General features: G+C 28.0%; 6 protein-coding genes across 7 annotated transcripts; 4 read left to right on the top strand and 2 right to left on the bottom strand.

Moving 5' to 3' along the window:
- The first annotated feature begins 7,143 nt into the window (after nt 1-7,143).
- On the top strand, nt 7,144-9,808 carry LOC137820731 (Galactose oxidase/kelch repeat superfamily protein). 2 transcript variants are annotated; one of them, XM_068624951.2, is made up of 2 exons: nt 7,144-7,360; nt 8,160-9,808. In XM_068624951.2, exon 2 carries the CDS (start codon nt 8,179-8,181, stop codon nt 9,508-9,510), a length of 1,332 nt encoding a protein of 443 aa, XP_068481052.1. In that variant the 5' UTR covers nt 7,144-7,360; nt 8,160-8,178; the 3' UTR covers nt 9,511-9,808. The 2 variants fall into 2 exon arrangements, with proteins under 2 accessions (XP_068481052.1, XP_090151522.1); XM_090295396.1 differs by lacking the exon at nt 7,144-7,360 and adding an exon at nt 7,415-7,885.
- A 33,936-nt stretch (nt 9,809-43,744) lies between these two features.
- OCT3 (organic cation/carnitine transporter 3) lies at nt 43,745-46,167 on the top strand. The gene is made up of 2 exons (XM_068626317.2): nt 43,745-44,528; nt 45,031-46,167. Exons 1-2 carry the CDS (start codon nt 43,856-43,858, stop codon nt 45,921-45,923), a joined length of 1,566 nt encoding a protein of 521 aa, XP_068482418.1. The 5' UTR covers nt 43,745-43,855; the 3' UTR covers nt 45,924-46,167.
- A 6,642-nt stretch (nt 46,168-52,809) lies between these two features.
- On the top strand, nt 52,810-55,106 carry LOC137821860 (ribosomal protein L29 family protein). Its single transcript, XM_068626644.1, has 4 exons — nt 52,810-52,973; nt 54,024-54,188; nt 54,379-54,536; nt 54,743-55,106. Exons 2-4 carry the CDS (start codon nt 54,026-54,028, stop codon nt 54,848-54,850), a joined length of 429 nt encoding a protein of 142 aa, XP_068482745.1. The 5' UTR covers nt 52,810-52,973; nt 54,024-54,025; the 3' UTR covers nt 54,851-55,106.
- A 2,136-nt stretch (nt 55,107-57,242) lies between these two features.
- LOC137821638 (transcription factor ILI7) lies at nt 57,243-58,251 on the top strand. Its single transcript, XM_068626321.2, has 2 exons — nt 57,243-57,546; nt 57,768-58,251. Exons 1-2 carry the CDS (start codon nt 57,418-57,420, stop codon nt 57,924-57,926), a joined length of 288 nt encoding a protein of 95 aa, XP_068482422.1. The 5' UTR covers nt 57,243-57,417; the 3' UTR covers nt 57,927-58,251.
- Nucleotides 58,252-62,402: 4,151 nt separating this feature from the next.
- On the bottom strand, nt 62,403-63,374 carry LOC137822605 (pectinesterase 3). The gene has a single exon (XM_068627514.1). It carries the CDS (start codon nt 63,239-63,241, stop codon nt 62,555-62,557), a length of 687 nt encoding a protein of 228 aa, XP_068483615.1. The 5' UTR covers nt 63,242-63,374; the 3' UTR covers nt 62,403-62,554.
- A 2,281-nt stretch (nt 63,375-65,655) lies between these two features.
- LOC137822604 (small ribosomal subunit protein uS4y) lies at nt 65,656-67,546 on the bottom strand. Its single transcript, XM_068627513.2, has 3 exons — nt 67,300-67,546; nt 66,838-67,219; nt 65,656-66,007 (listed from the first exon to the last, which is right to left on the bottom strand). The coding sequence occupies exons 1-3, from the start codon at nt 67,325-67,327 to the stop codon at nt 65,824-65,826; spliced, it is 594 nt and encodes a 197-aa protein (XP_068483614.1). The 5' UTR covers nt 67,328-67,546; the 3' UTR covers nt 65,656-65,823.
- Nucleotides 67,547-72,089: the final 4,543 nt, after the last annotated feature.

Raw genomic sequence — 72,089 nt, 5'->3', positions numbered from 1 at the left:
TAAATAGAATGAAGTTAAATGAGTGAATAAATAAATCATTATTTTAAAGAGTGATTTAATCTTTAATTCTTTAAAATTTATAATAATAATTTCATAAATTTAAAATTATGATTATAATCACTTAATATATGTTATCATGTAAAATAAATTTATCTGTGCACCATAAAAAAGCGCAAATGTATGTATGAAAAATTAGATCAAACTAAAATATAAACACTTACCATTGATCAAACTAAATGTATGTATTAAGTTAGTTTATATCCAATTTAATTATGTTTTTACAAAGTTTATTTACCATTGAAACATGACGTAAACAATACTTATGCAATCACTGTTACAAATATTCATCCTATGTTACGCTTTATTAGTTTTCATGGTTTTGACATTTATTATTTATTAGTATTATTCTTTAAGACATATAACTGGAAATGTAAAAAATATAGATTAAACACTTACTGAGAAAAAATCATTCATGTAAAATAAAAAAAGTAATTATACTTTGTACGACACACCTTTTATTCAATATTATATTTGTAATTTATTTTAAATTACTAGTTTATCACCTTTCATTTAATGTTTTAGAGATACTCTACTATATTGAGAAGTCAAATTTTTTGACAACATTAATTTTTTCACACTATCACACTCTCAGGAGTATCAATCCTCATTACATCTTCCAATATTTTTTGTCTTTTATAAAAATAAATAAAATAATTAGTTGCATCCATAAAAAATCCACAACAACAGATAAAATTTTAAAACCTAAAGTTTATCATGTATGAGTACGATTGGTGGAAATTTTGATTGAGAAGAATAAGTTAAAAAATCTGATAATGAATTAATAACAATTTCAAATAACTTAATCTTAGTTATGATGCATGGAAATTGTACTTTGAAAGAGAGTGCAGATAGTATTGAAATAAAAATACTGGGAAGGGGAAGAGATCATGTATAATGTACATAATAATATTTACTCTTTCAAAACAAAAATAAAAAATTATTTAGATCTCCTTCTTTTAAGAATTATAATTATTACAAGAAAAATAAATAATTAATTAAAGTTATCAGAATTTTGAATATGGAGAGGATTAAATTTATTTATCTAATCACATAAAAAAACTAAAAATATTATAAAAATAAATGCACTGTTAATACCATCTTAAGTGAGAAAGAAAAAAAAATCATTTGAATCAAATTTGTAATTTATAATAAATATTATTAATATTATTAAATATTTATTAATATTATTAAATATTATAAATAGTGTTAATATTAGTAACATTATAAATAATTTTAATTTTATAAATATTTTTATTAATAGTATTTATATTATTAATGTTATTATTACGAATATTATTAACTTTCTAATATTACTAATATCATTAATATTATTATTATTATTATTAATATAATACTAATTATATTATTTAAATTATTATATTAATATTATTAATTTTATAATATTAATAATATGTATAAATTAGTGATGGATTATTATTTATAAATATTAATTATGATTTTATAATTCTTTATATTATATTAATATTTTTAATATTATGTATATAATTATTATGATAATAGTTTGGTAGGTAATAGATTCATGGGTAATAGTTGGTAGGTAAAAGTTGATAGATAATAAGATTCGTAGGTAGTTGGTAGGTAATGTTGAATTTAACTACGGATTCAGATCTGTGAGTAATGTCCGTAGGTAATTCGTAGGTTATCGTAGGTAATACTGAATTTACCTACGGACTCAGATCCGTGGGTAAAAATCCATAGATAATACTATTTTTTTTTTTTAGTGTTTGTTTTGTCTTTCATTAAAAATAAAAATTATGCTTAATGTAACTTTACATGAGAATAAAATTGTTGTCTCTAAAGTTTGGAACTTTTGAGTTACAGAAACACTATTACAATGCAGTGAATAGGTAATGCATAATGGATTGGATGAATGTCATCAATGTTTCTTTGTAAAATTTAGATGTTTTCATTTTAGATTAAGTCATAATTATTATTCTTTTCACTTTTTTTTCTTTTCAACCAGGGTTTAATTTTTAAATTCTCACCATTTAAAATAATTAAAAAAAATAAGTAGAATGAAGTTAAATGAGTGAATAAATAAATCATTATTTTAAAGAGTCATTTAATCTTTAATTCTTTAAATTTTATAATAATAATTTCATAAATTTAAAATTATGATAATCACTTAATATATGTTATCATGTAAAACAAATTTATCTGTGCACCATAAAAAAGCGCAATGTATGTATGAAAAATTAGATCAAACTAAAATATAAACACTTACCAACAAACACTAATTATCTTATTATTAAGTTAATTTATATCCAATTTAATTATATTTTAACAAAGTTTATTTACCATTAAAATATGATGTAAACAATACTTATCCAATCACTGTTACAATTTTGTTTGAAACTTTTCATGCTGTATATGAAAGACTTTAATGGATAAAATAATCCAAATACTATAATATGATAAGATAATTATAAAATTCATAAAACTACTTATTTTTTATTCTACTTGATAAGAGACATATTCATCCTATGTTACGCTTTAATAGTTTTCATCGTTTTGACATTTATTATTTATTAGTATTATTCTTTAAGACATATAACTGGAAATATAAAAAATATAGATTAAACACTTACTAGAAAAAAATATTCATGTAAAATAAAAAAGTGATTATACTTTGTAGGATACACCTTTTATTCAATATTATATTTATGTAATTTATCTTAAATTACTAATTTATCACCTTCCATTTAATGTTTTTAGAGATACTCTACGACATTGAGAAGTCAATTTTTTTTTACAACATTAACTTTTTCACACTATTTTATGAGAAAACTGTGACATTCTCGGGAGTATCAATCCTCCTTACATCTTTCAATATCTTTTGTCTTTTATAAAAATAAATAAAATAATTAATTGCATCCATAAAAAATCCACAACAACAGATCAGATTTTAAAATCTAAAGTTATGTATGAGTACTATTGGTGAAAATTTTGACTGAGGAGAATAAGTTCAAAAATTTGATAATGAATTAATAACAATTTCAAATAACTTAATCTTAGTTATGATGCATGGAAATTGTACTTTGAAAGAGAGTGCAGATAGTCATGAAATACAAATGTTGTGAAGAGAAAGAGATCATGTATAATATACATAATAATATTTACTCTTTCAAAATAAAAATAAAAAATTATTTAGGTCTCCTTCTTCTAAGAATTATAATTATTACATGAAAAATAATTAATTAATTAAAGTTATCAGAATTTTGGATATGGAGAGGATTAAATTTATTTATCTAATCACATAACAAAACTAAAAATATTATAAGAATAAATGCACTATTAATACCATATTAAGTGAGAAAAAAAAATCATTTGAATCAAATTTGTAATTTATATAATATATATATATATATATAATAATTTACTGAACAAATTTGAACAATAAAAAATATTTAATATATATAATATTTAACTATATTTGATTTATATATATATATATAATCATGTAAAGCAATTTTTTCTGTGCACCATGAAAAATGCGCAAATGTATACATGAAAAAAATTAAAACAAACTAAATTATAAACACTTACAACTATTAAGTTAGTTCATATCTGATTTAATTATATTTAATAAAGTTTATTTACCATTCAAACCTGATGTAAAAAATACTTATGCATCATGGTTATAATTTTTGTTTAAAAACTTTTTATGTTGTATATGAAAGATCTTAATGGATAAAATACTAATATGATAAGATAATTATAAAATTCATAAAACTCAATTAAACATTTGTATATTTCAAATTCTCCAAATATTAATATGACAACAAATATTAATATGACAAGATAATTATAAAATTCAATTAAATATTTGTATCAACAATTCTAATAGTTGACTTTTGTTTGTAATAATTAAATTTATATGACATTATAACATCTGCAAAAGTAAATATTTAAGAGAAGCAGTATGAATTCCACATGAAAACAATTGACTGCATTCCCAAAAAATAAGAAATAAACCAATCACATTTATACCAAACTATTTATTTTTTATTTAAAATTTATTCCATAAAGAACTTTTCAATAGTTTCCATGACTTACCATCTAATGTTTTAAACATATTCTACCATATTAACACTCATAAATCTCAGCCTTTCTTTTTTAAGACTTTCTTTTCTAAGACCGAGAAGGTCAAATTTTGCAATTAATTTTTTCACACTAACCTATGAGAAAACTGACATTATTGGGAATCTCAATCTTTGTTACACCTTCCGATATTTTTTTTTTTTTTCTAAAAAATAAATAATAATTATAGAATTTAAATATTTAATTTTTATGATAAAATATACATTTTTCTCAAGTTTAATAAACACATTTAAATTAAAAAATAAGTGTTCAGTTATATTTTGATAATAAATGCAACTTATTTTTTAAATTAAAATTTTGCCAAATAAAAATAATTTATTAAATTATTCAATTAAGATAAATTTTAATGATATTAAAAAATTAAAATTTTATTGTTATATATTTCGAATGACATTTTGTATTATTAAAATTTAATTAACTATTGTTGAAATAATTAAGAAGAAAATATAAACATTTAAATTTGAAATTTTGGTATTGACGAGAGAAATTACTAGGAGTTGAATATTGTGAATTTTGATCTAGAAACATTAACGGCGTTAGAAAGTTTGTGTTAAAAAGGCACATGGAAATTAAAAAGAAAAAAAAAGTGATAAACATGAAAAGCCAGATGCTCAAACTGAATAACCCCAACATTGAACACTTACACCCATTGAGTTGAACAATTTATTATGTTTAGGTCCAGAAATTTGTTCTCAAATTTTCTAATTGATTTCCTCTTGTTGGGATTAAAATTGTAAAGTTGAATCGATTTTAGAAAAAAAAAAATCAACTAACTACTTAGTGGCAAATTGAATTCTAGTTTTATGGAAATCCCACCACTTCGTAATATAGTTTACTATTGTTTAATGTTTTTAAGTGAAAAATTTAAATTTTATTTAAAAATATGTTAAAAGTAATTACTTATGGGTTTAAGTAAATTTTGGTGATATAATTGAATTATTTTATAAAGTTCATATGTAATGTGATTGAATGGTGTATTAATGTGTTATGTGAAGTATAAAATGATGTGAAAGTGTGACCAACACATTGTATTGTTAAGAAAAATATATATCATGCCAAGATTGTTATTAGTGTGTATTGTTGTGAATGTCATTTAAATGAGACGATCCTGACCCTACTAATATAATGGAATCACATAGATAAAGTTATTCAGTTGGTGAGAGTCGAAAGAGGTTCATATGACTTTGTATGTGGTTTGAAATATAATCTGGTATTTCAAATCATATGAATGTATCCTATCATATGAGATAATGAGATATTGAGATGATTATGCACATGACTATGTGGATTCACAGTAGTCATATGAATTTATCCCATCATATGAGATAATGAGATATTGAGATGATTATGCACATGACTATGTGCATTCACAGTGAGTGTATGACAAGTGCAAATCGTTAGATGCTAATTTCAATACACGAATCTTCCGTAAATAGAATCAAGTGTCTATGTGTTGTGAGTTAATAGAAGTCTGACATGAGAAAGATGAATTATGAAGTATGATGGACAGTTGATGGTTTTGTGAGAATGTATGAGAATTAATGGTTTTATGTTGATATTTAAAGTTATATTTATATTAGAAGTTTTAAAAATAGATAATTTATCCGGTTGTTTGCATTGTGTTTTACTTTTATTTTTATATGATGATCATGTATTTACATGGAAATATATGATAATACATGTGATAGAGCTTCCCAGTGACCAATTGGAGGATGAAAATATTTTATTTTGTTTTAAATATTTTGTTTATTTTGATATCTTATTCAAATTATGTTATTATATATAATAAAATAGAAATGTGTGGCATGAAACTTATATAATCACATATGTTATGATAATATATATTCATTAGTGATAAGTTTAACAAACACTTGGTAGGATAAACTTTAAATTACTCTGATAGATGTCATATTACGAAGTGGACTTTAAGCCTAACCCAACCCCATAAAACCGGCTTATGGAGTGAGATTTGTACCCACTTATATTCAATGAAATATTTTCATCTCTAGTCGATGTGGAATCTTCAACATTGTTAGTTACGTTAATTCTAAATGTAAGTCTTGGGTTGGTTGAATTTACCATAAGAATTTATTCTTTAGGAAATGATAACCATAAAAATGTTTAGGATGGGATTTTCTCTTTTTTAAAATTTCCATCTTTCATTCGAGTTATATGAATTGTTTTTTTAACTATTTATTGAATATTTTGAATAAAATTAAAGTTGAGACAATTCAAAAATACTTTACATTTTAAATAATATTTTATTTTTTATTTTTTATTTGATACACTGAAATCCCTAAAAAAAAGTTCGTTTTTACTTTTTATTATCAATTTTTTTTCATATTAAAATTAAATTTTGTACATGTAAAGTGTTTTTATGTTTTAATTTAAAATAATTAAAAAATATAACTCTGATACTTTAAAAAGATACGTATTTACATATTATAATTAGAATTTATATCCCTGGATATTTTTATTTATTATTTTGTGATACATCCACCAAATAAGACATATAACTACTATTATTATAGGTTATGTTGTTATAAACCTTATATTTTTAGTAAAAATATGATTTAATTATGAAGAAAGCGGAGATGTTGTTGGAAGGAGAAAAAGGAAGAAAAAAAAAGCGAGTAACAGTGAGGAATTAGAAGAAGACGACTGTGTTTGCAACACGTGCATAAAACAGCCGTTAACTTAACCATCCAGGCCAGGCCGCAATTCAAACGGCGACTCCACCCATCCCAATTACCATTATTCCTTTTCTTTCTTTCTCTTTTTAATAATTCTATCAAAAAATTTATTATACAAATAAAATATTCTAAATATTTAGAGTTTAATAATAAGTAAAATGTTTTTCTTTTCTGTTTTACTTTAAAATATGATTAAGATAAAATAGAAAAATAATTTATATAATAAAGAATCTATTATATATTACTATATATTATGGTATTATTATTATTATAAATAAAGAAATCTCACCCTTGCATTGAGTGTTCTATTGACACAACATGAAACACACACATGACACAAGAGGCTGCAACAACAACATAGCCACAACCAAATGACACCCACAAAGGAGAGAAAGAGAGACGCCACTACCTCTCTGCGTGGCTCGCTCGCACAACCGTGAGCCAGATAAACCCGTTTGGAATTCGTCTCTCTTTTATCTAAATTCGTAAGCTTTTCTTTATGCCTTGTTTTTTTTTTATAATAATTTTTTGGGGAGGGGTTAATTGATGTTTTTTTCTTGGCTTTTGAGATTTTGTGGCGTTGTTGTCTGTGTTTTTGTTTATTTTTTTCTGGTTTTAGAGCTCGGAAAGGGGAAAAGTACATATGGGGTTGTTCCTATGTAAATTTGAAGTGATCTTCTTTTGTTTTTTTATTTTTTATTTTTCTTCTGTTGATTTATTGGCGGAAGAGCAACTTCGGGCTTTGAATTTGGACTTGCACGCTGTAATTTTTTATTCTAGTTTTATGTTTATGTTTTAAATTCGATTATTTCTTGAAATTTTACCCCCTTCTCTCTTAGATTTGTCTGACGATTCTCCTAATGAGATCTGATTTTTTTTGTGGTTTTAATATTCTTTTGAAGTCTGGTTATTATGTGTGATGGGATGTTGTGAAGGCTTGCATGTTTATAGTGGTGTTTTTGATCTGTGTGCATGCTCTAAATTTTGTGCCACATCGTGATTGACCAAGAGTGTGTTTCTGAATCATTGTAAACTTTCGAATTCTGGGTGAATATTGTTAATATTTCTTATTTGTTTGGTTATTTGATTGATATTAGATGTGCATACGATTGGTTATGAGTATCATTTTGTGGCTCATGGAAAATTGATGTTTGTGGTTTTGTGAATTTAGCTTGAAATTGGCATATGTTTGTTGTAAGTACTTTTGTCATCGGTGTAGTGGTGTTGTCCAATTTAATGTTTTCAATTTTGATGGATAAGAAACAAGACTTTTCTTTGTAACAGATTGATTCTTTCAGTCGACATGTTGGAGGGTCCAACCTTTCTTGTTTCGAGGGACTTACCGAGCTCATGTGAGCAAGAGACCAGGTGGATTTACAATTCCTTCTGTGTGATGCAGCTCTCAAACAACAAGCGTCGTTTGGAGCTAGAGAAAGAAGCTGTGCTGAGAAAGTCATGCAAGCTTTCAGATGCTCCTGAGGACGGGGAAGGGAAAACAAAGAAAAACATCCAAGATCTTTCCCTATCCGTTAACCAAGCAAATGAACAAAATCATGCAAGTGACCAGTCAGATTCAAGTTCGCTTATCTACCAACTTGGTCGGGACATCTCAATTAATTGTCTCCTACGATGCTCCAGGTCTGACTATGGTTCGATTGCCTCATTGAACCAAAGTTTTCGATCTCTCATCCGGACTGGAGAGCTTTATAGGCTGAGGCGGCAGATGGGTATCATAGAGCATTGGGTTTACTTCTCTTGTAATCTTCCTGAATGGGAGGCATTTGATCCAAACACTGGTAGATGGATGCGTTTGCCTAGAATGCCTTCTAATGAATGCTTTATCTGTTCAGATAAGGAGTCATTGGCTGTTGGTACAGAGCTTCTTGTTTTTGGAAAGGAGATAATGTCTCCTGTCATATACAGATATAGCATTTTGATGAACTCATGGTCATCAGGTATGGAAATGAATGTTCCTAGATGCTTGTTTGGTTCTGCCAGCCTTGGAGAAGTTGCCATATTAGCTGGCGGCTGTGATCCTCGTGGCAATATTTTGAGTTCTGCAGAGCTTTATAACTCAGAAACTGGAACGTGGGAGCTTCTACCAAACATGAATAAAGCTAGGAAAATGTGTTCTGGTGTATTTATATATGGGAAATTTTATGTCATTGGCGGTATTGGAGTAGGTAACTCACGGCAGTTAACATGTGGTGAAGAGTTTGATCTGCAGACGAGAAAGTGGAGAGAAATACCCAACATGTTCCCTGGGCGAAATGGAGGATCTGAGGTGACTGAAGTATCGGCTGCTGCTGAAGCACCTCCGTTGGTTGCAGTTGTAAATAATGTATTGTATTCTGCAGATTATGCCCTACAAGAGGTAAGGAGATATGATAAAGACAATAATTCATGGGTCACTATTGGAAGATTACCTGACCGAATAGTCTCAATGAATGGCTGGGGATTAGCCTTTCGTGCATGTGGAAATCGTCTAATTGTTATTGGTGGGCCAAGAGCTTTAGATGGAAGGGTAATTGAGATCAATGCATGTGTCCCAGGTGAAGGTGTGCCAGAGTGGAACCTGCTTGCTAGTCGGCAGTCAGGAAGCTTTGTGTATAACTGTGCAGTGATGGGATGCTGAGACGTTTGCTTTTGGTGATAAAGTTATATGGATTTCTTCTGAATGGAATTAACATTCTTCACTTTCAAGGAGAGATGATTATGCTCATGGGTAATATACCCACTTTTTGGGGATAAATGTTTACTCCTATTTAGAGGAATAGATACAGTTTTAGAAGGTTCACAAATGAGTCTTTTCATTTTAAGTGATCATGATGGTTTTCAAATGTTGGCACCATGAATGGTGAATAATTAGTTCTGGGTTGCAATGACCTTTTTCATAAGTTCAATTGAAGTGTTGCAGAATTTAACTGGTCTCAGTTTTGTCTGTTCTGCTTTCTCTTATCCTTTTTAAATATGTATTCTAATTGTCTTCATAAGCTCTTAAATCCTTTTGTGTTGTCTAAAATTCACCATTTCCTGCTCAAGTTGTAAAAAAAATGAGACATAAGGAATAACCTCTTTTTTGTCTTTTGACTGTTGCTTTAGTAGGTCTTGATTGTTTGGAAAAACTGTTCAATTGCATAATCCAAGCTGTCATTCTGTTTGTCTCAGTTTGAGGCAAAAAGAACTCAAACAAGGTTGTGTGTGTTTCTGTTCTGATAAATCTTGGAGAATCAATTATATTGTTTTCAATTTAATTAATCATAATACTCCCCACAAATTATGGGTTGTAGAAAGCAAATTAGGATATTTGGGAGGTTTTATTTCATTTTTAACATATTATATATACTAGGGCTGATCAAGTTAGCTGTAGGCCTGAGCATTTGCACACATAATTCTGTTGATGACATTACTGAATTTCAATAATTAATATTAATGCAATACATGATTTGTAGGCATAACAGTTGAATGCAGTTAGATATTTAGATATTTTGAAGAGTTTATTCAACAACTGAAGTATGCATATTATAGTTTACTGCAATAATTTGGATGTAAGATAGAATGGTCTGTGTTTTGAAACTGATATAGGAATTCATACTATATGTCTATTCTTAGCATCAACCAGACATAGTCATTGAATGGTCCTGTTATTGATTATTAGAAAATACAAGACCTAATCAATCTTCTAAGAAGATTCTACTTTTCAGTTTCAGCAATACCGAAAATATAAGATTTGTTTGTATCAAGATCTTTATAAACATATTAGTAGGAAAAGAAAATAAGAAAGAATGAAATAAACTTTTTAAAAAGTTAAATTTAGTTTATTTAAAAGATAATACTTAGAAACTTTCTAGGATTTGTTTTTTTTGTCCGAGGTAGTTTTTAATGCATACATAAACTAATTTTGGTCTTTTTTTTGTCATTCTTACAAGTACTAATGGAAGAATTTATTAAGAAAAACCGTTATTTAGTTTGAGATATGGTTGTTTTTGTAATGGAGTATGGTTGTTTTATAACGAAGCAGTTTATTATTGTGTATAACCTTTTATGTATGTAGGATTAAATGCATAGAGAAAATGTCTGGTCAGTTTTGTTTCTTTTTACACATCAGTGTGGAAATATACTTTTCATTGATCATCTAAACTTCTGAGTTTGAGGATGATCTGGTGTTCCTATTGGAAAACATTAGGCTTTTAACAGTCAACCAAAGACAGAACATCATGTGCACTTAGTTTTCATAGTAACTATTTTTTAAGTCAGATAATGGTAATTTCTATTTGATAGTAGAAAACTTTTATACCTCTTTAACTCATTTTTGTCAGCAGATTCTGTAGAATTTCTTATATTTTTTTTGTTATATGAAGTGACAGAAGAAGGGTTTCATCAGCACACAGGACACAACACAGCACACCTATATTATATCTTTTCTTTTTCTTCTACCAGGTTGGATAATGTGTGGGATGAGTGAGTTAGAAAATAATAAATATATAGTTGTTAGAGACAACATGGAAAGTACAAATTGTACAATGCAACTATGCAAGTAATGGAAACAGATGGTGATGTGTGCCCCATCTACATGTGCACTGACCCATGATGGAACTGTTACAGTGACACGTTGGTGGGGTGGTTGATAACATCTAATGCTTTGCTCATGTTCCAACATATTTTTCTCTACTGTAGGACTCCTTTTGTATTTTGTACTTTACTATCTGGTAGTGTTGTTTCAGATTTTGTGTGGGTTCATTCAATTTTTTTTAAGACCAGCAAAATAAAATCAGAAGAATGAGAAGGAAGATGCAAAACACAGAAAAAAAGAAGCAAATCTAGACACAATAATCCCAACGATTATCAAATTTTCATTATCTGTGGACTTCACCATATGCTTATTGGGTTCCTACATGATTTATGTTGAGTTTTGCAGAATTACATTGCAATATCATTTTAATATTTTAGATAAACTCTATATATTTGATTTCACCTTAAAGAAATAATTTTGAACTGAGTTTGGATTGTTGTTGGATTGAATAAGAAAATTATCATGAATTTTTTTATTTTGATCTTATAATGAAAATATAGGCTAAATTTTATTTCAAACCTTTAACTTATTTTTCTTTATAATCAGTTTAGTTCCTTTTTAAAAACTTCAATTTATATTTTTACGTTTTTAAAATGATTCATTCTGATCTTTTCCATCACAATGTTGTAACATTTCATGAGGGAAACCTTCCTTTTAATCCAGTCAGTTACAAATTTTCAACAAGTGTTCTTTTTTTTTTTTACAGAAAAAATTGTCAAATGAAATAATAGAACAACTCATATGTAAGGTAGATTTAACATCCGTATCAGATTTTCGTAATATTTTTCATCAACTATTTGATGGAAATGATCAAAACAATTCATCTTATAAACTTAAAAGGATTAAACTGAACTTCTTAAAAATTAAGGGACTAAATTAAATATAAAATATATTATATGACTTTGTTAATTATTAACTAAGCTTAGTTATCAATTTAGTATATCCCTTATACACATCCATTTGATTATCTCATTTTTTTCTTAATTCAATCAATATTTTGTTTTCACTATATTTATTTGTTCATTTACATAGTGGAATCAGAATTCTCACTTTTAAGAGTTTTGTTATGTATATTAAATAAAGTCATCTTTTAATCATAATTTTAAGGTTCTATTGAAGAATCTTTACAAATGACAAAGGTCTTTATTAAGTATCCATAAGAAATTCACATCAAGGAATAAGATTCTTAAACCTAAAGTTTACCATGTATGGACACCATTGGTGACAGTGTTTTGATTGGGAATAAGTTCAAATTTTATGATGAATTAATAACAATTCCAAATAACTTTAATCTCAACTATGATTTATGAAAATTGTGCTTTGAAAAAGGATTGCAAAGAGTCATGAAATAACAATGCTATTAAGTGTCCAGGTTTTTGAAATAGAACCATGTACAAAATCATATTTATTCTTTTAAAACAAAAATAAAAAATCATTTTGATCTTTTTTTTTCATGAATTATAATTGTTATATAAAAGATGAAAACAAACAATAGACTGGATAGGTAGAGGATTGAATTTATTTATGATAATCAGATAACAAAACTAAAAATATTTTAAGAATAAATGCATTATTAATATCATATTAAGTAAGAAAGAAATAAAAAAAATCATTTGAATCAAATTTATAATTATATATATAATAATTTGCTGAACAAATCTGAACAATAAAAAAATAAAATAATTTAATATATATATAATATTTATATCATTTAATTATATTTGATTTTAATATATATATACATTTTCAGAGAAAAAAATGATAAGATGAAATTTTAAACTTTTTTTGAATTGTGAGATTAAGTCATGCACTCAATTTTTCTTATAAAATCTACTCCTAATCTAAAATTTCAAAAATTACAAAAGTTAATATATTTTCTTTTATATGTTTTGAACCAACATCAAGAATAAGAATTTTGTTTTGTTCTTCATTAAAAACTATGTTTAGTATAAATTTATATGAGATTCCTCTAGAGTTTTGTAACTATTGAGCATGATTATATAGTCATTTTATAAATTTAAAATTCGGACAATAATCATTTAATACATAGGGTAATGTAAAACAAATTTTCTGTGCACCATAATAAACACTAATTATCTAATAATTAAATTGGTTCATATGCAAATTAATTATGTTTTATCAAAGTTTATTCATGATGTTAACAATAATTATGCAATCACTGTTACAATCTCTTCTGAAACTTCCTATCCTGAAAGACCTTAATGGATAAAATACTCTAAATATTGATATGAGAAGTAATTATAAAATTCATAAAACTCAATTAAACATTTGTATAAACAATTTTATTAATAGTTGACTTTTGTTTGTAATATTTAAATTTACATATGCAAAACTAAATTTAAGACTTGCAGTCTGAATTCCACATAAAAACAAGTGACTGCATTCCCAGAAAATAAGATATAAACAAATCACATTTATACCAAACTACTTATTTTTTATTTAAAATTTCTTCTAAAAAAAAACATACTCGTCCTGTCCTGTGTCATGTGAAAGTTTTGAACGTATTCTACCATACTAACACTCATAAATTCTCAATCTTTCTTTCAAAAAATTGAGAAGTCAAATTTTAACATTAATTTTGTCCCGATATTTTATGAGAAAACTGACACTTCTTGGGAATCTCAATACTCGGTACATCTTCCAATATTTTTTTCTTTTTTCTAGAAAAATAAATAAGTATTCAGATAAATAAATGAAGTGCTCAGATATATTTTAATAATAACTGCACCTTATTTTTTTAAATTAATTTTTGTGTTAAATAAAAATAATTTATTCAATTATTCAATTATGATAAATTTTTTGATATTAAAAATTCAAACTTTATTGTTATATTTTTCTAGTGACATTTTGTATTATTAAAATTTAATTAACTATTGTTAAAATAATTAAGAAGAAAATACAAACATTAAATTTAAATTTTATTTTAATTATATTTCTATTTAAATTAATTTCGTATGATTATTATGAAAGTGAATTTATTTGACTTTTTCTTGTTGAAGTATAATTTATATATAAAAAATACAAAGTTTAGTATAACTTTAAATATAAGTGCATTTATTTATAATAAATTTTAAGAATTTAAATTAATGATTGAAGTTAATATTATAAATATATATTTAATTTTTTATATTAGTAACTATTTTCATACATTCAAATTAATGAATAATGTAAAATACAATTTTTAAATAAATATTAAAAATAAGTATAAAAAATATTAAAAATTGGAATAAAATTTATTCGGTAGAAAACATATAACTGAAATAGAATAAATATAGGTTAAAACATGTAGTGTGAAAAAATAATGTAAAATAAAAAAAAAGTCACTATAATTTGTAGAAAACCCCTTTTACTCAATATTATATTAATTATTAATTTATCACCTTTCATGTTTTAAATATATTCTATCATATTAATACTCATAATAAGTTTTCATCATACTTTGTTTTCGGAAGATGAGAAGTCAAAATTTTGATATTAGTTTTGTCACTCTCTTTTATGAGATGTCTGACACTCTTTTGGGGAGCTCAATCATCGTTACACCTTCCAATATTTTTGTTTTTTTTTATAAAAATAAATAAAATAATCAATTAATATTTTTAAAATTTAAATATTAATTTTTATAAATAAAAATATACATTTTTTCAAGTCTAATACATATTCTTGATTATTATGAAAATGAATCTATTTGATTTTTTTTTGAAGTATAATTTATATATATAAAAATACAAAGTGTAACGAATTGTTCTGATTTAAATATAAGTAAATTTATTCATAATAAGTTTTTAAAATTTAAATTAATGATTGAATATTATAAATATATATTAATTTATATATATATATATATTAGTAATTATTGTTATATATTCAAATTAATGAGTAATGTAAAATAAATAAGTATTAAAAATAGGAATAAACAAAAAAAATATCATAATGTTTTGGTTATCATCATTTGAATTAATGATACTTAATTTATTCTTGATTTTAATATTCATTTAACTTATTTATTTTGTATTATTTATTGATTTAAATTATATTTTGAAATTTTAAGGATTATTATCAATAAATTTATTTATATTTAAATTAAGTATATTTATATAACATTTTATTATATTCATAGTAATAATTGTAAGAAATTATGTAAATTAATTTTTATAAAGTGACTCACATGATTTAGAGTTGGACTTTGGACCCGAATTTTATATATATATATATATATATATATATATATATATATGATATACCTAATAAAAACCGACATCGGATGGAGATTGGAAATTAAAGGTTATAGGATTTTGTCTCTGCAAATAATAGTTGTCTCACTGATAACCATCACGAAAGTGTGTGACAATAATGAAATTGCTAAGAGATAGATTGGGACAAAGGAGATAAAGTAATTGTTCAAATAGGATCACTCATGGATCAAGGTAAGTTTCTATTCCTTCATTGTATGATTGTGTGAGAATTATGATATGATAAGATATGTATGAGAACATTATTGTATGTGTTCAATTTTACGTTTATTAATGTAATTCAATTTACAATAATACTCTTGATTATATATATATATATATATATATATATATATATATATATATATATATATGACTATTGGTGTTGAAGCTTGTGTCGAATTATATTTGATGATCTCTCACAAAGACATGTAGATATTATGTTTTTGTTGTGTTAAGTATTTGTATTATTTTTTCTTAATGATTAAAGTATCCTTACATATCATATAAGAAAATGTTTGAACTAAGCTTGGTAAAAAGATAATTTTAACTAGTTAAAATGGTAGTTAATTGTGTTAAAGTGTTTTAGGCTGAAGTTCTTTTGAAGTACAATAAGTATTTTAACAAGTTTAATTGTCGAGTTAATATGTTAAAAATTACTTCAAAAATGTTATAGTTCTGTTTAAGTATTTTCAATATGTTCAACTATTTTTCTAACAAGTTGAAATCACTTATTTTCTTGGTTTTTTGACTATCATGGGATTATTTTTTTGTTTTTTACCAAAATGGGGTCCTTTTAAAAAAATTACAATTTTAGGCAAGTCGTGTCAATTCGGCACGACTTCATATGCACAAATCGTCCCAATTAAACACGACTCTACCATGTCATACTGAAATCATGCCAACTTGGCACGACTTCTGCCACGTCATAGTTTTTTTTTTTTTTTTAATTTTATTGTTTATATTAGATAGTAAGTTATGTAATGTTAAAAATTAATTTGATACATAATTTTCTAAGAGTGTTAGTTTTAAGGAACAAAAAATTGAATAATCGTGTATGGATCATGTTTGAACGTAATGTAATACAATAACTTGATTATTTGATTATTCCTTGGAAGGTGATTGATTTCTTGAAATAGGTAATATCAAGTCTAAAATCGCATTAGATGATTGCTTTGTTTAAATTTTTCTTCTTCTTTTTATTCATTTTCAAATTTAGTTCTTTATTAAGAATTGTTTTCTTTGAATATACAAAAAATATTTATGTGATTTTTCATTAAACATGGAGTTTAGATTTGGGTTTATTGGATTTAAGGTTGAAGATAAGTTGATCCTGGTTTATCTTTAATGTTTCACATTTCTTTAATGATTTTTTTTTTCTCTTTGTTACTATTCCTTTTAATTGTTTACATTTAAGTTTATGCATTTAAATATTTTCAACTTCAGCTTATTTCAATATTTCAATTGCAGTGATGCTCGGCTTTCTATTACAGGTTTGTGCAGTTTTATTTCATGAGCCGATCCACTTTTATTAGATATACTCTTTGTTTAGAGTTTCCTTCTTTCTTCTCTTTGAAAAAATTAATCCATTTCTTTCATATAACATTTTTTTAATTAATTTTTATTAAATAATTTAATTTCTATTTTAATTAAATATCTTAATTCAATACTTATAAAAAAATAGTTGTCATTTGGTCATATATTTATCTATTTAGAGGAATTTCTGAGAGTAAGCCTATATAAGTATCCATGTAATAATAAGCACAAAATTAGCATTTTGAGTGAAAAAATGGAGAGAAATTAGTAAATTGTTACAAAAATAGAGCTAATAGCTTCAAAATTTACGCTATTATAATGGTCGGTGTACTTTTATAACTTATTTTGTATAATTAATTATCATATTTTTATTTCATTTTCTTTAAATGTACATTATAAAATAAAATAATAAAAACATGTTTTCATTATTTCTTCTTTAAGCTTTTGAAATAGAAAATAAAAATAAAAATAGTAGATTACATTCATTTTTCTAGTCTTGTTTTCGTATTTTGTTTAATGGTCAACCTTTTCATGGACACACAATATTCATTACTTGTTAAAACAAACTCATGTTAATATCTATTATATATTACACTAAAAGACTTCTTTAATAGTTTGAAAATTATTATAATACAAGGGTGATTATAATAAACATTAAAATACAGAAATATTATGTGTCTATTAAAAAAACTACTTTAACAGTGATATTTCTATTTAAAATAAAAATATTTTCCCAATTTTTTTATGAAAATTGATCGAATTTAACTTTGTAATAGATGCCATTTTATCCAAAAGCCACTGTTGACTATAGATCCCATGACAAATGTTAAGTTCTTTTACAAAAATTATATAATTTTATTTTAAATTTATTAAAATGAGTAAATTCTTTAGAAATTACATAAATAAAGGAGATGTGGACTAAAAAATGAAGAAACTATCAAATAGAAACCAATTTTAAAAACAAAAAATAATTAGTTGTTATAGTGACTAAATTAGATATTATTTTAGAGTCTAACATATTTTTTTTTTAAAATTAGTTTATATTGTTAAATAGTTTCTAAATTGGTACCTAATTAGCTACCAATATTTTAACTACCAATTATTTAGATTCTAAATTAGTAGCAAAAATCTTTGTAGCTAATTAGATATCAATTTAGAAACTATTTTAACAATAATAAAAACTAATTTAGAAACCAATTTTTTTTAATCTCTAAAATATCTCTAATTTAGTCATTATAGTAATTAATTATTTTTTGTCTCTAAAATTGATTTCTATTCAATATTTTAATATTTTCTTGCAGTGTATATCTATGATTTTATTTTTAATATACTTTAAAAAAGTTTAATAAAAAGTCTTGTGCATGAAAGCACCACTTTAATTTTCTTAAATCGTGCTTCACTTACATTATCCTATTTAATTATTTGGTTTATCACATTGGTGTAATATTTACATGGTCATTATGTAAATAGGTACCTTTTAAAAAATCACATATTTAAAGAAATCGGGTATGAAATACTACAAGAAAATAATAAATTAAAGTTGGTAAAAAAAAAAGAATATAAAGAGGAAAAAACTCACGTTTATGTGTAAGCAACGAAATGTTTGGGTTTTAGTGTATGCTTCTCTCACGCAAATGACAAAAATAATTGATAACGTCGGTATAGATAACGCAATGATTACTTTAGTAATTTTATAAAAAAATAGGCAAAATTTTCTTGTACATCCTTCTCCTTATATCTCCAATTTTTTTTATAAAATTTCAATTTTATTTTCAGTATATGTTGGGATTTTTGTAATGGTGGAGAGTGTGGTACCTTATTCTTTATTTTTAAGTGGTTTTGGGTGGTTAATTGTGGTGATTGGTGGTGGTGAATGTTAGTGGTTGTGATAAGTTTTGTGGTGTTTTTAGAACTTATTTTTTGTTCTTTTTTTTTATACTGATTTGTAATCTGTAACGCACCTTTAATATGTATTTTAAATTATACAAATTAAAAGATAAAACTAGATCCATAAATGCTTTCTGAATTGTCCAATTTGTAACATATTTTGAACATACAATCTGAAAGGCAATTCCATATTCGGGTTTACCTTTCGAATTGTACAATATGGAATTCATATTATAGTAAGAGGGTGTTATAGATTGTACAATTCGAAATATATTTCCTGATATGGGAATACCTTCTAAATTTTGTAATTCATCATATATTTTTTAAAGAAACAATTATTTCAAATTGTACAATATGAATTTCATATTATAGTAAGGGGTGTTACGGATTGCACAATTCGATTCTAGATTTTGTAATCTATCATGTATTTTTCTAAAGAAGAACAAATATTTCAAATTATAGAATGTGAAACAAATTTATAAATCCAAAAATACCTTCCAAATTATATAAAAAAAAAATACATTTCCAAATTGTAAAATTCAAATATATTTTTTAAGGATAAAATAGTTTTTTTTACTTAAGAAAGTGTAGTAGAAGTAATGGAGATGCGGAAAGAAATAGCAAAAAAATATGCATAAATTCGGCGGATGGAAAGAAAAATTAGAATGGACTTAGTCCAGCCCATGCTAAAAAAATATAAAAAAAAAGTGCTGCAAGAAAAATGTTAAAGTAAATTTGGTCCACATATAAGTCGACGTTAACAGAATTTAAAAGAATATAATTTAGAGCAAATTAATAAACACTTAAATTGTAAAATTCAGAGCTTATAGTGTAACCTTGAATCACATCTTTAAAGTAAATCATAGCTTTTAGGAATTCAAAATTAAATGATAAAATCATGTTATTTAAAAATGAGTAAAGATATTTAATTCAATTAAAATTAAAGTGAAGCAAGTTTATCATCGTATTAATTAATTGTCTTAATTTAAACTTCTAATTATACTTGATTCTAAACAAGTGTATATTGGGTTTTAACCCACACCTGAAAGCTATTGTGCCATTGATGTTTCTAAAGAATTCTGTGAATTGGGTGCCTCTTTTTCTCTCACCAAGAGATGCAGCAACACCAACATATGTATCAACAGCTGCATGATACAATCAAAAAGCCTAGATAAGTATGCTGACAAAACTTTGTGGAGCTAAAAAACAAGAAAAGAAAACTAGATTGTAAAGAGAGAAATCAATGTTAGCAGGAAGACTGAATTCATAGATCAATTGGAATGCCAAATCAAAACCTTCTCGATAAGAACCTCTGCAATTTTACATCTTCGTCTAAAATTTTAAAACATCATGAGGATTTGCAAATAATTTTCATTATGTAAATAAAAATACTATTTTCATTATGTAAATAGAAATACTACATATCACAATAAAAAAGACTTTCAGATTATGTAATCCGGACACTGATTTTAAAAAAAAAATTCAGATTACATAATTCAGAAGTTGAAAAAGGTTTTTAAATTTTGTAATCCAGTAATTAATCATGTATTTGAAAAAAGACTTTTAAATTATGTATTCAGAAATTAATTACTAATTTGAAGAAGGACTTTTAAATTATGTAATTCAGAATATTACAGAAGGATAATTTTGGAAATATGAAAATTTATGGAGGTGAAAGAAGAACATATGGAGGTACATGAAGAATCAGTCTTTCTGCAAATGGTACGTGGACCTGAAAGCCCAAATTGAAATCCAACCCATGACATGGGAAGAGCTAAAATAAAGGCAAATCCTCTCTGCTTCTCAGTGGCTTTTGCTGCACCTCCATACATTCCCGTGATATACTAATTTTGTTCTTATTTAAAATTTTAAAATTTTTATTTTTCTCCTAAGATAAGATAATGATACATTGATAATTCATTTTTCTTATACAATTACAACTTTTAATTATTTTAATACTTTTTCATATCATTTAATTTTAAATTTATCCTTTATTATATATATATATTTATTATATACCACTCTCAAGGAGTTCAAAGTATAATTTTTCTTTCTTTTAACCTCACAGTGTACCTTTCGTTTGCTATTTTTGTAAACCAGCTCATACCCTTTATTCTTTTACAGTGGCGGCATCTCCTTCATTGTTGTCCAATAGCTTTCAATTTTCCAATCAGTTTGAGAGAGTGCGAGGCTTGAAGCGGGTTGAAGGAAATATTGCTGTGAAGCTCAGTTCCCTTTTTCTATTCTAGTGGAACCATTTTTTAGCTTAAGTTTTTATTTTATTTAAACTGTTTTCTACAATTTTTTGGTATGTAGGTGGATCCAAGTATCTCATATTATTTTCAAATAACATATCAAAATATATAATTCGGTATGTATTATAAATTCAGTACTGAATTCTAATTTTGATATATTATTTGAAAATAATATTAAATAATACAATTTGGATGGTACAATTCAATATGTAAATTTAAATTGTCCAATCCAGTATATAATATTGGATCCAGTTTGTGTTTTCAAATTGAACAATCGAGTACGTATTTCAACAATGAAGCATTCAGTATATAATAAGAAAATGAAAATAAAAAATGCGATAGAAAATCATGAACTCTCCTCACCAACTAACCTTCACCACCTCCAATAAATCAGAACCTTCAAAATAAAAAACAACTCATCACTTAAATAAAATCCTAACATTTACTGTAAAAGGTAGATTTAAATTTTTTATGGAGGTGCAGGAGATTTTGCCTAAAATAAAGGAAGTGGTTCAGTTTAAGACCTATCTCCATTCAGAATGATTAATTGGACTAAAGCCTTCCTAAGCCTGAGTAATTTGTGCTCCTTCCTCACAATGACTAAAAAATTGTAATACATATCTACGAATTTCAATTTTCCGTAGTTTCATTATATGAAATTTGTTTTGATTAGGTCTTTTTTATTTCATTTTGCTTTGAATTGATTTTTCAGTTTAATCACATTTTGCATTTTAATCTGATTCGAGTGAGGAACAATCTTAGTGCCCACATGAAAATGTACAATGCTCTCACAAGGCACCATATTTCAATTGATACTATTATCCATTATATTCTTTCCCCCATAAATTTATTATGCTTTTTCACTTAATATTCTGCTCAAGATTAGTCTACCCAAAAACCTCTGATCCGATTATCCGCAATTCAATCACAAAATTAAATTAGTTTTACAAAAACAGAAAATAATAAAATGAAAAAAAATTAAATCACGTTTGGAGACCAAAAACAAATTGATATTTGGAGCTGGAAGAGAAATTCAGCATAAAGGAGGAGAAATTCACTCGGATGAAAAGAAAATCAGAAGGAGGAGGAGCTGCACAGAAACTCTCAAAGGGATGATGTTCTTTATCAGATAAGAGGAATTAGGGATTCTAGAATTTGGGAAAACATAAATGGGGATGTGGTGGAATACTACAAGAAAATCATGAAATATAAACCAATTTTTGGAGATCAAAATAATTAGTTACAATAGGAACTAAAATAGAGACCATTTTAGAACTAAAAAAAAAATTGGTTTCTAAATTAGTTTATATTATTTCCTATTATTGTTAAATAGTTTCTAAATTGGTATCTAATTAGCAACTAAGGTTTTAACTACCAATTATTTAGTTTCTAAATTTGGTAGCAAAAACCTTGGTTGCTAATTAGATACCAATTTAGAAACTATTTAACAATAATAGAAAATAATAGAAACTAATTTAGAAACCAAATTTCTTTTTAGTTTCTAAAATGGTCTCTAATTTAGTTTCTATTGCAACTAATTATTTTGGTTTCTACAAATTGGTTTCTATTTCATGATTTTCTTGTAGTGGAATATAACTCATGATTATTGGTGATGTGAGTTTATTTAGGAGACACACTCTTGAGTTATTGGTTTCATTTGTATTAAGATTTTGATTAACAATTATGGTGATGACTCAGTGAGAATTGTTACTGGATATGAATTTAACAAAGTGGTTAAGTATGTGTGAATGTTCTCTTCAAAAAGTAAAGAAAAAAGAATTATTTACACAAAGAAAAAAATGCAAGAGGAAATTAAGAACTCAAAGGAATTAAGAAAAAGAAAGAAAGACTTTGATGGTTGAAGACTTCCTTGGAGGTGGAGGATCTTACACCACTTGGAGGAAAGAAATTCCAAGATAAGTGAAGAAAAGAGTCGTCACTTGAAGCATGTAGCCAAGATAAGACTCTGAATTTTAGGCACTCAGAAAATCACTCACGTAGAGTATCTTTATTCAAAATAATGCATACAAGAGGGGTGACTACCTATTTACAATGTAGGAGTCACGAGATTAACAAAAGGATGGAAAATTTGACATTCAAACTAAATCTACTTAAATCCCTAAAATGGTGCCACTATTTGTGGACTAGAAGGGGTCACACTTTACACATTTAAGCATATGCTTAATATAGGAAGTATGACGACATGTGCGTCTCTAGCTAAGGTTTCTAGAAGTCTAAGCTAGGAGATTTTTCTTGGACCAATGTGAGTCCAATTTGGTACATTTAAATAATGTCTTACAGAAAGGCTAAAAGAAAGAATAGTTGATATTTTAGTCTATGCTCAGGTGCTCTTTCCTTGATGATCTTTTGAGGAATAATGGGTCGTGAGTCATTGGTTGTGGGATGTGCCTAGCCAAGCCCTGAGTCTTGTGTATGGTATGCCATATTGAATTTACTTTGTCATGTGAGTGAACTATTTTTTTTTTTATGTAGCTTAGTTGTGGTGACAACTTAGTGAAGGTAATATGACAAGTGCACATCTGTAAGTTTAATTTAATACACGAGTCTTCCAAAAGTAGAGTCAAATACCTATGATGTTGATGTCTTTGAGTTATGTCATGAGAGGTTCTAATAAATGTTAATATTTGAATTAAAATTGTATCCATTAGGATATAAAGATTATGTATGATTAAAAAATGTGTGTGAATATGTTTGAATTTATACATGCATAAGTTTTTTTCTTAAAACTCCAACTTATCTTCTTTTTTTTGTATTTTGTTTATCAACTTTGATGATCGTGTGTTACACAAGCCAAAAGATATTTCACGAGGATGGTCATTAAAAAATAGGTTAAGTAGTTTGGAAATGATTTTATTATGTTTTTGCATGTTTTCTTTTTCTTGAAATATATTTATATATTTAAACATTTTTATTTCCTATAAAGAGCAAAGTATTTTTTATTTATTTTTTAATAGATGAGTATAATAGTTGAATGTTTTATGTGTAACCAGAGATGTTACAAACATATAAATAAAGCAACTTTTTAGATATAAAATTATTCATTTTCTCTGCATAAACATTTATTTTTATTTCCTATAAAGAGTAAATTTATTTTTATAATAGATGAGTATTATAGTTGAATGTTTGATGTGTAACAAAAGATGTTATAAACATATAAATAAAGCAACTTTTTAGACATAAAATTATTCATTTTCTGCATAAACATTTTCTCTTATTGTCACTTTCAATATATTGCAAATGTGACAATAAAAAAATATCTATAACAAAAATAAATAATTTTTATATTTAAAAGATTTTTTATTTATGTATTTGATCACCTTAATATTTTTATTCAAATTACTAATTTACTTATTATTATTTATTTTCCAAATTACATTCAATTAACATCAATATTTTAAATAATGAACCACACTATAAAAAAGTTGTATACATTAATTTAAAATTAAAATCATATATATTTTTAAATTTTCAAAATAACTATTTTTAAAGTGAAAAGTAGTACATTAAAAAATCTAAACAAGTTTAAAAAATGAAAATCCAAATGAAATCGTGATTGTATGCGCCATTTCGTTGTGAAAAAAAATTAAAAGTATATAAAATCTAAAGTTACACTTATATAAAAAAATTTAAAAGTATATATTAAATTAATAAAAATAATGTTTTAAGTAGGATTTTTATTACAATAAATAATAAATAATAAAAACATAAGATACTTAATTTTTCAAAAAAATTAAAATCAATTTCTGTGTAATGGAATCGTGTTTTCATGCACGATTTATCTAAATACGTAAATTCTCTTAAATGTACTCATTTATTTATATAAAATAATATAAAATATTATACAAATTTAGTAAGAAAGCCTGTGTGTGTGCCTCTTTGAATATTTTTCTTAATTAATTAAAACTCTCTGTTATTTCTATTAAGTTGGATTGGCACAAGGCTACTTCCCTGGTAAGAGTTGTGCTCTTCTTTCCACAACTCAAACTAAAAATAACATAACACATACAGGCAATTGAAAAGAATTAAGTGTAAAAGAAAGTCACTAGAAATAAATAAATAAATAAAAGTCAGGTGAATAAGAATGACTTTAATTTTCAAAAGAAAATATTAAAAAAAGTTATGTTACAATATATGATTTTTTTTAAAAAAATAGTCAAAAGTGTTAGTTCTATTAAAGACTTCAAACTTACTGTTATAGCTAATTTTTGGTTCAAAATTATTTTAAAGATTCTGACAAATTGACATCATAGCTTTCAAAATTATTTCTCCTAAAATCACTATAGGTTTGTTTAAGCAACGCAGGATTTCATTTGTGTTGTTTCAGCTGTTACTCTTCTTTTATTTCCTTTTCTCTTTTGTTTGGCTGAAGAAGTCTTGAGTAGAGGCATTCTCAGTCTTATTGCCGAAAAGAATATGTCTTACATGGCTGGTTTAAAAGGTTTTGATTCTAAATCTCTTATTTCTCTCTGAGTATTCTTCCTTTTTTGGTCAATATATTAATCATGCCAAGAGTACCTTCTATTATGCTAATCAATCTAATTTGTTTATCCAAAAAAATGAAAACTATTCTCAATGTAGCCATGTCTCTTTACCTTTCAATTATTTGGGTTCCTATTTTGCGGGTGCTCCTAAATCTAGTTTACTTCAACCCCTTGCGGATAAAGTTAAAATTAAACTGTGAGTAAGATACAACTTGTTAACTCATTTATTACTGTCTATCTCTCTTATAGTTTTCAAGTTTACAAGTGATCATCTTCTTTGATTAAACAAATGGAGCAATGGATCACAAATTTATATGGATTGGAGATATTATGAAGAATGGTTGTTGTACTGTCAGTTGGAATATTTTACGTGCTTCTGGTTATCAAGGTGGTCTTGAGGTTACCAACATCTAGGTGGAGAATAATGCGTATTTGTTAAAGTTGACATCGAACTTTGTCTATAATAATAAGTCTTGGTCTTTTATTCTTAAAGCAAGTTTCTCAATTCTAAATACCATCTGAAATTTTTTTCTTATAAATCCTTTTCTATTTGGTCTGGTATAAAAAACGTGTATGATATTGTTCTTGGATTGTGGAAGCAGGAACACATTAATTTTTAGAATGAGTTATGATGTTCTCCCAAGTGTTTATCTCTCATTGCAGGTGTCTTTTATAAAGAAAGAATTAAGTTTGCATCCAACGTCTCTTGGGCTTGGTTTGGGAACTCTTGGTATCTTCCTAACTCTTTACCTCATCTTCTGGATTTTAATCTTTTGTAAGATGTTGTTGTCTCCAATGAAAAGGATGTGCCAAACTAGACTATGGAGGACTTAGGAATCTTAAGCATGAAAGTTGCTTTAGTTTTTATTCTCATACAGATGAAAACAGTTGTTGGGGTAACATGATAAGGTGTTCTTCTATTCTTCATACTAAATCTCTATTTTTATGAAAAATTCTTCGTAGATTACCTAAATTCTCTCTATGCTCTAGTGTTCTCTGTGTAAGGCTAATGATGAATCTATACAACATCTTTTCTTTGAATGTTCAAATGTTGTTTATATTTGAGTTTGGATTCAACAATTTTTTTTGAGACTTCTTTTACGTCTTTAGATGATTTGATTTCCTTCTTAAAAGTTGTTGGTAGTCCTTTAATCAAACATATTAGATTGGTTATTATTACTTTCTCGATTTGGATATATGGAGAATGAGAAATCCTTGCAAATTTCAGAAAGATATTAATAAGGGAATTTCAATTGGTACCATTAAATAGTTTATCAAATTATCTGAAAATGTTTTTAAGAAGAATATAAAAAATGATATTTTTGTGATTATTTTTTTTTATAAGCTGTAGGGATGGTAAAGCTATCCAACCTTTATGTGTGGTTTGGGATTTTCCGCAGGTGGGTTGGATAAAGATCAATTTTGATGGTGCTTCTAGAGGATCTCATAACCTTGCTTCTTGTGTTGGGATTTTTATTTTTAGAGGTAGTATGTTGATGTGTTTTTGACCTTTCTTTGCGTTTGTTCTAACCTGATGACTGAATTTATGGAAGTTATTATTGTTCTTGAGAAATTTAAAAAGCTAGTTATACTTATTTATGACTTGAATGTGATTCAACTTTATTTATCTAATATTTGTAGAAAAAGAAATCATTGTCCAGATTGCTTCATTGGTTTTTAGTCATAGAAGTAAGTTCTTTTAACACAGTAATTTATATTCTTGTATATATTTATGTTTCAATTGATTTAGTTTTGGAAGATGTCATTATTTTATATGAGTTTTGACTTAGTTTTTTTATACTTTTTATTTTATTTATTTTTCATGTTATACCTAACTTAAAATTTTAAAAAATAACAATAATATTTTTATACACAATTTATTTATCAAATTTAAAAAAATAAAATCATATACTTGAACCTGTTTTTTTTTATATTTTAAAATCATACTTCCAAGTACATTTTATTTACTTATAAAATTTTTCAAAATTTATTTATTTTGATAAATTTAAAATAAAATTACACTATCTTTTTTTAAAACCACATTTAAAATTATACAACATTAATGAATAAAGATTTAATTAGGTTAACCATTGTTTTCAGATGGACATCGATCATGTCCACGTATATCCTATAGAGTTCCTTTCATCTTTCTGGAATGCTTTTCTTATTTCATTTAAAGTTAAAAAAGAATATTTGTTGGACAAAAGTTATGATACCATAATTATTAGATATTGTAAAGATTCTATCATAAAAGAAAAGGTATTTGTAAGGATACGTACCTATCACTACAAAAGTTATTGAGATTAGGTATATCAATGATTAAATTTATGTAAATGGACATATATATATATATATTTTATTTTATTTTTTTAATTTCAGAATTGGATAAATCAACACATTTAAATACGATTTAATTTGGAGAAAATCATCAATCAATTATACGACTTTGTCAAATTATACGGAAATTATATTTACCACAATTGAATTTGTCACAAAATGATTTAAAATCGCATAAAAAAATTAATTATATTTTATTTTTAAAAATCCAAATTTCGGAAACAATCGGATATTCAAAGTACGAATTTAAATTACAACTCATACATACCATGTATGTTTTTAAAAAATAATTTGTTTTTTATATATAGTTAAAGAATGGCAGAAAGGAATATAAAAATATTTTAAATATAATATTTGTTTAATATATTTTAATTATTTTAATTTTTTAATAAAATTAATTATGTAATACGTTAATAATATAGAAACACATAAATAAACTATTTTAAGAAAAACGATCAAACTAAATTTAATCCATAAGATAACATGCGTAAAATTCTAAATTTGCTAAAAAAAAAACTTTAACCAAAAAATTTTCAGTAATTAAAATAAAAACAAATTTAATAGAAAATTATAATCAAATAAATTATAACTTATAAACATAATAATTATACAAAAAAAAAATATTAATATAAATAAAACAACTTATGACTATCTTACAAGTCAAAAGTGTTGACCAAATGCGGCTTTTGATAACTCCAAACCTTGAATAATTGTGTGAAATTCTCTTACTGCTTGTTTAGTTGGGTATTTTGTAGTGTTTGAATTTGTAATCCACTTCAAATAATTGATTCAAGGTCATTTGATCTTGAAACCTTTTAAAAAATATAAGTTTTCAAAGTTAAGTACAAAATCAACCAGTTGATTTATTGTTTCAATCGATTGTTTTTACACTTAGAAGTTTTTGAAAGAGTTTGAAACATTTTGACTTTGGTTGAATTTTCTGTCAAACCAATTCAATTGGTTGTTTCGATAAATCAACCGATTGATTTTTGAAATTTCTTAACAGAGTTTTGTTAAGTCTGTTAAATTTGTTTTGGCTAGTTTTCAAACTACTTTTGCTTCTATAACGATTTTAACGGCTACTTGGAGTGTATAAAAAGGGTTTTATACTCCTAGCTGAAAATACAATTACAAGAGATTCATATTGCATTTTTGAAATCAGTTTTCCAAGATTGCCTATGGCTTTTGACTTTTCTTAAAGAGGAATATGACTGTTGTGTGTTAAGTCAAATTTTCAATTCTATGAATTGATCCAGGTGTACTATTTCCTTTTCTTTTAATCATTGTATTTTTGTAAGGTTGTGTGGTACAGAGCAAGAGGGTTTTCTGATCTGTGCAGTGTTTGCAAAGAGAAGGTTGTGTTCTTGAAGGGTTCAAGAACATTTCTTTGTTGTGTGTGCTGTAAATCAAAAGAGTTTGATTTGTTAGTGAAATTCTCAGGTGTTTCTAGGGACTGGATGTAACTCTTAGTTAAAAATGAACTAGTATAAACCTACTGCATTGATTTCTCTTCCCTTTATCTCATTTAAATCTATTTAATCTTTGTTTTTATACACTGTTGATAAAAACAATCGGTTGAATCGAAGAAACAACCAATTGATTTTTTGGAATCAAGTTAAAAGTAGATTTGATTTTGGCTGAACTTAGTATGTATATTTGATTATGCTTGTAACTTTCATTAAACCTTCAAAGTTTGCGAAAATCTTGCATAAACAATTCACTCCCCTCTTGTTTTAGCCCTGAAATTCTTACCAAAAGTAATAATTTGTCCCTAAAGACGTATATCGAACTCACAAGAAACAATTATTTAAAATTCTTATAGTAACATTTCCTAAGTATAATAATATGTACAATAATTTGATTTGGTTTGATATTGATAATAGTTTGCATGAAAATTAAAGAAAAGCAAAGTAAATGAGTAAAAGATTTCAATTAACAAAATTGGGAATGAGGTTAATCCTTCTCACTCGCCTATAGTTTTAAACATATAACATTCCATCTTGATTGATATTGATGTACATATAAAAATCATTCATATCGATTCCTCGCATACACAATTATTAAGAGAGTCTCCTAAATATTGATTCCTCGCATATTGATAAAAACTCTTTATCATTACGAACAAATATTATAAAGCAATTAACATTTCAAATTTATTCCTAACATTCAAATATGTTAAGCATTATCATTTTGGTCAGTGCTTAGAAGTACTTTCCAGTCAAATCTAATGATCAAAATCATGAATATTTTCAAGCTTTAAGAATAAAATGATAAATACCAATCATCAATCAAGAACTAAATATTATAGACAAATATCACCTCAATACATAAGAGTTTGAATAGACACTCACTATTACAAGCATGGACAATAAGAAAAGAAGATCCAAAGTGTTTCTTCTTGACGACTGTCTCCTTTAGGGTTTTAACATATTGTAAATCTCTTCAATACCCTTTAGGAAGAAGATGACATATTCAAAATCTTTTTAGACTTAGTAGATTTTTGACAAAGCATAATTACAAGGAACATGACAAACACATTTAGGTATAGGTCTAAGCGACTTGAGCTCTTCCTAGTTTATGGAATGCCATTTTTGGAGCAAATTTGAGATTAAAAAATGATCTCCCTTAGAAAATCTCTCTCTCAAATCTTCCCCAAGGTTTTGAGCAATGTCAATATACACGACACTCTCTGCAATGTGTGGTGTTAAGGTTCTTGATATCCAAGAAAGAACCATTACATTACATATTTCCCATGCCTCAAAATTTGAATCACTCCTATTGGGTTTAGAAATGTTGTCACCAACAAATTTAAGCTTGTTCTTGGATAAAAGAGCCATTTTCATGTTCTACTTCATGTATGATAGTTGGTTTCACAGAGAGAGGAAGAGACAAGAACTAGTCCTGGATTTTCTCTAGGATGCAAATACTAAGGACGAGTGAGATTTAAACATTGATCCATTGTAGCAACAATAAAAGTGATTTATGATGAATTAGATTCCATTTTTCCTTAAGAAAGAATCAATAAATAATAAAGAACAAAAAAATTAGCAGTAGAAGTAGAGCATGCCTGAACCTACTCTGATACCATATAGAAAAGGGTAAAGAAAAATTAAGGGCAGAGAAGTAAAATAGCACAAGGTCAAAACTGTAAAACCATGTATTCATCACAAAAGTAAAGGTGAAATATCCAACCCTCACATTGCATATTCGAGAAAGAAGAAAAAGGTTATGATGGCTTGTTTGGAGGAAGCAATTGGAACAATTGGAGAAGAAGAAGAAGGAGCAACACTTGACTAGGTAAAAGCAAAAAATTGTATGATTTTATTGATGTATTTTTATATGTTAATCTACAACAAAGAGCAAAAACCCTTTATATAGGGTTTGAAAACAAACTTACTAACTATGAAAAATCGTGATACCCTCAATAAATCCAAACAAGTGTAAAGTCATCCTAAGAATGAGGAGTTCGAGTAACCTCAAAGAAGTCCAACGTTTGAATGGGAAGATTGCGACCCTTTCAAGGTTTCTCCATAAGGTCGCCGAGATAGCCAAATCATTTTTTCGATTATTGAAGGGAACAAGAAAATTTGGGTTAAATGAGAAGTGTGAGGAGGTGTTTCTTAATATCAAAAGGGATATTTCCTCTTTACCTATATTGTAAGTCCTCCACCAAAGTGTACACTCATATTATATTTAGTAGTCTCCCACTTGACGTTAAACTCAGTCTTAATGTTTGAAGATGGCAAGAAACAACATCTTGTGTATTTCACCAGCCAAACTCTACAACTAACTGAATAAAGATATCATGTCATTGAGAAGCTCGTACTCTCCCTTATTTTCTTAGTATAAAGACTCAAACATTATTTTAGAAGCTTCAACATCATAGTATGCATCGATTACCCTATAAAGCATGTGCTTCAAAAACCAAAGCTTGTTGGTAGAATGACAACATGGTCTATAGAACTATCAGAGTTTGGGCTCAAGTACAAAGGTAGATGGCAGATGAAAGCTCAATTATTAGTACACTTCCTCATCCAACATCCACAACTAGTAGAAAGATATAAATGTTGGAATTTTAGTGTAGAGATATCTTCCAACAAAAAAGGAAGTGGAGCTAGTATAATCTTTGAAGGTTTCGATGACATTACTCATGAGAAAGCAATTTGGTTCAACTTTGAAACATCTAGCAACGAGGTTGAATATGAAGCTCTAATTGTATGTTTATGTCTTGCACGAGAATTTGGAATGAAGCGCCTCAAATGCGAGAAATATTTTTAGCTCGTAGCTGGTGACTATTTTACAACAAGTGTACCATGTCAAAATTAATAAATTTGTCCCTAAGGAAGAATATCGAACCCACAAGGAACAATTGAATTCTCAAGCATAATAGGCACTAAATAGAAAACAATATGTAAAAATTTGTTGGAAGTTTCTTGCTTGAATTTGCAAGAATATAAATAAAGCAAAGTAAAAGATTTACTACAAAAACGTTGTATACAGTGGCAGTGGTTTTCGTATAAACTGACGTTTATAAATGTCACAATATACGCGTGTGGCGGTTTCACAAATCGCTATAGAACTGGCACCACAAAGTTTAATGTGGCGGTCTTACGCTACCTGCCACTTTAACATTTTGTTTAAAGTGACGGTTTTTATATGTAAGTAGTGTCAGTCATAGCTGTCACAATTTAATTCAATGAAAAGGATTTCAACGCCATTATATAGGTATAACGTGACGTTTTTAACTATTAGTTTTTTCAAATTAATTCATTGAATATATTGCATTGGACTTAAACCAAGTAGAACAAATTGTCCTCCTACCTCCAATGTTAAATATATTGCATGTCTAATAAGATGGACACCTTTTTGTGGAACCAATCTTGTTATACAACAACCTATCAAAGAAGAGAATAGAAAATTTGAATTAATTAAGCATTTTCAATTATAATAATAAGACATGAATTTTTAATAACTTGAAATATAAAGAAAAAAGAACATAGGCTAGAATCCTTCATTATTATTACAAGCAAAGCCCTTTTGATGCTAGATGCAGTAAAAAGTGACCAGACCAAACACATTTTTTTTTTCAAATATATTATTTACCTGGCAAATAATATACTTATTGTATTACTTTCTTATCATATCATATATCCCTATTTAATGTGATCAAATCATATTTCTAACATAATCAAATTATATCTCTCAAAATTCGAATCAGAAATAAGAAAACTTTCAAGGAAATGATCATTGAAAGGAAAGTAAACAAACTCCTTGAAATGCAACAAAGTAAATCTTGCAGGAGAATAATTGCATATAGTGGAATATAGAGAAAGTAAACGGTTAAAACATTTGAAAATGAACACAATTAATCGAATCAAATTAATTTGGTTAACATGTTCAATCAAATTAATGTGTTGTTTGCTAATGAACAATGAAAAAAACTTTAATGAAACCTAGTTTGTAACGTAGCCAAGTTAGTTTATTCAGTTTTAGCTTAATTAAAGCAATTTGACCTTATTATTAGCATTTAATACTTAATATGCATAAAACACTCATTAAATTAATTTAAAGGTTTATAATATATTTAGGCATTGACTAGTTTACCATCGACAAATTATTTGTCTAAATTAAATACATTTACATCCAGAGTCGGAGTGAAGTGCAAGTGTTGGCGCGTGACCTTCTTAAAGACCTTCATATAGCCTTCTATGTTGGCCTCTGCTAGCTTGACATTCTCATCCTTCATCTTTGATGTTTTCTTCTCAATTTTTTTCCTTCTCTTTCTCGAGAAGAATAATGCAAGCTTTGGCCTCCTTCAGCTTATTTCTAGCTTCCTTTGCACTCTCAAGGATTTTTTTTAGAAACTCTACCCCGAACTCAAATGTTGAGATTTTGCCTTGGCCTTAATTAATCTTAAGGGATTTGGCAGAGATTTCAAGCCATGATTATGCCTTATCCCAACATTGGTTTTCTGCAACTCTTGCACTTGCACTTTGCTCATCATTTCAACATTTTCAATAGTTGTGCTATTCCAATAGCAAATAATGGCCATAGTTCTTGCCATCGTGATATGTTTTGAGTCAAGACATCCCACAAGGTCAACAACCTTAAATAACTATGCATCATACAGGACAAGAAAGCCCCTACGACCTTCGATCCTAACTTGGTTGAGCTTCATGTTAATGTGCCATAAGGAGTTTGAATTAGGGACCAAGGTATTGACACGTGGTCTACTTAGGTTAAGGGGTCACTCTTTCCTCGAATGATCAATTCGGGAAATGGAGGTTTCACCTATTAAGAAAGCGGAGGAGCACAAGGAAAATTTTCCTTCAACAAGGCAGAAGTTAGTATAGCGACAGTCTCAAAAGGAAGATCAATGTCTTCCAAAGAATCCCCTTCAACTAAAAGTGAATTAGTACAACTTGTTGAAGGGTCATGATCTCCGGTGAAAACAACCTCCCTGCTTACTAGAGGGCTACTCCTGATAGAGGAACTAGAGTGTGAAGAAGAAGAATAAAACATTAGAGATACTTACCTAAGAGGATTGAGTGAACATAAGCGAAGAAAAAGATGAAATGTGCGAGCAAGAGCACCAACAAAAAAAAGGAAAAACATAAGAGAAAATGAAGTTGGTTTGATTCTTATAAAAGTTTGAAAAGGCTTCATTTTCTTTCAAACAATAAAAAAACTTTTTGTTTCCCGTGAGCAACACGCGCAAAAACAAACTTTGAAACGTTACGTTGTCTTATGACAACATGTCAAGTTAGATAAAACGTAGACGTCTAAGTGATATACCTCTAAGTTGTTGAAACTCATCATTAAATATAAATACCCCCCTTTAATATCTCTCATGTTTATAATGATTCAAACTGTTTCAAATAAGTTATAATTACATTATCATAATTACAATAAACTCGGCCGATTGAGCTAAATGAAGGGTCGTGAAGTTCGACCTGGATGTTTAGCTTGCGAGCTCTAGGAATAGTCACAAAATCTGAGCTAAAGTCAGTCGTGAAAATATGATCTATTTTTCGAAGCTTGGCCAAAAATATGACCAAAGCTTAAGTTCAAAATAAAGCTCAGTCATCTTGTAAATTGGATTCTTGAGTTTGGAGGACTTGTGTATTACTTAGTACCGAATAATAATAATAATAATAATAATAATAATAATAATAATAATAATAATAATAATAATAATAATAATAATAATAATAATAATAATAATAATAATAATATATTACGCACCTTCTAAAGCAGGATAAAATCACCTACAAATTTGAATAACTTGGATTCTCTTGAAACTAATTTCTATTGTAACATATTAATCAACCTAATATCTGATAATCACTTTATTAGATATTAACATAAGACCAAAATTCTTTAAATATAACTTTATTTTCTAGGAACTGCTCATTTAATCTCATTTACTCACTTAAATATTTTTATATTTCTGTAAATTCTTATTAACTAGGCATACAAAATCTTCTGAAAGTGGATTCACTCAGTACTTTATCAACAAAGTTCGACAATCCTTCAACAGAGAGATCAATTTGTCCAAAAACTCAATCATCCACTTTAGATTATTTCAGATCAACTTTGATAAAAACATAGAAGTTTATTTATAAATACTTTTTTGAATTGTCTTTTATAATTTAAGTTTATTTAATGCAAAAATTAAAAAAAAAATAGAAAAATTGTATTAGAGAGCTTTCATAAATTAATTGATAAACTAATTTTAAACTATAAAAAGTATTTTAGTTTTTTCTCTCTTTTGAGTGCTTACGAACAAATTTATCTGAACATGACATAATATTGATACCATTATTTATTGAAAAGGCACTAAACTGCAGAGATATAAATCATGATTTTTTTAGCAATAAATTTTGAAGAGGGGGCTTAGCTTTACAACACTGCCAAAGTACTTTATAAAAAAATGTAGATTCTGTTCATGAAACAATATTAAAAAGGTGTATCTGACTAGGACAATCATCCACCAAAGCAGCAAATACTGTTCTGAAATAAAAATATCCATTACAGCTAATAACCAAATGCAAAAACGAAGGGGTTGGCAGGTTTTGATTTTTAACCAAAACCATCAAACTTCTCAGTCACATTCGATGAACATGGTCAACAAGTTTGACTGCACAACGATTACTGATACTACCTGTGGTTTTTAATTCAACATGATATCTTAAAGTATTGCATATGAATCTCATGATTACAAGAAAGTGAAATAAAAGTTCTTTTTGTTTTAGTATATTACTAAAAATAGTTTTATCTAGTTGTTTTACGTTCAGTTTGTGAGAACTAGTTTTTTGTTTTCTTAAGGTCTTATTATAGTTTAAGAATTGGATTTTAAGTCTAATTCAACCTTATAAAATTATATTAAATGAGATAAAATTTGCACCCAATTATATATTATAAAAGATTTTAATCTCTAATTGATGTGGAATCTCCAACACACCCCTCACGCCGAGACTATCAACTCGTGCATGGAGATAAATGTTATGAATGATCCGATAGGGTGGCCTGATAAACCCAACAAATGTGCTAGGATAGACTCGAAATGGTTTTGATACCATGTTAAGAAATGAACTTTAAGCATAACTCAACCTCATAAAATCAACTCAATGAGGTGAGATATACACCCACTTATATACTCTGAAAGACTCTAATACCTAGTATATGTGATCTCCAACACTATATTTATATTTACCTGTGATTTGTATATATTTAGGGTAAAAGTTCTTGATTTTATCTCTTATGAATAACGAGTTCTGAATAAGAAACGTTGGCAGCCACATATATCTGGTTGTCACCAGCTTTCAAGTTTAGACTGTCCTTCAACTCATAATTATTGTCGTAACATGCTTTGATCTGTTTCTGATAATCTGTTCTGAATAAAAAACGTGTAGCTGAAATCAGGGTCTGAGTACACAGTGTTTCATGGCTTCCAATGTAAGAATAAATTAGAATTTAAATTTAAAGTATCTCATAAGAAAATATTTTAGAATGATTATTTGTACATCTTAAATATAAGTGTGTAAATGTTTTAATATTGTTTAGATGATTGTTTATATATAGTATTTAAATGTTTGGACACTTTCTAAATGATTATATATAATTAACGTATTAATATATATTTATTAAGTATATATTAATTTTGGACAAATAAATTAAACTTTAATAAAAACACCGATAGTGATGAATTATAAAACTATTATGATTTTTAAAATTAGTTACTAAAATTGATTACTTCATAACTAATTTGTTCATTGATTTCTATTACTAAATTTGTTAAATCACTAAATTAGTTATTGAAATGCGTCATTAAATTGCTCACCATGCATCAGGATTATAATTATAATGACTGAAGGGAGTTCGTCATAATATTAATCTGTAATCGATTTATCCATTTATAGATTGAAATTGAGTCACTATTTGATAGTTTATTATAGTGAATTTCTTTTTATCGATGCCAACACTTAGTTAACAATGCCAAAAATATATCAATAACTTATTTTTTATTTTAATAAACTTGTGCTAAAAACATGTGCCATCACATAAAAAAAACAAAAAGGAAAATAAAAATATAGAGATTAAACCAAATTCATGTCTAAAAAATAAAAAGTAAAAAGAGAGAAATTAGATAAAGACAATAAGACAAACAAAAGAACATTATCATGTGTGTGCTCCCATAAAGACAATGAAGAGGAACAATTAAATCTCAAAAATCCAATCAGATTAATCCTCATTTGCAATAAGCAATCGTAATAAAATTTTATAATATTGATGCATGTCACTAGCATCACTTTCTTTTCGATTGACTTGTTTTAGAGATTATCTTATTGGCTTTCACTTCAACTTTAGGATGACATCACAATCTTTTGGAAGTTTGAACAAATTCATCATCTTCACTTAATGATTCTTCCTTATCCATCTTTTTAGCCTAAAACTTAGAGACCAAATTGGTTTCTTCTAAAAAAAATATCAGTCAAGGTAGATTCAACTATATCCGCTGTAAAGATTGTTGAACATGACTTTTGAACCTCTTGTTCATCACTTGAAAAGAGATTCAAAATCATTTTACAAGACTAAATCTTGAGAAACATATTTAGAAGTAACCCATTTGGTAGCAACTAATTTAAGACTTGTTGCTTAGTTGCATATTTGAAATGAGATAAATCTTCTAAAAGACTATACTTTTCAAATAGGACATATCAACAAAAATATCATTCTAAGATCATCAATTAGCCCTTATATCTTTAGCAGATTTCTTAAACTTTTTACCAATAAGAGATCTACTCTCCATCTAGCCAACAACAACGTCAACAAGGTTATCAAGATCGATAACTTATACTATCAATGAATATAAATTCCTCGGATTGACGTAAGTTGGTGACCAGTTTAGTGATTAAAATTAGTGATCAATATAGTTACCAATTTTAATATTTTTTTTACAAATGACATTTACTCAATTAAAAGTATAATGATCTTACTTTTTATTTGATATTTTCCATAATATTTTTGTTAATAAAATATTTTAAAAAAATATTTAATTTTATTAAAACATGATCAAGTATTTTAATTTATTAAATATATTAACTTAATGTGTTACTAAAAACACTTTTAAAGAATATCTATATATGTATTTTTTAAATAGATGCTAAATATAAGAAAAATCTATAATTAATATCAACCTATATGGATTCATGCTTAAGATGGTATGCTATGTCTTAAGGTAGCGTTAGCACATGTGAAGTACGAGGCCATCAAGTTTCATGGTGGAGGTTTATCCACGATAGAATACCTACAAGTGATAAATTTAAAGGGATGTTGAATCAAGTCGTAAACACTTTTGATTACAATTACAAAAACCACTCTTCAATACAAAAAGTATATAAATCACTTTTTTTCTCAATCTCCCCATTATTAGGTTAAGATCTCAAACAAATGCACAAAGAAACTTTTAAATATAGAACAATTTATAGATCATACACACATATCATCTATCAGAGCTTCTTTATTTTAATTGAGTGCTATTAAACAAGAAAGTATAAAACATCAACGTACAATTATTAATCTTTATATGACTTAAGAAGGAGAGTCTTGCTAAAAACAGATTTTGAAAAAATCTTTTTATAATGTGCTTGTTACATTTAAAGGTGTGTTTGACGATTCATCCGACAATACCCTTAAGAAAATATTATTAAATTTATTTAAATATTATTTGTATCTTATTGTAAAATTAGTACTTTACATAGTTTTATAAAATAGTACTTTACATAGTTTTATAAAATAGGATATTTTATAACTTAATTTTTTAAAATACATGAAATGAAATTCATGTAATTGAATCAAATTTCATAAATTCATACTTTATAAATCTTTTAAAATATATATTATATATATAATCGTAATTAAAAAATGTTTAAAATTTTTATTACAGTTGTTATTAAATCTTTTGAAGTCTACATTTTTTTATGTAAAATAATCTTTTGAAAACTAACTGAATACACTCTTTTTAACATACCATAGCATATTTACGCACATATAAAAGAAGTTTAACTTCATGTATTTGTAAACACATTTTACAATTGAAATTATTTAAAACAAATTAAATATTATCATAAAGTATTTATCATAAATCATTGTTTTGAAACGTGTCACTATCAAATAAATAACTTATGGCAATTAAGTTTATTAAAACTCCAAATTAGTCTCTCAATGTATGTATCTACTTTGTTAGAAACTCCCTCAAGACCACATGAATGTTTTTGTTTGTGTACTTGTATAGATAAAGTGGACATAGATGGTACCTAAGATTGACGATAACTATTGTCAGTGTCGGTCGCTTGGTCGTGCTCTCTTGTATTCCCGTTTCTCAATTCAACACTCCTTCAGACTTCAATCCTTAGCTTTTAAGTGTTCAATCGAGAGTAAACTTGCAGAAGGTTATCCGACGATCAAATAAGTACTTTGTATTGTGAGTATGTATTGTAAAACTAATAAAAGTGTACCTTAATCCATTGTAGAAGACTTATTTATAGTGTTTGGTAATGAGTTGTTTGCTTGATGGGCCATATCAAGCACATATCTTCAATAAAACAGTGTTAGCTGATTTCTCGAGGTGTCATTTATATTTGTAAGAAGGTATATTTGGAACATATCTTCATTAAATCAGTGTTAGCTGATTTCTCGGGACATAACCCAGATTTGACGAGGTGTGGCCTGAATTTATAATGTTTCCTTATTTATTGTCAATTTGTTCTTTGATGTGGTTGATCACTCGGTCGGTCGGTCAACAAGACTGAGTGATGTGGCTCACGGACCGGTACAATTTAAGGTATGTCACTAAATACTCTTCTTGTCCAATCATTTGGTATATTTTGAAACAACAAAAGAAGAAAAATAAATTTAAATATATAATATAATTAGATCATTTTCAACTTAAGAACATGAATCATAAGTATGTGTTAAGTGGTAGGTTCAAGCCAATAATAACACGAAAACACAATAACAAAATTAGAAAATAAAAAATTTTAATTACTAGAAAGATCTATACTTAAAGGAGAGTTTTTTTCACAAAATTTTACTGCATTGTCATACACATAAAATCATATATCTAAACATCATTTAAACAATATATATAAAGGTAATATTACTAGGTACTTTTTTAGTAAACTATTTTTTTACTTATTATCATACTTATGATTTATGAGTTAATCATTACAATATCTATAATAAAGCATAATGTAACTATAAATGATGAAATAACTTTAACTTCAATGCCCTCTTCTAAAAAACAATTGACAATCTTAATTAAAGTGAATCGTTAAAGGAGAGCAAGAAGAACTTTAGTTGATTTCAACAGAATCTTCAACTAAGTCATAATTTTGTATAACTATTATATTCCAATATGATATTTTGCCAATTTTCTACAAACACATACCAGTAAAGCATATGAACTTATATTTTTTTTATTTTTTATTTTTGATCAGCAGCATATAAACTTATATAGGATGTAATCAATAATTTAAACTCAATATTCCTTTGAAGAGTTACTCAAATTAGATATCAAGGTAAATGTATTGTTGGTTTCAAAATTTGAATTTGGTAACCACTGTTATTTTTGTTTTAAAAGAAAGATTTGATAGGTTAAAAGTGGGAAATATGTAGGAAGTAGTTTTGATATATACTCTAACTTACGAAGAACTATTTTGGATATAAGAATATAATAATTTCAAATATAATTACTATAAAAATAAATATTTGTTTGTTATATATATTTTTATTATATATTTTTCATAAACTGGATTTATTTTTAAAAAATTATAAAGAGAATTAAAGTACACTTTGGATAAGAATCAAAAAGTTCAAATAAGGATAGAGAAAACTATATTTGAAGAAAAGAATTTGATCACAATTAAGATATGTTGGTAAAGTTTTATATTTTATTGATAATAGTTTTGAAATTGAAATTTGGATGATGTGAATGTTTCTACAAATATAGGTGTCCACTTGTTTGTCCAAATTACAATTTTTTCAATATTTTTCACGTTTGTTTATGGGTGGATCAAGTTCATTCTAATTTTGCTTCTATCAGCAATTTTTTCAACATTTTCTCTATTTTCTTTGCATGGGTTCAACCCACTTTATTTTATTTTTTTCATCAGTCGAATCACACCATTTTTTTATATTCTTTTATATTTCCAAAATATTTATTTTGCGTCGGTCAGATCAACACTACCACTTTTCTTCTAGTCATTTGTGTGGATCAAACTCGCCAAAACTCATGCTTCATATCTTCTAAGTATGGACTAGCCTGACATTACATGTGTTTACTTAATGATCCATGATAAATTTAGTAGTTTTCACAATTTTAGCATTTGTAAAATATCCAACCTATCGTCTACACACATAAGTTTGATTTTAGTCTTTTTGTGTTAATTGACTCTAAGTTTGAATAACTTTAAAATGTTAATTTATTAATAATTTTAAATTTTATAAATACAGTGAATATATGTAATTTAATTTTAAGAATGATTTAAAAGATTGATTTTAAAATTTAAAAACACAATTTTTAGTTATAAAATTAAAAGATAAAATATGAAATAAATAAATATTAATCACACCAAATAATATAGCATATCAATACTAATGTTTTCTTAACTTTAGTTTGAATGAGAATTTAAAAGAAAAGGAAGAGAATGTATTATTACTCGCAATTTGTAAAATAAAAAATTAAAGGTGAACACTTTTTAAAAGACAGAAGAAAATCACATTCTAATTATTTAAACTGTTTTTAATCGTTTTATGTAAATACAATTGCTTTAAAAAAGTGTATGATAACATTTTGATCATGTATTTTATATATATTGCCATAGATAACAAGTAAAACTTTAAGATTCCAATTATTATGGGCAATCGAGTTTTTTTATTAGTTATCATAAATGCAATGAATAAGGAGTAAATATTTTCTTAATAAAAAATAAGTGCATAATTTATTTTTTATAGACTTTCACTTAATGACTATTATATTTATCTTATTAATACCAAGTTTTATTACTCCATTAATTATAATTAAATATTTTCTATTAGTCAATATATTCTAAACATTGTCATTGACCATTAGTTTGATTCCCTACATATAGATAGAGTTAATTAACTTCTAAATAAATTTTGATTAAAGAAAGTAATTTTTGGCACAGTACATGTTTTTGCGAAATTCAAAATAAAGTATTGGTTTACATAAGATTATTATTATTTTTGTTAAAATACGTGACAAGTTGTCACTCCAACTTGATGCAGCTGTATAGTGGGACAGATTAAGAGATAAGATCAACAACTGGATGTTACTTTCTTATCATTAATGACTACTTCCATGTAAAATTATTTTATGTATATCAGTATATTCTTTCATCTTTTTTTTTAAAAACTTTAGTTTAACTTCTTAAATTCAAAACTTTCATTTTGATTTTTTAAATTAATTTAATTTGACACTTTATTAGTTTATTACATTAATTTATATATATATATATATATATATATATATATATATATATATGTGTGTGTGTGTGTGTGTGTGTGTAGCCTTTTTATTCGGGTAAGAAATCAGCAGCTAATAATTCTGTAAAACAATTAATGAGATTTATGTAAACAAATACTTACAATGTTTTATAGCTCATAATGATCCCACTTAGTTTGAACAAAAGAGCATAAATACCAGTAATCTATAAAGTAAAAACAAAACTATTTCCTATAAATTTACAGTGGACTTGTCTAATTTAATAAATTAAGATGGGGAATTAATAATTTTTGGTGAAAATAATTAATTCGATGTTAGAGTATATTTTAGAATGGCTGGTGTTATATATTTAGAACATATATTTGAAAGAGTTTGTCTGCAAAAATTTATAAGAAAAAAATATAAAAAAAACTTCTCTATAATTTAAAAATAGTTTATACACTAAAGAATATAGTTTCAACCGTAATCTTAAATATACCACAGACTCAATATTTGAAGATTAATCCAGAAAGATCCAAGGTTCCATTCACTGATATAAACCCCCTTGCATACACACAATTTGCATAAGCGAAAACCACAAGAGAAAAAAAAATAGTATATTTTTCTCATTTTATGGCAGATTCCACCCCTCTCCTCTGCAACCCATATCCACCATCATCTGACACACAAGAAGAACCACCATCACCACCCTATAAACACCACCCATCGCTGGGATCCACCGTGGAACTCTGTATAGGCGAGTTCAACTGGTCCCAGTTTCTCCAATCAGTCCTTGTCTCCGTCGCCTGGCTCTTCGACGCCCAACAGACCTTCATCACCGTCTTCACCGACGCCCCGCCCTCGTGGAGCTGTACCCAGGGCAACAATGCCTGCGCCACCGCCGCCACACTCTGCAACCTCCCCAGGGAGTGGTGGGCGTGGGATGCGCCTGCGTATGCTTCCACCGTGTCGGAGTGGGGTCTTGAGTGCGCGAACTCCGTAATCTCTGGGCTTCCCGCTTCGAGTTTCTTCATGGGGTGCTTGGTGGGAGGATTCGTGCTGGCCTCGCTGGCGGACTCCTCGCTCGGACGCAAGAACATGCTCTTCTTCTCGTGCCTTCTCATGGGCATTACTTCTCTTCTCTCCGCTCTCTCGCCCAATGTTTGGGTCTACTCCGCGCTCAAGTTCTTCTGTGGCTTCGCTCGCGCCACCATTGGCACTTCCGCGCTCGTGCTCGCCACCGAGATCGTCGGAAAACGGCGGCGCGGTCAGATCAGTGTCATCGGCTTCTTTTGCTTCACTATAGGTACGTAAGCATGCGGATCCTGAGGTCGTAACTCATCTTTTTCACCTATTCCTATATGTTCTTTTGCTTACTTCAACTAAAAATGATAATAAAATATGTTTTTGTTAAAATAATTTATCTTTCTCAATAAAATATATTAAGTTCATATATCAAACTTTCTGGGAAACTTCATTCTTTACCCTTGCAAGAGGGTTTCTGTGATTTTAGGTTTTCTAAGAAAATCTCATTCATTATTTTATTTTTTTAAAATTTCTTATAATTAATTTCAGTTGTTGTTGAGTGATAACATAATACATTAAAGAAATTTATTAAAATGTATATGGTTTCACTCTTATTTTGATGAATCTTGCTCAGTTTTATGGTTTGTAAGAAATTTTAATTAGTATTTTTTTTAACTCAAATGTAAATATAAATAATTATTTTCATATTAAAAACAATAAGACAATATTGTTTGGTTTTACTAATCTCAATTTAAGAATGTGTTTGTTGTGTGCATATGTAGGGTTCTTGTCCCTACCAGTCATGGCTTACGCAAACAAGAATTCGTCGTGGAGGAACCTTTACCTATGGACTTCCATTACAACAATTATCTATTGCATATTGGTGAAGGTGTTCGTTACGGAATCCCCGAGATGGCTTCTAGTGCGAGGAAGGAGAGAAGAAGCCGTGGCCACGCTGAAATGCATCACATCTGTCACTCAAAGCAACGTGGATTTGGCCATTAATAACATGTCCCACAAGGAAGAAACGTGGAACGTGGACCTGTTCTCTGCCCTAAAAATTCTGCTACAAAAGAAATGGTCCTCTAGAAGGCTTGTGTCAATTATGGCTATGGGAATAGGTATTGGATTGGTCTATTATGGCATGCCACTAGGCCTTCAAAACCTGTCTTTCAACCTCTATTTGAGTGTCACTTTCAATGCGTTATCCGAGTTACCCTCTGCATTGATTGTGTTCTTCTTCATAGACAAGTTCGATAGGAGACCTGCACTCCTTCTCTTCACTATCCTCAGTGGTGTTTTCAGTGTGATGTCCGTCATTGAAGTGAAGCCATGGACCAATCTGCAAATAGTGTTCGAGTTGATATCATTCTTCAGTGCTTGTTCCTCGTTTAACGTGTACCTCATCTACACAACGGAACTGTTCCCAACTTGTGTGAGGAATTCAGCACTGTCTATGGCAAGGTTAGCAGTGGTGCTTGGTGGCGCGTTCAGTCCAATGCTGGTGAGTGCTGGAAGAGAGAACAAGTTTCTGTGTTACGGTGTTTTTGGGTTGGTGATAGGTTTTAGTGGGATTTATGGAATATTCTTGCCAGAGACAAGGGGGAGAGCACTGTGTGATACTTTGGATGAAGAAGAAAACAAGGAGAAACAGGCTTGTGACATGGTGGCTTAAATTCTCTGGATTTTGAGAAACGTGGTGTAACGTGTTCGGTGGATTTGCCAATTGACAAGTGTGAACAAATTGTAATTCTTATATATATGTTTTGTTTTGATTAGGAAGTGGAAGGTGTAAGAAGGTGGATGTGTAAAAATTTGAAAAGAAATTGTGAAGAAAATTGTGTTAAATATGTATGCACTTCATTTGTTTATTGAAGATGATCCAAAATTCAAGAAGAAGCATAAAAAATTGAAAATAACCTCCATTTATTACAATATTCTTTTCATTTATTGTAATATTCTTTTAAGAAAATAATCAGCTTTAAGGAAAAATCAACTTTTTTTTCACTTAAAAAATCTGAAAAAATCAATTTTAATTCAAGTAAAAGCTATTTTGAATAGTTTTTCATAAATTCAATTTTTTAAGATAATTATTATGAATTACATATAACATATATATTAGCTTCTCTTCAAAAATCTAAAATATATATGAATTTATATAATTATTTTAATTTGAGTAACTAGAACTAAATAACAGCACATCGATATTCTATGGATGAAATAAACCACCTCCAAAACCACTGCCCATTGAATTTAACTAACTTTTTATGTAAAATAATCTTTAATTTATGGACTTATTTCAACTTATTTTGTGCTGTAACATTTCATGGATGTGTCACCATTTAATTTTGAATCAATGAATTACATAAAAAAAACGTTTGGACGACATATTTTCCTAACTTTTACAACTTTAGGATATATTATGATTTGTTATTAATTAGATCTTAGGTTCTATAGTATTAGTTTCAGTTTATTTGCTTCTAGTGTATAAACAATTTTAGTGTATAGAAATTTTTAAACATATTTTGTTACTATTAGTGTATAGAAATTTGATTACTTTAAATATTGTAATATTTCATAGGATTTATATATCTTACTGTCACATATCTGCATCTCCATAAGTATATTAAATATAAATTAAACAAATTGTATTAAAAAAAATTAATATAAACTATTGTTCAGACTAAACCGTAGTTTATATAATATAAACGACGATTTTAGACAAAAATGTATCATACTCTTCTAATAACTTTTTTTAATTTTTTATAATACATTAGACGACAATTATGTATAAAATTGTTGTCACTACGGTTATCAATTAAAACTGTTATTTATAAAAATTATAGACGGTGACTTGAGTAGTTATCTATAACATATATGTTTAGACAATGACTCGATAAACAATGACTATAAATATATCCTTATACATGAGCTTTTTATAGTAATGAATGTTCTATTATGTTCTATGAGCTTATTATGTCAAAATCTACTTTATTTTTGTGCAATATTAATTCATACTTTTAAATGCATTTAGTATATATTTTTTAAAATTTATTCAAGTAGTTTGATTTCTATTAAATCACTACAAAAAATATGTTTATTAGCATGGGTCAAAAAGGGACATTAGCTATAATAAATGGATGCAAAAGTGTAGTTATTATTAAAATTTGGTAGCTAATATGCTCGACATAAAAATAGTAGCGGGTGCGTGGGATACAAGTGGTGTGTTTTTTGCGTAGGCCTAGCCTACATGCTCCTCACACAAAATTATATTTTATATTGTTTATGTAAAAAAGCGTGAGCTTAACCTAGATGTTGGCCACATAAGTTTTAAACAAGCGTGTGCTTAGCCTATATGTTGTCCACACAAAATTATATTTTATATTGTTTATTCAAAGAAGCATGGGCTTAGTCAACAGATTGACCACACAATTTTTAAACAAGTGTGGGCTTAACCTTCATAATTTTATTACATATTTAAATTTAATTTAAATATATATATATGTATTATGTTTGCTAGGGCTTAACCTACAAAATTTTAAATTTTTATTATTATTTATTATTTATAGTTTCAGTTGTGACCATTTGATCCACACAATTTTTTTTTTCTTTTTTTAAGTTTATGTCCATATAACTCACACTTACCCATGTTTTATTTTTTTATTTTTTTTAATAATCAAGGCTTATTGGACATTATTTAGGGTTCCTAGCATCACCTTCATTTTCTTTTGCAGCTAATTTTACTTTTTAGTGTAGTGAATTTAATATTGGTAATTCTAATTTTTTTTCAACAAAGAATAAATAAAATTTAAAATTAAAAGGAACACTTCAAGGTGTCCCAACCCTTATACAACAATCAAATCCAGCAAAATTATTTACATATCCTAACTAATCTGCATAGAAATGCATGACATATTACACATTAATTTTGCTGTTAAGAAAGTCATCCCAACCAGATACATGCTTATAAAACAGATCTAACAAACATAATAAGTAAAAATTCAACCGTTCTTAAATCCAGATAGGTGTGCTTGCTCCTTTTATCTATAAATTTTGGTGACCCATCTCTGATCATATGTTCAATACTAACAGTACTTCTCAATAAACCTGCAACATGCTTTTTAACATTCCCTCATTCTACATAGCTAAAGGATAAAAACAAGATTGTCTTGTTAATAATATGCAATAAGATAGCTTCTCCATTTTTACCTACCGTTCCTCTCACCCCAATTTTACATCATTATTGAGAGCATACTGAAGCTGTTTTATAGTTTTGTTTTAAACTAACTTGCATTTCTACCACTTTTTTCACAACTAAACAACTATAACCTCACATTTCCATAATGTTCCTTTTTATGATGAATTTTAACATTTTGGTTCCAAAGCCACGTTCTGATGACTTCTTTGCATAAAAGCACTTCTCATTCATAGCATACCTTGCACCATAAAACTCAACCTTCCACGCCTTTCAGCCAGTTCAAAGGTACCAAAGCATAACCAGAACTATTTCACAATAATGATACATGCAACAAAAAAGCTTTTAATACAAACAAATTATTTTGTTACCATGTTAATGCAGGGCATAAGATCCAATCAGAAAAAGAGAACTTGACTTTCCTTACTTAATGTCTCATCCATGCCCATTATTGAACTTGTGCCATGGTAAGGATTTCCACTGCACCTATCTTTGCATAAGATCAGGTGGTGAGAAGCTGAGAGGGAGTTCATACACACTAGATCCCGCTATAGACACTCGATATTGGATGTTTGTACTTACCTTGATCCTCTCTCTTAGATTCGTTGGTAATCTTTGGATCAGGTGTTAGTTTTTGGTAGGGGCATACTTAATGAGTCTTCTGGAAGACAGTGGACTCATGTGTAGTCAGTGAGATTGAAATGAAATTCAATGATTTTGATTGATAATAGATGTATGTGTGGTCTATACGAACGATAGAATTGGTATTGAAATTTTATATGACAACATTTAAAGAAATGTTTACAAATTATTAGTTTGATTGGTGTTTTTGCATGAATTATATATATTATGAAATTTCTTTTCATTAACTTATTCTTGTTTTTCTTGTTATGTTGTGAACTGCGATGACTGTACTACGTAGACGAGCATATGATCATATAGATGTCAGAGGGCTTTGTGATGTAGTTTTGAACCTTATATTGTTAATATTTATATTTCTATAAGTTATAATCTTGTAATAGAAATATTTTGAAAAACTCCAAGTCCGTAGTAGAACTTGTATTGTAATAGTTAGATGTATTTTCTGGGATGTTACATATTAAAATAAAAATATTAATGTAATAAATTGATATAATAATAATGATAATGATAATAATATTAAAAATAAATATTATAATAATTCTATTAATAATTTTCTTATTATTAATAATTTATTATAAAAGTAACACTAATAATTTTATTTTATATTAATATGTATTAAAATAAAAATATTAATTTAATCATATTAATATTAACAACATTAATAGTAATTATTATAATAATATTAATAATAATTATAATAATAATAATAATAGTAACATTAATAATAATATTAACAAGTATAATATTACTAATATTAATAATAAGAATGACAATAATATTAATAATAATAAGAAGAATAATAATAATAATAATCATTACAAAATTCCTTTAATCTAGTGGTTACAAATCCTCCATTATACTTAGTAGAATTGAGTTTTATTCTCTCTTCTTGTAGCGAATTGATAATATTAAATTTAATAAACTTACATAATAATAATTTTAAAAGTTTTAAATAATAATAAATATTTTTTTCCGTGAGAGTATAGAGGAGTTTATTGGTGTTTTCTCTGTGTTTTTTTGAAGTTCAGACTGCATGGTTGCTGAGTTTTATGGAGTTATACATGCTATGGAGGAAGCTCAAAAGATTGGGCTTACTAATGTCTGGTTTGTGTTGCGTTTACTGCTAGGACTAATGTTTCGTGGATGCTTCGTAATCAATGAAATACTTGTCTTAATTACTGTGGGAAAATCATGTTTAGGGTTACTCATATTTTTCGTGAAGGGAATGCGTGTGCTGATAAGTTGACTAATTTAGGATTGATTCATATAGAATCATTTCATTGGTATAATAAGCTTATATATAATTTGTTCTTAGAATTCTTCATGAATAGGTATAGCGTACTTATGTATAATTTTTGTTAACATATAGGTTTTGGTCTAGTCTCCCCACATTTTTGTATTTTCTTTCTTTTTTCTCTTTTTAATAATACTTTTTTCATGTAAAAAAAAATAAATAATAATATTACTAGTTACTTACACATATTTGTGTTGGTCAATAATTACTGAAAGATCTAATTTCGTTGATAAATGCCATCAAAATATGCGTCATCACACAATGATCTTCCAAAAGAATGGAGAGTCTAAGATACTTGCTTTAGGTAACATAATAGGTGATGTTGAAAATGGAGTAGAAGCAAATGGATATTTAGAAACAAGATGAATAAATAAGAAACTAAAGAAGAAGACATATATTTTGTAGAAACATATAGTCCTATAATCCTATGGATAGGTTAGAGACTTCAAGACTACTTCTTGCTTTTTTTTTTTTTTGCATGCTTGATTAAATTTAAACTTCATCAAAATAGATGTAAAAGTTTTTTTAAAAAATATTATATAAATTAAGAAATGTATGAAATAATTAACAATAGGAGAGACTTAACAACTTATTGTTTTCTCAAAATTATGAAAGAGGAAAATTTTATAAGATTTTCTTTATAATGAAATTTGTGAGAGACATCATATTCATGCAAGTGTATGTCAACAATGGAAAAATTAACCGTCTTCTTAGCATTGTAGTGAAACAAATGAAAAATGGTATATTTCTTAACCAATCTAAGTATTGTAATGAGCTTTTAAAACTATTTAAAATATAAAGATACACAAAGTGAACTACACCTATTTTTACTAGTTGCTACCATGACAATCTTTTCACTATACACAATATATAAATCCCTAATTCTTTGTTACATTTAAGAACAAATGTATACTAGATATCAATCTTATACTAAAGAATAATGACATTTTACTTAAGATAAGAAAATTTCTGAATATTTAAAAAGAATAACCAATATTAATAAAATTTGATATATATGTATATATATTTATTTATTTGTATTGTTCATTATTTCATTAAAAGAATGTTTGATATATAACTTAACATAATGTTATCCGCTATCTTTTAAAGAGTTGAATCCTATGCAAATAAATATATAAAGTGAAATCAAGTAATCCAACATTTTATTGATGAAATATTTTTAAAAATTAATTTTCTTAATTTTAAAATATAATTTGAACTAAAAGAATGATACATATTCTAGAAAACAAAATCATATTTATGGCGCTACAATTAAAAACTTAGTTTCTATTAATCATAAATTAATATGTATTATAAAAATGTTAAAATATTTTTTCTTAAAATATATTTTATAATAATCATTTTTCAAAAGTATTCTTAAACTGATTTTTAATTATTTACAATATCTACATTATTAAAGTTATTTTAAAATGTTTTTCATTTTAATTGGATATTTTGTAAAATTACAGTGAAACATTTTAAAGTTAGAATACACAGCTAGAACATCATTAAATATAAATTATTTTTAGAAAAAAATAATTAATTATTATATTAATTAAATTAAGTTAGATTAAAAAATTATTGATATTTAAAATAATTTTTATATTGATATTTAATTAGCTATTAAAACTTTAGTTATTAATTATTTTAAATTTTAAAATTGGTAATTAAAATCTTGATAGTTAATTATATTTAATTTATAAATTTTTATTAACAATAAAAACTACTTTAAATAACAATATTTTTTTAATTTATAAAATATATTTAATTTAATCAATACAGTAATTAATTGTTTTTTAAATTAATTTTATTTAATAATTTTTTAATAATACTTTTTAGTACGTAAAATATTTGAAAACACTTTTAAATAAAATATATATTCGTAAACCGAAAAAAGAAGTGTTAAAGTTAGTTTATAAAAACTTGCTTAATTAAATTTTAAATAAATTATTAATTTGAGTATTTTTAATTAAATTTTAATAAAATATTATCAAGTATTAAAAAAATTAATTTCTTTAAGTAATTCTTTGTCATCAACTCAAGATATGGTATTGTTTATAATTTTTAGTTTTCAACTTACTCAATTCACTCATTTCTTTTTCAATCTCCTCAAATTCAACGTTTATTTTCTCTTTAATAAGAAAGAGTCGACTAGTAACAAATCGAAAAAAAATTGAACGAATTAATCATAAAGTTAAACATTGAAAGACGAAAAACTATATGTCCTTAAAAACAATATTTTGTACATTTGTAAATTTTTAACAAGGCTCAATTCAAAAAAAATTATGAGATAATTAAAACTTAATTAAATTAAATTTCGAATTAAAAAATTATAAGGTAGGATGATTTAAAAAATGTTAAAAACTATTAACAAATTATACTGATTAGAAACTAAATACCTATTTAGAAAATTTCAAACAGTTTAAAGTTGAGTAATTTAAGGATTTTTTTTTATTACACCTGAACACGAGTGAAAGGTAAAGAGAAATAAAGAATATATCGTCTTCCTCCTCTGCTCCTGGAAAACCCTTAAACCCATCTTAATAGTTTCATCTTCACTTCATATTTGCAGCGCTGTCTGGTTCCTTCGTTAGGTTTGTTTTGTTCTTATTCCTGTTTTGGTTTGTTTTTCATTTTTCTAATTTTCAATTTGTGGATCTGACTTCCCCAAGACCTATTACAGTGGAGCTGAGTATTATTTACGTAACTATTTCCCCCTTTTGTGAAGTTTTTCATGTTTCTTTAATTTCCCTCTATACGCTCTTGTTTATTTGTTGTCCACAATGTTTCACTTTTTTTCATTTTGCAATATATTTGATTTTGCCCACAAACTGTTCGATATTTGGTCTGAATCGTGGAAACGCATTTTTCCCTCAAAATGTGATTTAGTAGTCCAGTAATCTGATTTTTTTTTTTGGTTTCTTTGTCAGATATCGCTTGCCTACAAATACTTTTCGTCCAGTGTAACCTCAAATTGATGCGTTTGCGTACATTGATTTGGGTGCTTGTAGGCATATACATTGTTCGTGTGAACTATGAATCCAATTTAACGTTCAATATGTCAAAGTACACGTTTTTTCATTCACCATCATTAGTTGTCTAATAGAAGGTTCCTTTTCACTGTCAACTAGTCAATTGCACATTTTGGCAGGGTGTCTCACGATGAATATTTTGAATTCTCTGAATATTTCTCGTGTTTCCTCCTTTTCTTTTACCCCTTATCTGTGTGTTTTCTACTAGACTTGCTTCATTATGTGGATATAGTGCAACTCTGCAAGAGTGCATTGTATCAGTTGGTGTCTCGAATCTTGGGATCATCTAATAACATAATATGAACTTGTAATGAAGTGGAAAACTTAGTTGGCTGGCATAGCTCTGTGCATGTGTGGGTGTAAAATAATAGGGGAAGGCTAGTCCGCTAATTGATTTTTGAATTTCAGAGTTGCACTTTCTTCCAACTGTTTACCTAAATGATGGGATTTTTCAGTTTTTACTTGATCATACTCAATGATACATTGCCTGGAAAATCCATGCGAATGTGATATAAGATACTATTTGATTTAATTTTGATAACATTGTTTGTATGGGCATTTTCTTGTCATCTGGATTCTTACATTATACAATAAATATGATTGGCAATGCAGCCATGTTTTTGCATAGAACACTTGGACGAACACTCTTTGCTGCTGCTGCTAGATCAAAACAGTATGCCACTACAGCTCCTGCTGGTGGCAGAGAAGTTCGCAATCCCCTTCAGGAGTTCTTTGAGGCAGACAGGAGCCCAGACGATGACAAACCTGTTGTTTATGGTATGCATCGTGCACCTCTTGTTTTCAAATGGATTTATTGTGAAAACTTTCACTGGTTTTCATGCAGTAGCCACAATGGTTCAGTACAACCGAAATTCTTGATTTTCACCGTTGAGCTTTGAAGGTTATGCTATTTTTGTTCTGATAATAGCTGTCTCTTTTTATTATCTTTCTTAATGTTTATTGCTAGGTCGGGGTTGGAAGGCTTCTGAACTGCGCCTGAAATCTTGGGACGACCTTCATAAGTTGTGGTATGTGTTGTTAAAGGAGAAGAACATGTTGATGACTCAGCGTCAAATGCTTAATGCACAGAACCTGCGTTTTCCTAACCCAGAGCGCATCTCTAAGGTATCACCTCTCTTTGCACTTGTTCTGCCTTACACATGTGTTGCTCTTGTTAACCGAAGTTACATGGATGAATGGTATTAGAACAATCACAATGGTCTTGTCTTATCTTTTTTTTTCCTGAACAGTGAATTACAAATGTTAACTGTGTATGTGGAACCAAAAAAACACCTATGCATTTTATTGATTTATTTGGTATGTGAAATCAGGTGAGGAAGTCAATGTGTCGCATCAAGCATGTACTTACCGAGAGAGCAATTGAAGAACCAGATCCCAGGAGGTCTGCCGATATGAAGAAAATGATAAATGCTCTTTAATAACTTGAATTGGACCTGTTCATGTGACGGCATTACTCGGTATGCTGTAGCAATAGGACATCTACATCTGCAGATATAAGTTTGCTAACTTGAATGTCCAAAAATATTATTTTGAAGGAGTTTACCGTTTAATGATTTTTGCTTGGTTCTGTATTAGTCAGTCTAGAGGGAATCTAATCAAGCATTCATTGTTCCTAGCGGTCTATAACTTGATAAAGTGTTAAGTGAGTTAAATCATAAATGTTTTGCTGCCTAATTTCTATTTCCTACTTTTAGATGTCTCAACAAACAGGTGTTATCATATTGTCATATTAGAGGTTGTGCAATTTGTTCTGTTTTTCTTTAGTTACTTACTTTAAAGGGCAACCTTTAAAGTAAATAATTGTCGATTAGAACATGGAACAAATTACACGGACCCTATGTTTTACCCTTTTTGGACTTTTATGTTAAATTTGTTAAGTGACACTTTTTTTATTAAGTATTAGATGACCGTACTACCTTCTTTTTTCTGTCACTCTCTTTGAATTCAAACCACTTTCCCTCACCCTTCTCATCCCCCTCCAGCTTCCTTCTCTCTTCTTCCCATATCCCCTGCCACTGTGCTCCCTCAGTGTTTTCATCGCTACCTTCTGCAGAAGACCTAATCTATTATATCACAAGATCCCCTCCATCACGTTCTCTCGTTGCCTCACTGTTTAAATGTTACGTATTATTTATTAATTGACACCTATTTGCTAAAAGAGTAGCTTTGGGAAAATTATAAATTTTTTTATGATTTCTTGAGGTGAGATTCTTTAGAACAGTTTCCCTTATGCGTGCAAATTCTTGCTATGTAATTCAATATTTGGTCTTTTCATTGTTTTTTTGTTAATTTCTCCGGATAAATTTTTGTAGAGAAAATAGTAGATTTTCTAATTTAAGGTTGTCAATAAAATCTAATAGTACATTTCTTGATTTTTTTTAACTGTTTCTAAAATTTGAGAATGTGCTGAAATTACTATTTTCTTTGTGTACTTAATGTAATGCCTTTCCATTCAAGAGGACATTTTGGACGAAAAAACATAATGAAATGTTGTGTGCCTAGCACAAAATATTGGAGTTAACACAATAGATGACATTACGGGTTAGGGGATTAAAGTTAAAATATGAATTTTGCCTACCAAGTAAAGGTACTACAAGTATTCGACAAAGCGAAAGTAAGTCATTAACATTGATTGTGTAAACATGATAAATCTTTAAAAAAGAGCCAATTTTGGATAAGACAATTGTTACGTAACTTTTCTAGTTAGTAGCAGATATAACATTTTTGAAAAATTTTGTGGGCATAAACGTTGGTCACCCTTTGAAGCAATATTAACAGCCTTTTTGTCCGTTGAAATTTGGCGTAACATGGTGAGGGGTAACCCATTTCTACATAGTAAGGACAACCTCAGGAAATATGAGACACTATACCAAGTTAAGAGTTCTTCAAGTATAGCCTGGAACGTATCAAGTTTAATTTCTAAAATCTGAATCTCGTAACTAGTCTTGGATTAGACTGAATTAATAAAAAGATACATGTGATTAACTCTCCTAAGTCAAAATTTAAGAAAGCCACTTCTAAATTTTAAGTTACAAATTCAGGCTAATGAAAATTGTTTTTCAACCTCAAAATGCTTGTTGAGTTTTAAATATGTAAAAGGATTGTTTCAGCATACTTCAATCTCTTCCAAATGGAGACCTAAGCATGCGGCAAATAGTTCAACTTACAAGATTGCACATTTTATATAACAAGAGTGTTATCAACATATTTTCTAATATACTCCTTTAAATATATTATTTATTATCGATTAAAATTTAATAAGATTATAAAAGTTTTCATAGTTTTTAATAAATTTAAACTAATAATACAAAGTGTATTCAAAAGTGTGATTAAGATTATGCTGTTTTGCTGACATTTCTCATTAACAAACTAAGTTAATAAAAGTCGGTCATTATTGTTTAATCACTCTTTAATATCAATGCACTGTGCTTTTACAGTTTAGATTGGGTCAGATTTTGATGGCCTAACCTACAAAAGTTCCATAACCGATGAGAACATTACACATTACGACTGGTAGTGATTGAAACCAACAAGCAAAACCAATTAACAAAAGGAATATTGCCCAAGCAATGACTGACACAGCGAATGCAATGTCTTGCCAACCTTAATTTTCCCACAAAACAAACAAGAAGATACCGTTTGATGTGTATGGGGCTGTCTTTAAGGATACACACTTATATCAGATAAGTTCATGAGTCATCATGGTGCAGTACATTATAAGGATTATATTAGGCAATGAGTCTCAACTCTCAAAACCACTGTAGTTAAAATTGTGTGATGAATGGGCCTCCACATAAACAGTTCTAGTTTATTGATGTTTATCTATAGTCATCTAATTCTCACTGTTCACAGTGTCAACAAAGTATATTATCAGTATAAAAAACAGTTTTAGCCCCTCCCTCTTCCTCCATTTAAGCATTTTCAGTTTCTTGATGCCAACTCTCACATCAAAGTGAGCACAATTGCAAAACTTAAAACTTTCAGCATGTCTGGCAGGAGAAACTCCAGAACTTCAAAATTCACAGAAAGTGGGATTAATGATCTAATGATGAGGCTACAAGCACTGCTGCCAAAACTAAACCAAAGAAGCGACTCAAGGGTATTACACACCAAGGTATGTGAAGTTTAGAAGTTTTGATCATTATCTTTCTTCATTCTGAACATTATTACATTATGTTTACGATGCATATATAGTCTATAGTCCATGACGAATCTCACAATAGCAGTTAATGTTACCTTACACCCAGAGGTGATACTGGTAGTAAATATAGTAATTCTTTAAAGATGATTTCTTTTTCATTATCTCAACAAAATCTTATCTATGTTTTGCTGCAGGCATCAGTAAGCATGATGCAGATCATAAAGGAAACTTGCTCTCACATCAGTATGCTTCAGAGAGAGGTAAAAGAGCATGGTGAAAGGCTAGCAGAGTTAGTGAATTCTGCATACACTAGTGATGTTGACGAGGAGTGTCTTAGAAAACTTCATCTCTGAAAGAAAATCTGGTTCTCACACCGTCATTTCTTTCTCCCATGATCTGATCTTGGGGTGAGAAGAAACGTATCTTCACTCCTTTTTGAATTGTTTGACTTGACTGATTAGGTTCAGATTGTCCCTTATCTGATGCTTCAACTTCGTCTGGTGCTTTGTCTTTGTTTTATCCCTTATGTAGCATTAAAAGACGAATCTTTGTCTATCCTAGTTTCGCTTAGTTTGTTTATTCGCAAATCTACAAGATAATTTTTGAGATTTGATACTTTCCTATCAGTGTAAGAGAAATCAACAAATTTAATATTTACTACAATTTGTATGTCTTTAATTTTTTAGAGCTTTCTCAATTTTGGAGTCAAATTTCTACTTCGATCCTTGATGTTAAGGATGTAACATGCATAGCCAAAAGCATGAAAAAAACTAATGTTGGATTTTCTATTCCTTTGTAATATATAAGGAGTCTTTTCCAAAATAGGTCTTATAAGTATTTTATTTTGAACATAATAAATAATGTTAACTGCCTTTGGAATTGAGTTTTCACAAAGCATTATTCTTATAGTCTTCTTTTCTTTCTTTTCATAACCTCACTGGTGAGGTATTCCATGTGAAGAGAAATTGCTGGGTATACCATTTGAAGACATTTGAAATTCTCCATTTTCAAACTGTGTTCCATGGTCATTTCTAAGAATAGAGATACAACAACATTGCAAAATTTGTACTCTTTTGTACAATACTTAAAATACATGGAAAAACTCACTCTTGTAAGCTAGGTAGAAAACCCATGTATATCTAGAATAGACATTAATGATGGCTAACATTATGTATAGAGAAAACAAATTTGGGCAGGGAGTGTAATTGTTGCTTAATCTATCATATTGGAATCAATAGCTTTTCGAGACTCCGTTTTGTTCTTCTGTTAGAATTATCTATGTAGGGATGGGACTCAATTAGTTGTTTCATCATGTATTCACATCTTAATAGGATATTCATTTTGTTTGTATAATTCTAGATTGGGTTTGGACGTGGTTTTGGAAAGTTATATATGAAACATAACATTTGTGTGTTATAGGGTTGGAACATCTTAAAATGTTCCTCATTTAATGATTTTATTCTTTTGCTGATAAAAAAAATGATGGGCAGCCCTTATTGCTTGCCACAAAGACTCAAGGTTCTCGTTGGACCAAATAGATCCATATGCAAAATGTTTAAGAGCCTTGAAATGGAAACACAATGGTTGGGTTTGAAAAATCTTTTTAACTATTTCGTCTTCTGCTATGCTTTGCATAGAATATAAATTTTCCATGAAAGATTAGGTTGACCTCATATAAGATTTTTCCACAAAAATTTTGAAATATATTTGAGGTTTAAATGTTCTAATTTCCTATGCAAAAGTCATCTCTCATCTTTTGTCGATAACAAGTAGGTGACCTTTCACTTACTTAAGTCCAAGAGATCAATCTCATAGAAATTGCTTTTTCGTCTGGCTGTGAATACAATTTGTCAATCAGATGAATAAGACTACACATGTATCCTTGTTAAAAGATATTATATAACCGTTGTCACGTAACTAACTTATGCTCAACAGATTCTATTTTAGTCTTTCTACATGTAAGAAATTTTGAATGTAGACTACAGAGGATATATTATAGACCTAATAATGTTATCTTACATTTTCTGACTCCATCAAAAGCTACTTTTCCACCTTCATGTTTTTGGAGGTCTAGGAACATAGACTTGGTATCGTCATGTGTCGCAAGAACTATTTAAGAACCAACTTTGTTCTTGACCTTTTCCCGTATAGCATATTTGCAACAGGAATTTATGAGTTTCTTAGGTTCTAAAATCCTTTTGGATTCTTTCTTATTAGTTTTGGGTATTTGTTTTATTTGTTTGCATCTGACATGGGTATGTCAAGACTTCCCATAGTTTTTACTAGTAGCTCTAAAATATTTTATAAAATGATTTTTCTTTCTTTTGTTCCCATCAGATCATATCCAAGACCAAACTTGTCAGATATATCTCTTGAAGTTGCAAAGAGAAGATTTAAAGCTTTAGAACTATTAGCATTTTTTTTAAATCATCCTTAGAGCATGTCTCCTTTTCTTGCAAAAGTTCTTTTCAACATCTAACTTTTGAACACTAGTTATAAGTTGATCTCTCTTTTTAGCTTCTCATTTTATAAATCAAGACTTTAAAAATTTGTTTTAACTCAAGATATTTTTAGAGATAGAGTTACAATTGGTGAGAATATCCTCAGAAGATATATCATTCTCTTCATCTTCATCAGACGATGAGCATAATGAGTATGAGATTCCATAAAAACAAGAATTAGGTTAGATATTATCTTTTCTATATCTGCCATAAGACAAAGATTTGAGTGTTTTTCTGCACTTGAGTCTGAGTTTTCCCAGGTTGCCATAAGGTTTTTCTTGGTTGAGTGATGCTTTCTAATTAGCTTAGGACACTCATTTCTTACATTTCTCGACTTATTGTACTCAAAGCAAACGATGTTCTATGAGGTTTCTTCCTCTTTCTTCCTATACGAGTTTTCTCTTTTTATAGAAAACCTTATGTTTCTTTGCCCTCTTGTTTGAGCAACTACTTAAACCTTCAAGGATATTAGGAAGGTTTCATCATCAATCTGACTTCTCCCCATATATGTTTTCGGTTGTTTTCTTGAATTTTAATGACTTTGTTTTCGTTTCATTTGATGGTTGTCTACTTTGTGAAAGATTTGGCCTAAAGTGCTTTCTCTATGACTATTATAGCTTTCTTTTGTTCTCTATCCTACAAATAGGCTTTATAAACTCTCAAAATCCCAAGAAGCTCATCCCAAATGAGTTTCTTGAGGTCTTTCACCTTAGTAATGGTTTTCATCTTGAATTTTCATATCTTAAGCATGTTGTCCAACAACTTCAGTTAGAAAAGCTTTGTCTAAGAGATCACATCTTGCTCGAGAATATGTGCATTCTATAAAACATTTTGTCCATATTTTCACCTCCTTCATGGTGAAAGCTTCATACTGGCAGGTAAGTATGACGACTTTATGAAGTTTTATATCCTCATTCATTTCCTAGTTAAAAGCTAGAGAATCTCATATCTCTTTTGCAGTTTTAAACCTGCACATTTTCTTCTAATCATTCTTAGAAAGTGCATAGATGAAGGTATATTTTGCCTTATTGTTTAACTTCATCTAGTTTTATTCTTTCATGTTTCCATCCTCCTTTTTAGAATGAGATCTTCACCCTTAATGATAATTTGTCACAACTGATAATCTGTGAACTTTGTGTATATTTTTCATCCAATCTTTTTCAGTAGGAAAAGTTTTCCTCCTAGAGGTAGGATGCCTGAAGAGTCCTTTGACAATCAACTTTGGTTCCATACTTGTCATATTTGCTATTTGATCTTTTCCTCTTAAACATAATTAGGCTCTCAACCTTAAAAGTTGAACCTCATACCAACACTAGGAATTGTTGAATTATGTTTTAAAAAAAATTTATTACTTTTCGTGAATAACATATGATAATGTGTTATTTTTTAATTTAGGAATTGTTGAATTATGTTTTTAAAAAAAAATATTATTTTTCGTGAATATCATATGATAATGTGTTATTTTTTAATTTTGGAATGAGAATTGAATTGCATTTTGCATGTCTTTTGGTTCTCTCAAAGTCTTGAAAAATAAGAGTATTATTTTCCTTGATTCTGAAACCAGAGACCTTCATTGGTAAAGTAAGTTTCTCTTTAAGAAACTTTGAGGAAAAGTTAAAAATTCTTTTTTAATCTTTCGTTGCGTTTAAAGGTGTTTCCATCAGTATTGCACTAGAAGACTAGCACATATTTGCATCCCCTTTTGGAATGTTTGTATATTGAAGGATGCCTTTTTGGTCCCTGCAATGTCATTGAAACCTTCCAGTACTATATGATGAATATTTTTTTTTACTTTTTTTTTACTTGATTGAGCATTGCATAGAAGTTTCGTGGATGATTTCAATATTTCCTTTGATGAATGTCTAGCCAATCTCACTCAGATGTTTGATAAATACATAGAAAATAACCTTGTTTTGAATTATGAAAAATATTATTTTATGCTTGCACAAAGCACCATCTAAGTCATATAATTTACGAAAAAAGGCATCCAGTAGACCATGCTAAATTGAACAAGAAAGAAAGTACTAAAGTGTGATTTTTATTAACTCATTATTTTCAATAGACGTTTGGAAGGCTTCACCCATATAAGTAAAAATTTTAAAATCTGCCCATTTTAATAATTATTTGTAAAATTTCACCATTCTCATTAAAAACTGAGAAATAAAAAAACATCATCATATCATATAAACCCTCTAAGATAAATGCATTAAAAATTTCCTTCTTAAATAAAATTTTCAAAATAAGAACTCATTACAATCAAAAGTTCACAAATATATTTCATTCAATATCAAAATCTGTGCTCACTAAAATTTGCACCGACACCTCATATTCTGACGAACAGAAAGAACTTCATTAAAATTTCAAACTCCATAGTACAATAACCTTGGTACAGCCACATATTATAGCATTAATTAACTATATTTACACACAGGTATTCCAAACCTGATCCAAGTAAAAAAAAATGCAACGATTTGAAAGGTTCAATGGAGCGTCATGTTGAAATGGCTTAACAAATTACGAATATTGGCAACAATAGCCAAACTGTTACTGATGTACTCGTAGGATCTCTTCATCATTTTCTTCATCTTCTCAAGGCCCGCCACGTCACCCACCTCTTCCAGTCCGTCCAGGCACGTCTGCTGGTCGGTCAACGCTGCGCTCACCCACGTTTGCACGTCGCTCACTGCTTTGTCGTTCAGCGCCGCCGCGGCCGACAGCGAGTCGTTGAGTCGACTCAGCGCGTCGTCCAACTGGTCCTTGCAGTCGGCGAGCGCACCTCCCTTCGTCGCGCCGAGCGAGGACGAGAGGTTCTGGAGCGCATCGAGCGACGCGCGGAGCGAGAGGGCGAGGATGGTTTGGGGATCGGTGGCGTTGGCGGAGGACGGGATGGCGGCGAGGCAGGCGGCGGGGAAGCGCGTGACATTGCAGACGACTCGGATGTAGTCGGCTGAGTTGCGAAGCTGTTGTGAGTCAGTGGTGCGGTGGTGAACAATAGATGCGAGAGCAAAGGCGAAGGTTAGAGTGAGGAAAAGGATTCCTAAGGCCGAAATTGTGGTGGTGATTAAGGGTTTTGAAATTTGGGATTTAGGGTTTCGTTGTTGATCTTCGATTTTGTGGTGATCGCGTTCTATTTTACCGTAACCTTTGAACATTTTCAGAGAATCCATGTTTCTTTCTTTCTCTGATTATGCTTCTCTTCTCATTTCTCTTTGCAAATTGTTTATTTGTGAGAAACTAATAATAACGATTGCTGGACAAATACCGTAGTCAACACGGTTTGTTTTGTGTTAATGTTAAATATTTTTTTAATTATAGTTTCAATTTCTGAAATTTTTTGATAAATCCTATTTTAGTCTTTCAAAATTAAAAATAATTGATCAAAATACTGTTTTTGTTCTTAAACAGAAAAACTTTTTTTTTTTGTTTTAAATTCTATTTAGAATCTAAAATTTAATATATAGGGATTAAAATTATCTTTTTCAGTTATGAACTTATGAGAAACTAAAATTTAACTTCTTTTTTTTAATTTGGAGACCAAAATCATAATTACCCTAAATTTTAAGGAAACAAAACATAATTAAGCCTTTTTTTCTCTTTCATATATATTTTTGGAAATTCAAATGTTGAATTAGTAAAAACTACTTATAATGCAACCGTCTTATAAGAACATTTATAAAATCTTGTTTTATTTTAGATAAATTTTATTATTTTTATATAACTCTTACAAGTTTGGTTTTAATGGTGAAATTTATAATATTTATATATATATAAAATATTATTCTCTTTTGTAGACATTATTATGAAATTTTAACATTTTAATTTAGGTGTCCTCTTCCATAAGAACAGTAAAAAAACATATTAAAAAAGTAAATAACAATTAATGTAAAATATTATAAAAAAAATACATATAAAATTAGAGGTGTTTGTGGATTGGATTAGGGATTAAGATTTAGACAAACTTATTATTTAACTCACTAAAAAATATTAAGTTAGGTTGAAGATGACTTTGATCATGATTTTTATTTAATGTTCTCGAATGAAATTTATTCTCTTTATTGCAATTTCATTAAATTTCTACATTTATAAGTCTGTATTTACATTTTAATTACAATTTCGATTTAAGGTATGTTTTATTTTCAGTTTGTATAGTTTTCGCGCTTCAATTTTTTTTTCTTTTCATTTTTTGTTGTTTATAGTTTTTTTCATTTACATTTATGCACTTATACATTCTTGTTTTTTATAATTCAATTAGACAAAGAGTTTTTTTATACAATACAACTTTTAGACGATCCAGTAGATGATAATTAATTTTTTTTATTCATAATACATGTGCTTTACGTGTTATTTTAAAATTTTAATTGTAATTTTAATTTGTTTTTCCATTCACGCATTGTTTTCATCTAGTGTAGTTCTACTTCATTAGTCTGATACATGTTCTATTTTTTGTTTCGTTAATACAATTTTATTTTTCTATCATTTTAATTCCAGACTTTTATTGTTATTAGTTTTTAGTTCCAATTTTTTAAGTTTTCGTTGAGTCATTTTACTCAATTGTAGTTATTTTCGATTTCTTTCTTTCTTGTCTGTTATGCTCTGTTTTTTATTATTTACATTTATTTTTTTCGTGAATTCAATTTTTTCCTCATATTCAAAGAGATATTAGAAGCAAGGGAATTGTGCGAGATGGGTCTTTGCGAATTCAAACTAGGTTAGTCATGTACTAGGAAGCTTAATTTTTGTTTGAAAACTCATACAAATAAGTGGTTATCAGTCCTAAATTTTAATATTTTCACAAGGAATAGTACCAAGAGTAGTAGTAGTAGTATTTAACCGTTATGTTCACATTATAAACAAATTGAAAAACTAAGAGAAGACAATAGTAATTTTCATACTCGATTTAACCCTTTTCTATTTTATGTAATTCAGCTTGCAACTGAAATAGTAATTTACATACTCGATTCAATCTTTTCTATTTTATGTAATTCAGCTTGCAACTGAAAGTCGTTGTATCTTAGAAACATGATGTGAGATCCAAGTGTTTCATAACAAAAGATACAACTTCAGACTATTAGTGCACACGAACCTTAAGCACATAAATACAAGTCTCCATCAAGATCTATTGGTGGTTGATTCTTAGAAATTGGCCTTGTGAGATTAGAGAGCATCAATGTTACGCGATATAATGTGAGGTGTGATGCTTTTGTTAATATACCATTTTACTTACGAAGCTAAGCCAAACTTCTTGGATCGGGTTGAGTAAAATTCGGCTCTTTCCAAAGCAAGTTCAAGTATATGGATTCTTTGATGTTCATTCACAACTATTCTTCTACTCATAAATACAGTGTAAGCATTTGCTTTGACTACAAGATATCCACTACAAAGCAAACACTAGCTGCAGATTAGAGGTAAATTACTCACATCGACTGGTCTATAATTGAGGACCTATTTATTCCTATAACTAAATATTTCACCAAAGAAATCCATTCAAACACACTTTCACTGTAATTTTCTAAAAACCAAATGCATATGAAGTTCAGAAACTAAGGCTCGTTGGCAGAAAATGAATCAATAAACATCAAAATTATTTAAAAGAAAATCTTAATACTTTAAAATATATAAGTTGAAAAGAACATAATATGTCATGCAAAATGTTTTCACAAACAAGGAACCGAGGATGAAAATGTATAACAATCAAAAACGATAATCTAGGCACGTAAAGTAGATGCACTAGAAAGGCTTCATTAAGACTCTAATCCTCATCTTCTTCATCTCCATCTCCACCTGATGCCTTCTTAGCAGCAGCCCTTTGGTTCCTTCTCTTCACTCTTCCAGGGCGTCCTCCACCAAGGGGACTTGTAAGTGAAAAGTCAATGTGCTTCTGTGAGTCCACCCTCACCAAGAAAGACGGGATGTTCACCACTTGCCTACCAACCCTGTCGATACCAAATGACACAATAAAAAAGTCATTCTCCAAACAATACATGAATTACGAATATATCAAACAAATTGGACTGATACATCACCAATCAGTTCTTGTAAAACATTCAGCTCTTGCAGTTAAAAGAATTCAAAAATACGAAATAAGAAGCTGATACATCAATACTCAGTTCTGGCAACACAGAGGATTTGGTAACACTTGATACAAGTGTATGAGAGAACTTCCTAAAACAGCTCACAATATATTCACAGGTTGCTTTTGGGCTTATTTCAATCAGCTCTTTACAAAAAAAGATCTTACAACCTTATGAAATAAACTCACCCTATTTCATCTTCAATTATGAAAACAACTTGGCTCCATTTACATATATTACTTCACAAGCAATTATAGAAGAAGAAGAAAAAGGTAATTTCAATTATATACTTCTGCAGCAAATTAAGCTAATTTCAATTAACAAAAGAAAATTAATTCAGTTTGCTCATCATTTACTTGTTCTATAATTACTCAATACATCCAAATATAACCTAATTCACAAACACTTACGCAATAGGCACTTATTCAATAAGCCACATACTCGTCTATATAAACTCTTCAAGAATAGGAAAGTAAAAAACTATAAAAAAATTATCAAGATCATTCAATTTCTTTTCCTGTCTATGCATTTTAGCCTTAATCAGAAAAAAGCATAAAAATTTTAAAAAATGCAAACTCGGGGAAAAAAATCCCCAACTCAGTATTGAAAGCATGAGATTGATAATGAGCAAAAGCAGCAACGAGAACTGAAATCAATACGAAAACGGAGCGGATTTGGAAGTGGAAAAGGACCTGATGTGTCTCTGCTTGATGAGAACCCTGGCATGGTGGATGGACTTGGCCATGCCGGACTTGAAGACGAGGGTCTGGAGGCGGCGCTCTAAGAAGTTCTCGACCGTGAGAGCGAGGACGTAATCGAGTTTGTTCTGGGTCTCGTCGAGGAGACCGTAGCGGAACATGCGGCGGAGGAGAGCCTCGCCCTCAAAGATCCGACGCGGGTTCTTCTCGTCGAGAGTGAGGAGGTTACGCGCGTTGTTGCGGATACGGCTGAGGGCGTACTGCACCCTCCACAGCTCCCTCTTGCAGCGCAGGCCGTACTCCCCCACCAGTTTCAGCTCCGCGTCCAGACGCTCCTTCTCGTACGGACGACGCGGCTTCTTAAACGTCTTTCCATCTGCCATAGAAAACAAAAGAGATCAATGGTGTTATTACGGTTGTTGGACATTGTGAGGGAGTGTTCATCCATCTACTCACAGTTCCTGTAAAACGAAACGTGCACCATGACTGTGGTCTTCTACGGCGGTGCCGTTTTCCTACTCCGCTCTGCTTGCGCCCTCGATCTTCTCTCTCCCTTTGTTTCGCCTTTTTAAATCACAAAATCCTAATTCCTAATGCCCCCTATTACTTCAGCTTCGGCGAAATTAACAAATTAGATTAGGCCCAACGTCTTCACCGAAAGCACTTTCTTTCTTTCTGCAGCCCCAAATTTACACCTGCACCACATACGTAGTGAAATGTCAATTTTATTCTTAATGAAAAAGTTAATAAAAACCTAAATTTTGTTCTCGTCTCCGTTTCACTTTGCGATTTTGCTTGGAGGAGAGGCATTGTCTAAGGCCTTTGATGTTGTGAGGAACTACTTGATGCTCATTGTCTCGCCATGCCAGCTTAACAGGTTTTTTTTTTTAACTTTTTTCATTTTTTATGTTGTATATGCACTATCCAAATTAAGAAGTTTTAACATTATTTACATTTTTATTTTCTCATTTAGTATTTTTTTTAATCTAGCACTTTTTACTTTTATTTTTTTATTTAGCACAATTTTAAAAATAAATAAAAAAATTGATAATTTTTAATTTTGAATGCATTAAAAGGATAAATACTTTTCGTGTTTAAAATAGTTAAAAATATAATTAATGAATAAAGAAATGAGTTTTTACAAAATAAAAAAATAATAATAAATTAAAAATGTTTAGTTTAATTATTTTTAAATAAAGAAAAACAAAATTAAACCCTACAACAATATAAAAGTTGAATCTATAAACATAAATTAGTATTTATTTTTATTATTATTGATGATGTAATCATATTAATTTCAAGTAAAAAATACAAGACATAATTATAAAAAAAAAGTTAATTAGTATTAATTAGTAGTGGACACATAGATAATATTGAAGTGTCTACCCTAAATGCAAAATCCTAAAAAAAACTAATGTAAATGTTACACTTAATGCTTAAAATGAAAAGAAAAAATGTGAAAATAAATAAATATAGAAAATAAAAAACAGCAACAATAAAAATAAAAACAGAAACAAAAATAAATAAAGAATGCAGAAAAAATAATAATAACTAAAAACATAAAATATATAAAATAAAGACAAAACAAAATAAGATAAAGATAAAAGATATAAAAAAAATAAAAACAAATCTAATTAATACTAATTGACTTTGGTTTTTTTTTAATGTATAATTCATAATACAATTATTATATTTTGGTATTATAGAATGTATACTCTTAAATACAATTTTTGTATTTTGGATTATATATTATGAAATATGAAAAAAAAATATATAAAAAGATCTCTAGATTACATAATCTAGAACTGAAACTCAAAAATTCAATCGAGATATTCACCAAAAATATAACCACAACCACCTCGCACCACCACTAAACAACAACACCACTAAATATCATCATCACCAACCATTACTAGCATCACAACCACAAAACACATCACAAACTTCAAAACACACTGAAAACACTCCAACATTATCAATGGCTAAATTTATTTTCAAAAGGGTAATATTAGTATTTTAAAAAGTGGGGGATTGGTGTTGGAATTTTGAAAATCATATTATAAAATTTATTATAACTAATATAAAAGTTAAAGATTAATCCTTTCATAATGTCATTTATAAAATTATAATTCCAAAGTCATTAGTCATATGTTTGGATCTTGATTATAAAATATTGTATGATTATCTACCAATACAATAGGTTAATAAATATATAAAAAAAAAACTGTTAAATGGACTAAACTGAATATCCAATCATGTAGCCATAAATTAGAATCAGCTTCAAAGATAATAAGACTTGAAATAAATAATATATTTTTTAAATTGAACAAGAATATAGTTTATTAAATTAATAAGACACTACACTTAATTCAATTCATACCTAATAAGGTTGCATAAGTTAATGTTAGAATGTAAATTTCATACTAATTTTACTTAAACAATATCCCATTATTTCAAATTTATCTTGTAGATAAGATCTGATGCAACAATGGCAGAAGGTGGTGAGCTTACAGGTGACTCCAGTTTGACCTTACATAATTATGTGGTCTAGATTTTCATTAAGACAACTCCAACATTTACAATATCAATTGCTACAATGTTTTAATGTATTCATTTTTTAATGAGTAACACTCTTTTATGTCTTCTTTTTTATCTGACATAACAAAAGGCATGCAAAGTACCCAAGCATTGTTGTTTAAGATGCCTTTTCTACTTCCAACTGTGATGCACCAAAGAAATTCCGCAAGACAAAACAAAGAAAACTTCTATGAGAGAATAAAGAAAGAGAATATCATTTACATAGGTTAATCATACTCTCACTTGAAACTTACATACTTTGTTTCCAACTAAACAAAATGCTGAAATTTTTGGAAGGAAGGCATCTTCTAAAAGAGGAGGAGGAATGGACTTGGTGTGAAGTGTTGGAATTCTCTTAACAAATGTGTTGGGTAGTACCTAGCCTAGCATATGTGAAAATAGTTTTGGTGCTATGATATAATTGGCGGCAGTAGGAATATGACAGAAAGTCAAGGAGTTGGAGAGAAAAGATTTTATGCATTTGTGACAAATGTTGAATCAAACACATCTTGGCCTTTGTATAATGAATCAAGCTAAATCAGTTTAGGTTCGTTTAAGTTTTTGTTGTTATGTAATGTTTCTTGGTATGTAAGCTTGGTGGGTGAGGTTTCTTGGCACTTGTATAAGGATTGAAACATTCTTGAAGTGTCTCCTTTTAATTTCATTTATTTTTTGTTGATAAAAAAAATTAAACAAAATGTTTTGATATTACATATTGATTGTGCTTCATGCTTTAGCTTCCGGTAATAAAGATATATATCAATGCACCCAAAACCTTGATATTTCCATATATGTTTTTGTTCAAAAGTTTTATCAAAGTTTATGTATTGACGCCTTTCTATATAGGAGATTACTCCACACTTTACATATGATTTTCTATGTACAAAGATCTGACAATGCTTAAGAAATGGAGAAAATGCATTCAAAAGACAAGTAACAAGAGTTATATGATAAAAAACTTTATAAGATGAATAACACCAAAATATTAAATGCACTTCAACATTCATTTTGGACAAAAAAGTTAAAAGGTTGAGATAACGACTAGTTTTTTAACCCCTTAGTACAAGAGAAGAGGAAGAAGAGAAGTCAAGTTAGAAAGAAGTTGTGTGAAAAAAACAAAATGCTCTTGTTGCAATACTTCTCATCTTGAAAAAAAATCAACTTTTTTTATAAACTATTGATTATTATATCATTGAAAGTGTTAACTACATTAAGAGAGAGTTCATCATTGTATACATCCCTGAGACATTAAATTTTAAGTCCATTTTGAATTTTTGTGTTAGTTCTTAAACCTTCAAAATCTTGGTGTGCTATAAGCCAAGACTAACTACTCAGAATGTTATGTTGTGGAACTTCAAAAAGTTATTGTAAACAATAAATGTGTTGTAAGTCAATTATACCCATTAAAAATACTTGTGTTTTCAATCTTTAGTGAAACTTAACCCATATGTTAAGAATTAGACATAAGTTTATCTTGAGAAAAAGTTTTATAAACATTTATATGTTCATATTTTTCCTTATCTTGTTTTAAGACTAATTTTATAGTGAAATGTGTTTTGATATTTTTATGAAATGACAATTTTTTAAAAGGATAATGTAATACTCTTTTTTAAAGTGAAAACAGTTTTTTTACTAGAGATATAGAATGAAAATATATATCAACTCCACTCAATATGGTTACAAAATATCAATGAGAAATTGACCAACGATTTTAATGTCATACAAAAGTTAACAATAAAAGAAAGCATACTTCAATCTTTCATCCAAACACAAGAAAAATTATAATATTTTAAATTGTAGTATTTTTATTCTTATTTTAATAAATCAATTCTAATATGTCATGCATATAATATAAAAGAAATATGGATTTGATAAATTTGTGAACTAAATAAAATAATCCATAACAAATTAAAAGTATCATCCCGTGAGATTAGTAATCAATCGAACTTGATACTTTTGTGACCCTTAAAAAGAAAAACAACAAAAAGAGAAACATTGACGTATAATGAAATTGATTTTCTTAACAATGCATTACAAGATAAGTTGTGGAGGTCTCATGTAAAAAAAACTTGACGTATTTGATCAATTTTGCCTTGTAATCCATGATTGTCTTTCCTTCAACACACAAACACGTATTAAATCAGAAACCAAAAAAATAAAGCTTTACGACTAAATATCTTTTATTTCACTTCAGATTTTTATTATGATTTATAAAAATAGTACAAATATATAATAGTTATTTTCGTGTATTATTATTATTATTATTTAATATTTTATATTAGTTTTCATAAACTTGAATTGATGTTTATTAAAAAACTAAATTCATTTAATAAGGATTTAATTAGGCTATCTAAGATACTGGTATGCTGTTAACCTAGTCAAACATTCTTGATATAACAAGAAGACAAGTTGTCTTTCTTGAAATCTCTCTCTTCCGTGTCTAATGATAGTATTAAAATAATTTCATTGTTTGATTTTACGTAATCATAGTAATCCATATTTTTTTAATATGAAATTTAATGACCAGAATGGTTTACCTTTATATGAATCATATTTTTATTTAACTTAATCTTTTGTTAAACCAAACTTATATTCAAATTTGTTTTTAAATACACCATTTTAATATAATAAACTGATATTTATCATATTTTCAATCACAAATACTTGAA

This window comes from Phaseolus vulgaris, chromosome 9, assembly GCF_051622355.1.
Source record: "Phaseolus vulgaris cultivar YP4 chromosome 9, ASM5162235v1, whole genome shotgun sequence".
Lineage (NCBI taxonomy): Eukaryota > Viridiplantae > Streptophyta > Magnoliopsida > Fabales > Fabaceae > Phaseolus > Phaseolus vulgaris.
The sequence above is the reverse complement of the archived record's forward strand: the minus strand, read 5'-3'. Positions and strand labels throughout refer to the sequence as shown.

Coding starts and splice junctions, on each gene's coding strand:
- LOC137822604 (XM_068627513.2), bottom strand. CDS start 67,327: ATGGTGCACGTTTCGTTTTACAGGAACT. Junction 67,220..67,299: donor CGTTTCGTTTTACAGGAACT/GTGAGTAGATGG, acceptor TTTCTATGGCAG/ATGGAAAGACGTTTAAGAAG. Junction 66,008..66,837: donor ATCAAGCAGAGACACATCAG/GTCCTTTTCCAC, acceptor TGGTATCGACAG/GGTTGGTAGGCAAGTGGTGA.
- LOC137820731 (XM_068624951.2), top strand. CDS start 8,179: ATGTTGGAGGGTCCAACCTTTCTTGTTTCGAGGGACTTACCGAGCTCA.
- LOC137822605 (XM_068627514.1), bottom strand. CDS start 63,241: ATGGATTCTCTGAAAATGTTCAAAGGTTACGGTAAAATAGAACGCGAT.
- LOC137821860 (XM_068626644.1), top strand. CDS start 54,026: ATGTTTTTGCATAGAACACTTGGACGAACACTCTTTGCTGCTGCTGCT. Junction 54,189..54,378: donor TGACAAACCTGTTGTTTATG/GTATGCATCGTG, acceptor GTTTATTGCTAG/GTCGGGGTTGGAAGGCTTCT. Junction 54,537..54,742: donor ACCCAGAGCGCATCTCTAAG/GTATCACCTCTC, acceptor ATGTGAAATCAG/GTGAGGAAGTCAATGTGTCG.
- LOC137821638 (XM_068626321.2), top strand. CDS start 57,418: ATGTCTGGCAGGAGAAACTCCAGAACTTCAAAATTCACAGAAAGTGGG. Junction 57,547..57,767: donor CAAGGGTATTACACACCAAG/GTATGTGAAGTT, acceptor GTTTTGCTGCAG/GCATCAGTAAGCATGATGCA.
- OCT3 (XM_068626317.2), top strand. CDS start 43,856: ATGGCAGATTCCACCCCTCTCCTCTGCAACCCATATCCACCATCATCT. Junction 44,529..45,030: donor CTTCTTTTGCTTCACTATAG/GTACGTAAGCAT, acceptor GTGCATATGTAG/GGTTCTTGTCCCTACCAGTC.